The sequence below is a fragment of the Manis pentadactyla genome, chromosome 4 (genome assembly GCF_030020395.1).
Source record: "Manis pentadactyla isolate mManPen7 chromosome 4, mManPen7.hap1, whole genome shotgun sequence".
NCBI lineage: Eukaryota > Metazoa > Chordata > Mammalia > Pholidota > Manidae > Manis > Manis pentadactyla.
Genome location: NC_080022.1, coordinates 133,165,287 through 133,236,300, shown reverse-complemented (window position 1 = coordinate 133,236,300; position 71,014 = coordinate 133,165,287). Strand labels below are relative to the sequence as shown.

The following is a 71,014-nucleotide window of genomic DNA, read 5'->3' as shown; positions in this document are numbered from 1 at the left end:
AAAGTATACTCTCAAGACAGGAGAGCGAACTGTCTGGAAACGAGAAGCAGCCCTGCTGTTAGGGTTAGGTTAGCTTTTATTTTTTCTTAAGATGGTAGAAAGTCCTGCCCTGCATCTCACATCCTTTGACTGACAGGTTGACAGCTCTAGGTTATATAACCTTTTTATCAGTGTGCAGGCATTTTACCCATAAGTACATAAGCAAAGCCCACTGGGGTCCCAAACCACAATGCTGATTAAATTTAGGTGACGTAGGGTTACTTTTGGAGAAGGTCTTTGGACTTTGCTCATGCCCTGTTATTACGAAAGCCCCTGTGGTGAAGTTAGGTGTCCTTGACTGTCAAATTGGGAACTAAGAAGGGCTTAGGGGTTGGTCAGGGCAGGGTCTTCCTTGGTGATGGGCTGGCTCCTTTCTCCTGCTTATGTCCAACTTACTGCTCTAACAAATCTCTAGTTAGATAGGTAGGTAAACAGATGGATGTAGGTAGATCCATCCACATTTATACGTGCACATTCTACTGGTTCTGTTTCTCTGGGGAACCTTGACTAATGTAGAGGGGAATGGACATCTCAGTCCCATTTGGATAACTCACATTCCTCCTTCACGATTTAGTCACCTCCAGGGGTCACCTCCAAATTGGTGTTTCTCTGGTGTCTCAACCTTGGGTTCGATGCATTTTCTCATTATGTAACAATTGTTTCTCTATATGTCTGGAGAATTAGGGTAAAGTTTCTTATTCATATTTATATACCTAGTGCCTAGCAGGGATTCTGGCCTCTAGTGGAAAACTCACTGAACAAGATTACGACATGAACACAATTTCTGCTCAGGGCAGGGGCCGTGTCCCACTCATCTCTGAATATACCTCGTGCCTGACGGTTTGCTAGACTTTCACTGAATTTTAGTTGAATTGAACTAAACTACCACATTGTCCACCCCCAGTCGGTGGCTGTGCCCGAGAATGGGTGGGTGGGTTAAGGGTCGAATTATGCCCCCCATCAAATTTGTATGTTGAAGACCTAACCCCTCAGAAAGTGACTTTACCTTGGTAAGAGGGTCTTTATCAAAACAATCAAGTTAAAATGAAGTCGTCAGGGTGGACCCTAATCTAATACTATTAGTGTCCTCAGAAAAAGGGAGAATTTGGACACAGAGAGATACTGGGAGGGAAGACAATGTGAAGTGACCCAAAAAGAAGATGTCCATGCATAAGCCAAGGACAGAGGCCTGGAACAGATCCTTCTCTCAGCTTCAGAACAAATTGACCTTGATCTTGGACTTCTAGCCTCCAAACTGTGAGGCAGTAAATTTCTGTTGTCTAAGCACCCAGATTGTGGTGCTTTGTAACAGCAGCACTAGCAAACTAATACAGGGGATATCCCCACTGACAGATGTACTCTTTCAGTTTACCCAGGTGTTGAGCTGCTTATGGAGCTCCTTCCAAGTCTTTGATATTTAAGAGAGAAGCTGAATGCTGCAGTCACTGAGATCTCACATACTCTTCACTGATTTCTGTTTGCTTCCTTAATTCTTATCAAGACTAGAAAGTGAATTACCTCTGAGAGCACTGCCTAGCACACAGTAAGGCATTCAATAAGCATTTGCTGAAATGAATCAATGAATAATGAACATACCTGATACTACTGCCTTCCAGCACCACAAAGCCAACCTTCCATGTCCTGCTTAACTCTCGTAGATCAGCCTCTATAATCCTTTGCCCCTTTAAGGCTGTTATTTATTCCTTACTGGGTCCCCTGATTCATTAGTGGTTTCCAGTAAAGCCATGGTTGAAAAGACACTTTGATTTGAAACCCTCAAGTGTGGGGTTTTTGTTTGACTGGCTTCTTCTGCTCTGGAATAATTACTTTTTTTGAGGTGCTGGACTCTCTCAGCTTTGTCTCTCCTCCCTGGCATTGTTTTCTTTGATCCTTTCTGGAAGGACTTGCTGAGACCCCCATTTAGTAATGCCAGAGGGTCTTAAAGGGAAATAAGTCATTGACCACTGAGGCTGAAAAAGACCCTGGGAGATGCTTTTGTCCAAACACATCACTTCCAGATGAGGTCAGTTTTCAAGATAAGTTATATGAATGGTGTAGTACTAGTAATAAAATAATAAAAACATATGTCAGATGCTTTGCTATTTGCAAAAGATTTTCATTCATGTGATTTCATTTCAAATGGTACCTGATATAGAATGAGATAACTTGGAGAGTCAGAAAACAATCACCAGCCCTGGCATCAGGGGGCCTTGGCATGGCCACTTCTATTCTGCTGTGACTTTGGGGAAGTCACTTCACTGTTATGAGCCTTTGTTTCCTCATCTATAAAATGGGGAAGAACAAGACCCCCTGATATGATTGCTAAGATCAAAGAATGTAAACAATCTTTGAAAACCATAAAGTTGTACCAAAATATAAAATATGTTAATTTTGTACTTCAGCTTTTTCTTAGTTGATTTTTTATTGCTGTTATCAGCAAAACAGGGACAATTTTTTAAATTTTACTTTTAAGTGAGAAACAAGTAAATCTGTGCCAACTACAGAGGGTTCCCATTGAATTCACAGTGAGAAGCCCAAGAGACCAGAGGTGCCACTCAAATTGCAGCATTCATTAATATAGTCCTGAAATTTGTGACATGCCTGTATGCGAGAGTCTGTCTCCACAACTGCTAAGCTGCTTTTTCAAAGGAATACTTTCTTCTCTACCACTTTTTTTTTAATTTACTCTTTTCAGTTATAAAATAGTTTATTCACTCAGTAAGCATTTCTTGATTCACATGCTGGCCACAAGTCAAGGCACTGGGGAATATAGCTTGTAACAAAACAAAGTTCCTGCCCTCTTGAAGTTTTCATTTTAGATGGGAGAGATGGACAGTGAGTATAAATATATGGTGTATGAGATGATAATATACATTTAGGGAAAAACAAAGGATAGTAGCAAGAAATGGAGTGTTGAAGGTAAATCATGGGCCATAGTAACTCTGCACTAACCAGAAGGAAGTGATAGAGACCTGGGGATTCTGAGAGAACAGCAATAGGCAGTGGAGCAGTAAGTGCAAAGGTCAAGAGACATGATCGTACTTAGCATTTTTGGGGAACAGCAGCCAGCACTACAGGTGTGACTGTAGTGGATGAGGGAATAGGAGTATGTTATGAAGTCAAAAGATAGTGGTGCTAGGCATGGAAGTGGAAGAAAGGGACCTTACAAAGCCCTGTAGGGCCTTGTGAGCAATTGCATAAGAATGTGAACCTTTGCATGAGAAGAGAAGCCTTTGGAAAGTTTTGAGGGGAAGAGTAACATTACTCATTAAACGTCGAAGTGCACATGTCAAGGATGCAGTTGGATATGTGAGTCTGAAGTTCAAAGAAGAAGTTTGTACTGGTGATATAAATTTGGGAGTCATGCTCAGTGTGGAAAGAATGGAAAATACAGAGAAGTGTGGGGAAAAAAAGGAAACATACAGAACAGTTTTTTCAAGGTGTAATTGATGTACAAGGAACTGCACATACTTAATGCATATAGTTTGATGAGTTAGACATACGCAAATGCCCGTGATACCATCACCACAGTCAAGGTAATAGAGGTATCTAACACCTCTGAAAGTCCCCTTGTGTCCCTTTATTTTTGTTTTGTGGCAAGAAAACTTAAATTGACTTCCACCCTTTTAACAGATTTTAAAGTACACTATTTCATCTTGTTAACTGTAAGCTCTATGTTGTGCAGCACATCTTTAGAACTTATTCATCAGCATAACTGAAATTTTACATCATTGAATGATAACTCCCCATTTCCCCCAGCTCCTAGCTTCTGCTAACAACTACTGTATTCTCTATGTCCATGAGTTTGACTATTTGGGGTACTTCATATAGTGGAATCATGTAGTATTTATCTTTCTGTGACTGGATCACTTCACTGGCATAATGTCCTCTAGGTTCATTCATGTAGTCACAAATGGCAGGATTTCATTCTTTTTATAGGTTGAATAATATCCCATTACAGATAATATATATATTTAATTTTCTTTATCCATTCTTCTGTCAATGTACACTTGGGTTGTTCCCTTATATTGACTACTTTGAATAATGCTTCAAGGAATCCTAGAGTGCAGATACCTCTTTGAGGTCCTGATTTCAATTCTTTTGGATATATACCCAGAATTGGGATTACTAGATCATATGGTAGTGCTATTTTTAGTTTTCTGAGGCACTTCCATACTGTTTTCTTGCTGCTGCACTATTTGGCATCCCCATCACATCCCCATCAACAATGTACAAGTGTTGCAATTTCTCCACATGCTCACCAACACCTATTTTCTTTTATTGTTTTTTATAGTAACTACCCTAACAGATGCAAGATGATAACTCATTGTGGTTTTGATTGCATTTCCTTGATCATTAGGGTGTTGAACATCTTTTCATATACCTGTTGGCCTTTTGTATGTCTTCTTTGGAGAGATGTCTGTCCAAGCCTCTTGCCCATTTCTTAACTGGGTTATTTTATTCTATTGCTATTCAGTTTCAGGAGTTTCTTTTAAATTTTAGACACTAATTCTTTACCAGGTGTATTGTTTACAAATATTTCCTCCCATTCTATATGTCATCTTTTCATTCTGTTGATTGTTTCTTTTTCTGTGCAGAAGCTTTTCAGTTTGATGTAGATCTACTTGTCTATTTTTGCTTTTGTTGCCTGTGCTTTTGGTGTCATAGCCAAGAAATCATTGCCAAGACCAAATGTCAAGGTTTTCTCTTATGTTTTCTTCCAGGAGTTTTACAGTTTCAGGTCTTACACTTAGGTCTGTAATCACTTTGAGTTGATTTTTTTGTATACTCTAAAATAGGGGTCTAATTTATCTTTTTTTTTTAGGCACACTGATTTCCAGTTTTCACAACACCACTGGTTGAAGATACTATCCATTTCCCATTGTGTATTCTTGGAATCTTTCTCAAAGATCAGGTGACCTTATATGTGGGATTTATTTCTGGGCTCTGCATTCTGTTACATTGGTCTATATGTCTGTTCTTATACCAGTACCATATTGTTTTAGTTACTGTAGCTTTGAAATATATTTTGAAATCAGGAAGTTTGATGCCATCTTTGGTCTTCTTTCTCAAGATCACTTTTCCTATTCTGAGCCTTTTTTTGAATTTTAGGATTATTTTCTAATTCCTTAAAAAAAAGTCACTGGGACTCATTTTATGAGGCCAGCACTACCCTGATACCACAACCAGGCAAATATACTACCAGAGTAGAAAATTACATGACAATATCCCTGATCAACACAGGTGCAAGAGCCATCAAAAAAAATACTAGGCTCGCCAAATTCAACAGCACATTAAAAGGATCATACACCATGATCAAATGGGATTTTTCCATGGAATGCAAGGATGGGTTAATATACACGAATCAATAAATCTATCACATTAACAGAATGAAGGATAAATACTATGTGGTCACTTAAATAGATACAAAAAAAGCATTTGACAAACTTCAGCACTCTTTAATGACAAAACCCTCAACTAAGTAGGTAAAGAAGGAATGTACCTCACCATATTAAAGACCATAAGTAACAAGGCCACAGCTAACATCATGATTAATAGTGAAAAATTAAAAGGTTTTCTTCTAAGATGAGGAGCAAAATGGATGCCCACTCTCCTCACTTATATTCAACATAGTACTAGAAGCCCTAGCCAGAGCAATTAGACAAGAAAAAGAAATAAAAGGCACCCAAATCAAAAAAGAAGTAAAAATATCTCTGTTTGCAGATGACATGATCATATGTATAGAAAACCCTAAAGACTACACATGCACACACACACACACACACACACACACACACCACTGATAGAAATAAAAACAAATTCAGTGAAGTAGCAGGATGCAAAATCAACATAATAAATCAGCTGTGTTTCTATATACTAACAACGAACCGTCTTAAAAGGAAATAAAGAAAACAGTCCCATTTTATAAAAGCATCAAAAATAGGGGAATAGGCGGAAGATGGCGGCGTGAGTAGAGCAGCAGAAATCTCCTCCCAAAACCACATATATCTATGAAAATATAACAAAGACAAGCCTTCCCAGAATAAAGACCAGAGGACACAGGACAATATCCAGACCACATCCGCACCTGAGAGAACCCAGCGCCTCGCGAAGGGGGTAAGATACAAGCCCCGGCCCGGCGGGAGACGAGCGCCCCTCCCCCCAACTCCCAGCGGGAGAAGAAGAGGCAGAGCGGGAGGGAGACGGAGCCCAGGACTGCTGAACACCCAGCCCCAGCCATCCGGGCCAGAGTGCACACACAGTAAGTGCCCAGGGGGCCCTGGATGCTAGGGAAACAGGGCAGCAAGAACAGTGAGCAGGCACCGGAGGCCGGGTGCTGGAGGACATAAGAAAAGCGCGCGACCATTTTTTTTTTTTTTTGCTGTATTGTATTGGCGAGCGCTTTTTGGAAGTGTTAAAGGAATAGGGCCCCCAATACTAGGGAAACAGGACAGCAAGAACAGTGAGCGGGCACCGGTGGCCTGGCGCCGGAGGACACCAGAAAAGCACGTGACCATTTTTTTTTTTTTTTGCTCTTTTGTTCTGGTGAGCACTTTTTGGAAGTCTTAAAAGGATAGGGCCCCCAATACTAGGGAAACAGGGCAGCAAGACTGGTGAGCAGATGCCTGAGGCTGGCGCCAGAGAATAAAGAAAAACGAGCGGCCACTTTTTTTTTTTTAATGAAAAAAAAAATTTTTTTTTCTTTTTTAAATTAAAATTTTTTTTTTTGTGGTCGTTGTTTTGTTTTGGCAGGTGCTTTTTGGAAGTCTTAAAGGGGCAGGGTGGGACACTTAATCCAGAGGTAGGGAATCCGGGGATCTCTGGGCACCCTAACCCCTGGGGTGCAGGGAGCAGGGAGGCCCCTTCCGGAGATAAATAGCCTCCCAGCAGCTCCTGCTCCAACGCGACTCCACCATTTTGGAGTAGCTGCCCGAACCAGGCCACGCCCACAGCAACAGCGGAGATTAACTCCATAGCAGCCGGGCAGGAAGCAGAAACCCTGTCTGCGCGCAGCTGCCCAGCACAAGCCACTAGAGGCCGCTGTTCTCCCAGGAGAGGAGGGCCACAAACCAACAAGAAGGGAAGTTCTTCCAGCCGTCACTCGTCCCAGTTCTGCAGACTATTCCTATCACCATGAAAAGGCAAAGCTACAGGCAGACAAAGATCACAGAGACAACACCAGAGAAGGAGACAGACCTAACCAGTCTTCCTGACAAAGAATTCAAAATAAGAATCATAAACATGCTGACAGAGATGCAGAGAAATACGCAAGAGAAATGGGATCAAGTCTGGAGGGAGATCACAGATGCCAGAAAGGAGATTGCAGAAATGAAACAAACTCTGGAAGGGTTTATAAGCAGAATGGATAGGATGCAAGAGGCCATTGATGGAATTGAAACCAAGAACAGGAACGCATAGAAGCTGACATAGAGAGAGATAAAAGCATCTCCAAGAATGAAACAATGTTAAGAGAACTGTGTGACCAGTCCAAAAGGAACAATATCTGTATTATAGGGGTTCCAGAAGAAGAAGAGAGAGGAAAAGAGATGGAAAGTATCTTAGAAGAAATAATTACTGAAAACTTCCCCACACTGGGGGAGGAAATAATCGAACAGACCACGGAAATACACAGAACCCCCAAAAGAAAGGATCCAAGGACAACAACACCAAGACACATAATAATTAAAATGGCAAAGATCAAGGACAAAGAAAGAGTTTTAAAGGCAGCTAGAGAGCAAAAGGTCACCTATAAAGGAAAACCCATCAGGCTAACATCAGACTTCTTGACAGAAACCCTACAGGCCAGAAGAGAATGGCATGATATATTTAATACAATGAAACAGAAGGGCCTTGAACCAAGGATACTGTATCCAGCACGACTATCGTACAAATATGATGGTGGGATTAAACAATTCCCAGACAAACAAAAGCTGAGGGAATTTGCTTCCCACAAACCACCTCTACAGAACATCTTACAGGGACTGCTCTAGATGGGAGCACTCCTAGAAAGAGCACAGCACAAAACACCCAACATATGAAGAATGGAGGAGAAGGACTAAGAAGGGAGAGAAGAAAAGAATCTCCAGACAGTGTATATAACAGCTCAATAAGTGAGCTAAGTTAGGCAGTAAGATACTAAAGAGGCTAACCTTGAACCTTTGGTAACCACGAATTTAAAGCCTGCAATGGCAATAAGTACATATCTTTCAATAGTCACCCTAAATGTTAATGGACTGAATGCACCAATCAAAAGACATAGAGCAATAGAATGGATAAAAAAGCAAGATCCATCTATATGCTGCTTACAAGAAACTCACCTCAAACCCAAAGACATGTACAGACTAAAAGTCAAGGGATGGAAAAACATATTTCAAGCAAACAACAGCGAGAAGAAAGCAGGAGTTGCAGTACTAATATCAGACAAAATAGACTTCAAAACAAAGAAAGTAACAAGAGATAAAGAAGGGCACTACATAATGATAAAGGGCTCAGTCAAACAAGAGGATATAACCATTCTAAATATATATGCACCCAACACAGGAGCACCAGCATATGTGAAACAAATACTAACAGAACTAAAGGGAGAAATAGACTGCAATGCATTCATTCTAGGAGACTTCAACACACCATTCACCCCAAAGGATAGATCCACTGGGCAGAAAATAAGTAAGGACACGGAAGCACTGAACAACACAGTAGAGCAGATGGACCTAATAGACATCTATAGAACTCTACATCCAAAAGCAACAGGATATACATTCTTCTCAAGTGCACATGGAACATTCTCCAGAATAGACCACATACTAGGCCACAAAAAGAGCCTCAGAAAATTCCAAAAGATTGAAATCCTACCAACCAACTTTTCAGACCACAAAGGCATAAAACTAGAAATAAACTGTACAATGAAAGCAAAGAGGCTCACAAACACATGGAGGCTTAATAACACACTCCTAAATAATCAATGGATCAATGACCAAATAAAAATGGAGATCCAGCAATATATGGAAACAAATGACAACAACAACACTAAGCCCCAACTTCAGTGGGATGCAGCAAAAGCAGTCTTAAGAGGAAAGTATATAGCAATCCAAGCATATTTAAAAAAGGAAGAACAATCCCAAATGAATGATCTATTATCACAATTATCGAAATTGGAAAAAGAAGAACAAATGAGGCCTAAGGTCAGCAGAAGGAGGGACATAATAAAGATCAGAGAAGAAATAAATAAAATTGAGAAGAATAAAACAATAGCAAAAATCAATGAAACCAAGAGCTGGTTCTTCAAGAAAATAAACAAAATAGATAAGCCTCTAGCCAGACTTATTAAGAGGAAAAGAGAGTCAACACAAATCAACAGTATCAGAAATGAGAAAGGAAAAATCATGACAGACCCCACAGAAATACAAAGAATTATTAGAGAATACTATGAAATCCTGTATGCTAACAAGCAGGGAAACCTAGGAGAAATGGATAACTTCCTAGAAAAAAACAACCTTCCAAGACTGACCCAGAAAGAAACAGAAAATCTAAACAGACCAATTACCAGCAACGAAATTGAAGCGGTAATCAAAAAACAACCAAAGAACAAAACCCCCGGGCCAGATGGATTTACCTCAGAATTTTATCAGACATACAGGGAAGACTTAATACCCATTCTCCTTAGAGTTTTCCAAAAAATAGAGGAGGAGGGGATACTACCGAAGTCATTCTATGAAGCTAACACCACCCTAATACCAAAACCAGGCAAAGACCCCACCAAAAAAGAAAACTACAGACCAATATCCCTGATGAACGTAGATGCAAAAATACTCAACAAAATATTAGCAAACTGAATTCAAAAATACATCAAAAGGATCATACACCATGACCAAGTGGGATTCATCCCAGGGATGCAAGGATGGTACAACATTCGAAAGTCCATCAACATCATCCACCACATCAACAAAAAGAAAGACAAAAACCACATGATCATCTCCATAGATGCTGAAAAAGCATTTGACAAAGTTCAACATCCATTCATGATAAAAACTCTCAGCAAAATGGGAATAGAGGGCAAGTACCTCAACATAATAAAGGCCATCTATGATAAACCCACAGCCAACATTATATTGAACAGCGAGAAGCTGAAAGCATTTCCTCTGAGATCGGGAACTAGACAGGGATGCCCACTCTTCCCACTGTTATTTAACATAGTACTGGAGGTCCTAGCCACGGCAATCAGACAAAACAAAAAAATACAAGGAATCCAGATTGGTAAAGAAGAAGTTAAACTGTCACTATTTGCAGATGACATGATACTGTACATAAAAAACCCTAAAGACTCCACCCCAAAACTACTAGAACTGATATCAGAATACAGCAAAGTTGCAGGATACAAAATCAACACACAGAAATCTGTGGCTTTCCTATACACTAACAATGAACCAACAGAAAGAGAAATCAGGAAAACAACTCCATTCACAATTGCAACAACAACAAAAAAATACCTAGGAATAAACCTAACCAAGGAAGTAAAAGACTTATACTCTGAAAACTACAACTCACTCTTAAGAGAAATTAAAGGGGACACTAACAAATGGAAACTCATCCCATGCTCATGGCTAGGAAGAATTAATATCATCAAAATGGCCATCCTGCCCAAAGCAATATACAGATTTGATGCAATCCCTATGAAACTACCAGCAACATTCTTCAATGAACTGGAACAAATAATTCAAAAATTCATATGGAAGCACCAAAGACTCCGAATAGCCAAAGCAATCCTGAGAAAGAAGAATAAAGTAGGGGGGATCTCACTCCCCAACTTCAAGCTCTACTATAAAGCCATAGTAATCAAGACAATTTGGTACTGGCACAAGAACAGAGCCACAGACCAATGGAACAGACTAGAGAATCCAGACATTAACCCAGACATATATGGTCAATTAATATTTGATAAAGGAGCCATGGACATACAATGGCGAAATGACAGTCTCTTCAACAGATGGTGCTGGCAAAACTGGACAGCTACATGTAGGAGAGTGAAACTGGACCATTGTCTAACCCCATATACCAAAGTAAACTCAAAATGGATCAAAGACCTGAATGTAAGTCATGAAACCATTAAACTCTTGGAAGAAAACATAGGCAGAAACCTCTTAGACATAAACATGAGTGACCTCTTCATGAACATATCTCCCCGGGCAAGGAAAACAACAGCAAAAATGAATAAGTGGGACTATATTAAGCTGAAAAGCTTCTGAACAGCAAAAGACACCATCAATAGGACAAAGAGGAACCCTACAGTATGGGAGAATATATTTGAAAATGACACATCCGATAAAGGCTTGACGTCCAGAATATATGAAGAGCTCACACGCCTCAACAAACAAAAAACAAATAACCCAATTAAAAAATGGGCAGAAGAACTGAACAGTTTTCCAAAAAAGAAATACAGATGGCCAACAGACACATGAAAAGATGCTCCACATCGCTAATTATCAGAGAAATGCAAATTAAAACTACAATGAGGTATCACCTCACACCAGTAAGGATGGCTGCCATCCAAAAGACAAACAACAACAAATGTTGGCGAGGCTGTGGAGAAAGGGGAACCCTCCTACACTGCTGGTGGGAATGTAAGTTAGTTCAACCATTGTGGAAAGCAGTATGGAGGTACATCAAAATGCTCAAAACAGACCTACCATTTGACCCAGGAATTGCACTCCTAGGAATTTACCCTAAGAATGCAGCAATCAAGTATGAGAAAGATCAGTGCACCCCTATGTTTATCGCAGCACTATTTACAATAGCCAAGAATTGGAAGCAACCTAAATGTCCATCGATAGATGAATGGATAAAGAAGATGTGGTACATATACACAATGGAATACTACTCAGCCATAAGAAAAGGGCAAATCCAACCATTTGCAGCAACATGGATGGAGCTGGATGGTATTATGCTCAGTGAAACAAGCCAAGCGGAGAAAGAGAAATACCAAATGATTTCACTTATCTGTGGAATATAAGAACAAAGGAAAAACTGAAGGAACAAAACAGCAGCAGAATCACAGAACTCAAGAATGGACTAACAGGTACCAAAGGGAAAGGGACTGGGGAGGATGGGTAGGTAGGGAGGGATAAGGTGGGGGGAGAAGTAGAGGGGTATTAAGATTAGCATGCATGGGGGGGTAGGAGAAAAGGGAGGGCTGTACAACACAGAGAAGGCAAGTAGTGATTCTACAACATTTTGCTATGCTGATGGACAGTGACTGTAAAGGGGTTTATAGGGGGGACCTGGTATAGGGGAGAGCCTAGTAAACATAATATTCGTCATGTAAGTGTAGATTAGTGATACCAAAAAAAAAAAAAAGGGCAGTTCCTGTGTGGTAACCTCCAGTGAGTTCTACACAAGAGTATAAAGGGCATATAAAAGTGTAGGCAAAGGGTCTGTTTGTGTTTATACAGAGGATCAAAGCCTAATTGGGCTACCCCGAAAATGAACTAAGATACGATATGAAAAAGAACTTCCAACATCAGCACTCTCAGGAAGACTCATGACAGAAGATGATCAGCAAAAAAAAAAAAAAAACCCCAACAAAGATCCACGCTCTGCCACAGGTGTAGATGCACTCATCCCACCAGTTCTTGGACTTGCCATGGGAAGGATGAAGGAGATATCTAAGCTGGCCTGTGCATACAGTAAAACAACAAATTTGACTGGATCTATACTGTTGGAACTCAACCAAGAATTAGGAGAAGTGCAAATTGTAGCACTCCAAAATCTTACAACCACAGACTATTTACTGTTAAAAGAACATATGGGATGTGAACAGTCCCCAGGAATGGGTTGTTCTAATTTATCTGAATTCTCTCAGACTGTTCAAGTTCAGTTGGACAATATCCACCATATCATAGATAAGTTTTCACAAATGCCTAAGGTGCCTAACTGGTTTTCTTGGTTTCACTGGAGATGGCTGGTAATTACAGGTATGCTTTGGTTATGTAACTATATTCCTATTATGTTAATGTGTGTGCACAATTTAATTAGTAGTTTAAAACCTATCCATGCTGAAGTTACTCTATAAGAAGATATGTCAAAGAAATAATCAATCTTCCCAGGTTTTCTTCTGCCTGCTACTTCTATAGCTTTTCTTCTTCCTACCTAATCACATCCTTTAAATAGAACTCGTGCCACATGTCGAATTTACCGAGTATCATAATTCTTCCAAGTAGTAAAGACACCTCAAGACAAATGCTGGGCATAGAAGCCACAGGGCATAAATATGCAAAGAAGTAAAAAGCTAACCTTTTCAAACAATAAGGCTTCTCTCTCACTTACCAACTTAACATTTCCCTGTATGGCCCCGGAAGATGACTGGTTAGCCAGAGACGGGTAAGATTCCTCAAAGGAAGGAACAACCTAAGATAGGCACAGTCGCAGGGGGGCCATCTGGTGAGAAAATGGGGAGCAGCAGAGGTGAGGCTTAGAACCTCCCCCCTCATGTTCTGAGAGAAATCTTCTGCATACATGGATGTTTATTGCCCTCGTCTAGCTCGGATTAACACATAGTCTACAGGCACACACCTGATCATCTACATTTGCTCTCTTACAACACTAAACTCTGTTTTCTACCTTTATCTCGTATCTACCTACCACTTCAGCATTTTATTAAAAATAATAATAATAGAGAAATGTGGTATCCACATATAAATCAAGTTTAAAAATCAAATGAATATTCATATTTGAACTGACTGTTTATAGTTCATAATGCATGAACAAAACCGAAAGCTTCTGTGATGACTGCCCTTGCACTGTTCACCATGAAACTTTTTCACTATGTAAGAATTTGTACTCCATGTAAGAACTTGTTCGTTATGCATTAGAAGATTGGAGACTGACGAAAATTAGGCTTGGGGTGGATTAATAATTGTGCATTGAGTATTGACCCCCCTATACAGAAATTTATTGTTGTTAACATCTATTTGATCAGTAAATATGAGAGATGCCCTCACCAAAAAAAAAAATATGTATGTATATATATATATATATATATATATAAACAGACTTCCAATTGTAAAATAAACAAGTAACCGGGATGTAATGTATAGCATAAGGAATATAGTCAAAATATTGTAACAACTTGGTATGGTGATAGCTGGTACCTAGAATTATCATGTATATAAATGTTGAATCACTGTGTTGTACACCTGAAACTAATGTAATGTAATACTGTGTGTCAACTACCCTTCAATAAAAAAAAAAAAAAAGAAAAAAAACTTCCAACATCAGCACTCTCTGGAAGACTCATGACAGAAGATGATCATCAAAAAACCCCAACAAAGATCCACGCACTGCTACAGCTGTAGATGCACTCATCCCACCAGTTCCTGGACTTGCCATGGGAATGAGGAAGGAGATATCTAAGCTGGCCTGTGCATACAGTAAAACAACAAATTTGACTGGATCTATACTGTTGGAACTCAACCAAGAATTAGGAGAAGTGCAAATTGTAGCGCTCCAAAATCTTACAACTACAGACAATTTACTGTTAAAAGAACATAAGGGATGTGAACATTCCCCAGGAATGGGTTGCTTTAATTTGTCTGATTTCTCTCAGACTGTTCAAGTTCAGTTGGACAATATCCACCATATCATAGATAAGTTTTCACAAATGCCTAAGGTGCCTAACTGGTTTTCTTGGTTTCATTGGAGATGGCTGGTAATTACAGGTATGCTTTGGTTATGTAACTATACTCCTATTATGTTAATGTGTGTGCTCAATTTAAGTAGTAGCTTAAAACCTATACATGCTGAAGTTACTCTACAAGAAGATATGTCAAAGAAATAATCAATCTTCCCATGTTTTCTGCCGCCTGCTACTTCTATAGCTTTTCTTCTTCCTTCCTAATTACAACCCTTAAATAGAATTCGTGCCTCATATCAAATTTACCGAGTATCATAATTCTTCCAAGTGGTAAAGATACCTCAAAACAAATGCTGGGCATAGAAGCTACAGGGCATAAATATGCAAAAAAATAAAAAGCTAACCATTTCAAACAATAAGGCTTCTCTCTCACTTACCAACTTTACATTTCCCTGTATGGCCCCGGAAGATGACTGGTTAGCCAGAGACGGGTAAGATTCCTCAAGGGAGGAACAACCTAAGACAGGCACAGTCGCAGGGGGGTCATCAGGTGAGAAATTGGGGATCAACAGAGGTGAGGCTTAGAACCTCACCCCCCCGTTCTGAGAGAAATCTTCTGCATACGTGGATGTTTTATTGCCCTTGTCTAGCTTGGATTAACACATAGTCTACAGGCACACACTTGATCATCTACATTTGCTCTCTTACAACACTAAACTCTGTTTTCTACCTTTATCTCGTATCTACCTACCACTTCAGCATTTTATTTAAAAAAATAATAATAAAGAGAGAAATGTGATATCCACATATAAATCAAGTATAAAAATCAAATGAGTATTCATATTTGAACCGACTGTTTATAGTTCATAATGCCTGAGCAAAACTGAAGGTTTCTTTGATGGCTGCCCTTGTACTGTTCACCATGTAAGAACTTATTCACTATGTAAGAATTTGTTCTCCATGTAAGAACTTGTTTGTTATGCCTCAGAAGATTGGAGACTGACGAACATTAGGCTTGGGGTGGATTAATGATTGTGCATTGAGTATTGACTCCCCTATACAGAATTTTATTGTTGTTAACAACCATTTGATCAATAAATATGAGAGATGCCCTCACAAAAAAAAAGAATTATACACTTCCAATGGTAAAATAATAAGTAATGAATATAGTCAAGATATTGTAACAGCTTTGTACGGTGATAGCTGGCACCTAGAATTGTCATGTATATAAATGTTGAATCACTATGTTGTACACCTGAAACTAATGTAATGTAATAATACTGTGTGTCAACTACCCTTCAATAAAAAAATAATTATCTAAAAAAAAAATTAACTTAAAAAAAAGCATCAAAAATAATTAATTACTTAGGAATAAATATAACTAAGGAGGTGAAAGATTTGAACACTGAAAACTACTAAACATTGAGGAAAGAAATTAAAAGATACACAAGTAAATGGAAAGTCATCCCATGTTTATGGATCAGAAGACTAGTATTAAATGTTCACACTGCCCAAAGCAGTCTAGATATAATTTTTAAAAGCTACCTCTATGGCTGCTCATCCATTAAAGAGAAGGAAGTTATCACTTCAGAATTCCCAAGTTGTGACTCTGGAATTTACTTCTCCTGTGGCTAGTCTTCAGACCCATGCCTCTGTAACACACCAACCTGTGCAAGTTTCCATTACAATCTATCACCTTGCATTATCTCATCTAATCATTACCACAACCAAGGTCTCTCTGACTCCCAATCCAAACTCTTTCTACCACTCCAGATAATCTCCCACCAATTAAAACTGTATCTGTGCCTTAAAAAATATCAATTTTATGGTTTAACTCTTCCCAGGACTCACAATATTCCTGACCTTGTTTGAAATGCACAAATAAACCCCAAAGTTTGAGCCACTGACTTTTCAATATGGGTGATTTAGAACCTGTGTTGCAATTTCCCCACATGCTCACCAACACCTATTTTCTTTTATTATTTTTTTAGAGTAACTACCCTAACAGATGCAAGATGATAACTCATTGTGGTTTTGATTGCATTTCCTTGATCATTAGGATGTTGAACATCTTTTCATATATACCTGTTGTATGTCTTCTTTGGAGAGATGTCTGTTCAAGCCTCTTGCCCATTTCTTAACTGGTTTGTTTTATTCTGTTTTATTCTATTGACCAATTTCATGTGCAAAGCTCCTCTGAGCCTTCTGGCCTTTGTGGTGTCGTACTCAGCTCAAATCAATGAACAATTCCCCAACAACATATTTTTTTTTGTTTCTCCACAACAATCCCTGTGCTAGATATTCTGGAGGAAATAGAGATAAGAAAGAAAGTGTCTGTGCTCTAAGAAGATTGTGCTTTAATTGCCTATTCATTTTGGAGTGGCTCCATTAGAAACTCCTTCCTAAAATTGATTCGGAAATATAACTCACTGCAGCTTCTACTGATTGGCCTTTCCATAGTCTAATATATTCATTAAGTGGTACATGGAGAAGGTTTAGGTAGAAGAAGAAATTTCCTCTCCCTTGACCCTGCCAGTCCTCCAGAAGGACAGAGGAGTTACCAATCAGATGGGTCAAAATCCAGAACACACATCATACCACAAATGCTAATGTCTAGTATCACTGAACATAAAAACATTACATAAATGCACATGGGTCTTCCCTACATGCCTCCACCATTCAGCTGGATTGCAAGCTGAGCTACAGCCCACATAAAGTCCAGCTATTGTGATCTCCTCTCCTTTTTTCCTTGCATGTATATCTGACTATATGACAAGCATGCCATCATTTTATTTCCAAGATGAGCACAGGAAGTCAGAGAACTTGTGATTTTAAGATTTGCTGGAGCTTAAAGAAAGATGGAAATCCAAATAGGTATATAGGTGAGGATTTTGCTACCATAGAGACACCATATTTTTCCCTTTGGGATAAAACACACTGAACCAATAAGTCATTTTGTTTTTCACTTGCCATTGTTCATTGTAAGTCCATTTTCCTCAAGAAATACACAAGGGGTCACTGGGAAGAGGCTATTATTTGGGTATTCCCAGCTCTCTTGGCTATAATGCTATCAGAACCTTGTCCCACTTTAAGGAAAGAATTTATATTATTACAACCATTTATTTATTGCTTGAATGTTGTCATCAACATCTCCTGAAAACATTCCTGCAGGCTGTGTTTATACACTTTCAATGACAGGGACCCCTTTACATTACAAAGCCACTCTTTCCATCTTTGCACACTTCTGATGAATAAACAGTTCCTTTGTGTGTCAAGTCAAGTCTGACCCCCAACAATTTCAGTCTTATGGCCTTATTCCTAACCCTCAGGGCCAACATGCAATTAATTTAACAAGCCTGTTTCTTTTTAGTGTATCAGCTCTTCAACTTGACTACAATTCCCTCTAGTTATGTCAAGGTCTGATAACCTGCGGGAAGGAGATACTCCCAAGTGTTGGCTGTTTCTCTGTAATTGACTTTTCTGCTCAGTGCTCAGTGCAGACAAGCCACTGTTGATCTGCCGATCTGAGATCCCCTCTGTGTACACAGCCAAATGGAGTGCAACACCTAGGATACAGGTAATGGCTGTGGATTAAAGCCATGGCTCCTGGAAATCTCCATCTTACTTGTAACGAAATACCCCATTCTCAGGGCCTTAAAGGAGACATGGCTTTGATACCCAATGATCCTAAGATTCACTGAATGTGAAGTTTGCATGCAAATGGCACCCTTGTTTAGGTGCCAGATAGTCAAGTGGTCCTTGGTATATCTGGGGCAATCAATGTATACACACAAAGACAGTGCTTTTATATCACAGCAAGTAAGAAGATTTTATACTCATCTGAGAAGAAGAGATAGAGTGGTCAACATACAAGATTAAGAACAATGGAACCAGACAGATCTGGTTCACATCCTGCTGCTACCACTTATCTTTTATGCCCTTAGGCCCAGAACTCTATCCCCTGGGCCTCATTTTCCTCCCATAGTTGCAAACCAGAGAAGTAATATCCTTCCCACAGGGTTGTTGTTAGGATAAAACAAATGAAGGGAGTATAGCGCTTGACGTGTAAAGGGTGCTTAGAAATGTAAGTTATCTTCTTTAATTTTTCAGTTTACAAGGTTTTTAAAAAATATTGTCTAATGACACCTAGGATTCATTTGATCTAATTTTCAGCTTTTAGGCAGGGCCATGGCATGTGTAAATACACGGTACACTAGAAAGAAAAAAGAAAACTGTAGAGGAGATTGTGCAACCTGATCCTTGAAGTTCTCTGTTCTACCCAACTTGCACTATTCACAGTTTGGTCTCTCTGTTTACCAAATTCTACTTTAAACTACATGGTCTCTAAGGTCTTACATCTATTATTACTCTAATCTATGGTTCTTACAGGAGTTTGCAGCTATTTTTATTCTGTTATTGAAGGAAAGGTAAGGGGGGACTAACAGCCTGGAGGACCTCTCAAGGGCTCTAGTGGCTACTCTGTGTAGCATCATTTGTGCTCACTACCAGTCGGAGGGAGTTATGAGTCCTCCTTTCTCACAGAAAGATGGAGAAGGTCATGGAGATGAATAAATTGGCCTCATCACTCATGGCTGGTAACTGGCAGAACTTCCTAATTTAGATGAAGAATGGTCTTATGGAAGGAGATGCCTGTCCTACTATTCAGAGATACAAGAGTCCCTGACACAGCTCAGGATTCTCATCATGACACCAAGAAAGTGAACATAGTCCCAAGAGTTAGGAAACCAAACTTCTAGCCTTTACCTCTAAACTGCATCCTGAATCCTTCTTTCCTAGAGGAACTGAAAAAATCACCTGCTATACTTAGCTTTACCTTTATGGTCACCCTGAAAGGTACATGAGCAGGATGAAGAATTAAAGATGGTACAGGAGCTGTAAGATTCCATTACTTGCTGTGTGGCCTTGGGAAGGTGGCTTACCCCTCTTGAGCCCCAGCGTCTTCACCTGTCAAATGAAAGAGTTGGACCAGTTTCTAAAACTGTTGTCCCCAGCAGCATCAACATCACACAGAACTTATTAGAAATGCTAATATCAGGCCCCACCCCAGGCCTAGTGAATCAGATGCCTTGAAAGTAGAGTCCAACAATCTGGGCTTTGATAAGCTCTTCAGGAGGTTCTGACCACAGTAAGACTGGAGAACCACTGGGCTGGCCGAGTGCTAAGGACTCTCTGCATCTAGCAGAAATTCTGGTAGGTCTGATGTCAGCCCCAGAGAAGTGGGTGAGGCTGAAACTAAGGGAATGATCGGGGCAGTTCCTCAAGGGAGGAGGCCTGTCAATGGATCAGCACCCTGTGTGTAGAGCGTTCTGCCTCCAAGTCTAGCCTCTAGCACACACTTGTATTTTAACTTGCTTCAGACTTCTTAAACTCTCACTCTCATTTTCTCATTTGCAAGGGGTGGTAGGAAGCAAAGACACCAACCTCCTCTAAATTTTCTGGGAATTGAATGATGCACCTTGCCGGAAGTAGCTAGCATGTAGTAGGCCCTGGATAAGTGGCTCCTTAAGCAATCTGCATGTCCATCCTTATGGCAAAATGTGAAATTTTTTTTGAAGGAAACTCTCCCTTTATCTGGGTGACATGGGATTTTTCTGAGCCATCTCATAAAGGTCAGGCCTAAGGAACCCGGCACATCAGTGGTGCTCCAACCCACTTGACAGATTCTGACTCTGATTTCAGCCCTAAAGTGAGTTTGTCTCCCAAGGAAGCTTTCCTGTCATAGTTGATTAGAAATTCTTTGCGGTGTGTGAAAAAGGGGCATATTTTTTTTTTATATAGCAGGAACCAATTTATGCTTCAAGCAAAATGAAAGTAGAAAATATTCTGCTACAGGATGTGGACCATGATCCCCAGGCAGAAAGGAGATCAAGTCCTTTCTAACAGTGACCAGGTTACTACTCTAGTCTTGTGGGTCTGATTTATCCATTCTCCAGAATACCTGACATAAAAGAGCCACCCACGGCTCTGGAGTTTTCTGGCCCCATGGTTTTGTACCCTTTGCAGTCTTTCTCTCCTATGTCCAAATCCCCGGGAAAGAGAATCTGGTTGATTGACTTGAGGCAGGTACCTCCTATCTCTTGATCTAATCATTGGTGGCCAAAGACACACAATCACCTTATACCTTCCTGGAGACCATCCCTGGGGTGAGAGGACAGTTTAGGGAGCTCTGAGGAACCAGGCAGACCTAGTTCATCACAGATGTTCATTTTGATAAAGATGGGAAAGAAATCTCTAGACTTCACTGCAAGAACCAGGCTGCTGATGGCTGGCAGGTGCCGGGTCTGGTCAAGATCTCGCCATTTTGTGTTCCCAGCAGATGGTAACAATTTATAATACTAGATGCTCTTTTAAATTTTGTTGACAAGAAGGGTTGACTCCACAGATGTGGGATATAGAAAGGGAATGTTTTATTCTGTGTCAGCATAAACAAGGTGATATGTGTAATGTAAATTACTGTTATCTGCAGTGCATGTTATGCTTAATACAGCTTATTGAATCTCTGTGTCATGTAAGCCAGTGCTGCTATCATGAAACAGGTTTTTTTGTTTGTTTTGCAAGAGGTAACTGGATATGGAAAAAAGGTATTTTGACTTAAGGTAAAAAATTTGTGTAACGTTGTAGAAAATACTAGGGTTTGACAGTCTGTTCTCATCTAGCCACAGCTCAGCTGCTATGTGGGCTTTGGTTCCCTCACCTGCAAAATGATGAAGTTAGACCTAATGATATCCAAGGTCCTCACTGCTGACAACATGTAGGTTTTCTATCATCTCCAGCTGGTAGAGATTTTGTCACTGCAGGCATCCTCGGGATGCTGGATCCGTCATGGTCCTGGCAGGGAATGAATGGCCCACTCCAAGGGTTTGCTGAGAAAGTTGACTGAAAGCATTGGCTACAGAGGCTTGGGTGGAGCTGGGAGGACTGGTAAGGCATGGTGAAGCAGCCAGAGACAAGCACCTGTGGGCAGCTACTGCCTTACCCTCAGGTAGGGAGCCACTTGAGGCTGGCAGAGAAGGAGTGGGGAATAAATGCCTGCAGGTCTCTCTCCTCCACTCCCAGACTCCAGTTGGTGCCTCCCATTGGATGAACACAGTGAGGAGCCAGAATAGAAGGTTGCCCAAGGATACAGTCACCCTGGTGGGCAGCAAAAGTCAGGTGCCAGACCTGGAGGGACAAGTAGCAACCAAAGGTAACAGGAAAGAATGCAGCGGGTGTTTCTCCCCCTCCTGTGCTGTCAGCAGCAAACAAATACATATTTCATCTCTAGCACAGAATCAACATTGCCTCTCTGGCTTTGAAGGCAAACAGGGAAGTTGTTGTCTATAGCCTGACTCCCACTGGATGGACCTGAAGCCCTCAGGCTGTCCAGGAGAGCTTCTGTACGTAAGTTGCAGATATCCAATTCCTGGAGGGAAGAAGGGGCAGGATCTGCACAGCACGCCCTTCCCTCTGAATGTTCTGGGACCTGGGGAGGTCTTGTGAAGGTTTTGCAAGCCCTTTCCATTCCAAGCTACAGTGAACATAAGAGGATCCAGACCGTACTACCCCCAACTGCAGTCCTGAAACTGGTCTTCTTCACAGCGCTGGCAGCCCTCCCTTTTCCTCAACATCCTACAGAGGTAACCAGTACCTGTTAACAAACCTTTCTTCAAATACCCATGCCCTGGGTACAGTTTACCTGCAGGTGCAGGTGTTTTCCTATGACAGTTTTCTTTGGGCTGTTTCCTTCCCCAGAGGTGTGCTTTCTCTCCATCTCCCTGGAAAGACACTGCTAATCCTAGGCTCTCAGTCAAACCCGGCAGGCTGAGCATCAGCTCAGATGGAGTTCTTCCTTTGTCAAACACCTTTGCTTCATATCTCTCTTTGCACATGTATCATGTCAATTGGTCCCTCTTTTAAACACCCTTTCTGTTCCCTCACTGCTCCCTTGGTGGACCTTTTGCTTGTCTGTCCTCAGATGTCCACTCCAATGTCATCTATTGTGCTGATCACTGCAGGGAACTACATCTCCCAGGATCCTTTGCTCTTTGGCTTCCAAGTGATCTCTGCCAATGGGATTCACTGGCAGAAGACTGGAGAGAGAAGCTGGGTATTTCTGTCCCTCTTTCTCTGAACTTCTGGAAGCACCTCCAGCTCTAGCACCATCTCTCCATGGATTCCGTTCCTGCAGGGCAGTTCTCAGTATGGTTCCCACTGGGGTATCGTACCTGAGGTTCTCCACATTGGGGCTCCGGTAGCACCATCATTTCCCCATGACCCTAAAACCCTAAGAAGGGTGGCAGCTTTTCACTGCTAGAACCTCTGAGTTGCCTGCAGCTTTTTACTGTTGGACCCTGTGTGGTCTGTCAGCTATTCTGTCACCTGTGTAACCAATTCCCTGTATTAAACTTCCTATGCTTTAAATACCTGGGATCCTGACAATGCCAGACTGATGTGTTACCTCCCCTCAGAATGAGAAAGGCAGCATATTTTTGTATGGCCCCTGAATGAAGCATGGTTTTTACCTTCTCAGATAGATGAAAAAAGATACAAAGAATATTTTGTGACATGTGAAAATTATATGAAATTCAAATCTGTGCCGTAAAATTTTACTTGCACAGGGTCACGTCCATTTACTTACTATAGTGTAACAGAAACCTTACGGCCCTCCAAGCTCCAAATCCTTACTACCTGACCTTCAGAGAGAAAGTTTGCTTAACATTCGTCTCTGCCAGGATTGCTGTACATACAGCTGGTCATTGCTTAGGCCTGTCTTGGCTGCCTCAGTAGACTAGGGGCTTCTGGGAGGCGGGGCCCTTATGGGATCCCGCTGAGCTGGTGCTTCTTCACAACAACCTCCTAAAACAGTTGCTCCTTTGCTACGGAGGTAGGACAATGACGGTTTAAGAATCATCTGGGTTCGAATGCCGACTGTTTGGAAGTTGATTCCCCTCTCTGTCCCTCCGTTCCCTGCTCTGTGAAATGGAGATCCAAGGAGGACTGGTATTGAATGACATAAGATGTAGGTGTAGTTATTAATCCTTCCCTGAGTGAGCATCGCGGCCCAGGGGCTGCGTGGGAGCCCAGAGGAGGCCAGGTGGGCCTGTGAGGGGGCGGGGGCTGAGACCCGGACGACGGTTGCGCGTGGCGCCGGCGCGCGACTGCCAATCAAGGCTGCAGAGGAGCGGGGCGGTGCTTCCGCCTGCGCGTGGCCGCTCGGCGGCCCCGGGACAGTCGGGAACCGCGCCCGCAGCCGCCGGCCGAGTGGCCGGAGAGGGCGATGGAGCTGGAGCCCGGGGTGTTGCTGCAGGAGGCTCGCGAGAACGTGGAGGCGGCGCAGAGTTACAGGCGGGAGCTGGGCCAGAGGCTGCAGGGGCTGCGGGAGGCGCGGAGGCAGGTCGGAGGGCCGCTCTCGGAGGGGCGCTGTGGGCCCCGGGGAGGGCACGGGTTGCCCAGCGGGTGGACGAGGGCAAGGAGCGCGCCGAGCGGTGAGAGTGTCCAAAACTCTGAAGGGAGAAGGCAAGAGTCTCTGAAGGTGCAGGGAGACCTAGCGGGGTCCGGGAATGGGGGAGGTGGGTACTGGAGGTTGTCTTAAGGGAAAGAGACAAGTTTGGGGGATCGAGGGAGAGTGTGAGTGAGCTGCGTTCCCTAAACTGTGTAGGGCCGTGATGGGGGTAGGGGTGGAATCCGAGGTTGGGGAGAGTGAGGGACCACAGCAAAATGAGAGGGCGTCACCGAGGGTAGGGATGATGGAGAGTTGGGGGAGGTGGAGATTCTTTGGAAAAACCTTCCATGGGGATGGAGATTGATTAGAGAGCCTGAGGAAAATGTGGGGCAGTGACTAGGGGAGAGCTGAAGGTGGAGGCAATGTGAATATAGAAAGGGAGGGCTAAAGAGAGAGGGAGATAGGGAGGGGACTGAGAAGCAGTAGCGTGAACAGTAAATGAATGGGATTAATGCCTGAAAGGAGTACTTCATTATCTCATATGATCTTGAATGCCTTAAAAAAATTCTAGATGGTCTAGAATTTAAGGTGAAGCTGTGTTGGAAGAGCAAAAGAAGGAAAATTAAGTACTTGAGGGACGGAATAAAAGGTGTAGGGAAATGGAAAAACAGGTTTAAAGAGAGGAGTGCTGAAAGGAGAAGCTAAATATACTTTCAGGTGACAGCAGTCATCTGTTCCATGGGGACAAGGTTATCAAAGACATAGGAAGGCCACATGGTTTCTCTACCCCTTGGAACGTATACAGAAAGAGATGTAACTCATTCTCAACGTGTAATAGGACAGATAATCCTCAAGCTGCTGTTTACAGGGGTAGCTTAATAAATGCTCTTTGAATGTGTGGGATTCCATCTGAGTGGAATCGCTTGGGCGGGTGGGATTTTTCTCCATCACACTTGATATTGATCTGTATTATCAGCATGGTAACTCCCAGGGTGCAGAGAATCTGAAAATGTGCATCTAGTAGAATAGTACCATGGTGATAGTGCCTTTGGCCCTCATCATTAAGAACGCTCAACATGCTTCATGTGTTATATATTTTTAAATCCTGAACTTTTCTGTGGAAAGTGGGTCACTTTGGCCTGTTTTCTAGGCACTAAATAAATACTGAGAGGCCTTGGACACAAACTCCGATGAGGCCAAGACAGAGTTTGGTTATACATCTATAAGACCATTAGCTTCAGAGTCAAGAAATACTGACAATCTCTCTCCCCTTGCAAAATGAGATACCAGGGATCTCTCTGAACCTGAACTGCTGTTGGATGGGAGCCTCCCCAGGCTGGAGGCTTCCGTGGGAAGGGGCCTGGTGGCTCTGCTGCTGACCTTCCTCCTCACTGCCCCCACCCGCCCCCTCTCATCAGCCCGTTGGGTTCGTCCTGCACAGGTGCAGGTAGGAGGGCCCAGGGCAGGTCCTCCTTGGCTGGTGGCTTTACCCTCTTTGATGACCTAGCAGTGTGTTAAAGTGGCACCCCTGTGAATCTGGTGTGTGTTCTGGGGCTTGGAAGCTCTTTCCTAGAGACCCCTTTGTTGGGGTGGGGGCATCTTTGATCTGGGCTGCAGCTGAGGGGAGCCCCCCCACCTGGTGGGCCTCCAAGCCAACTATCAAGAAGCATACACCCTGGATGCACCATCCCAGCTGCCTGCCTCTCACCCTCTGGGTGTCCTGGGAGTCAGATCTGAGCCCTCTCGGCTCACTCTAGCTCTCTTAAACCAGAGCCAGCTTGAGTCCTGGGTGGCCTGCCTTCAGGGACACTTCTGAAAAGCTGTGAAGTCTCCTCCCTTTCTGGGCTCCCATGTCCCAAGAGGCTGCTTGGGGACTTACAGGTAGCAATGGCTCCGCTGAAGAAATATCTTCAGTCATCTCTTTTTTGAAAAAGGCATTTTATTTGCGAGAATTTAACCAGGACAACAGCAGAGGGTGGATCTGATTAAAGCACAGGTGCTGGCTTCCAGTTCTAAGCGCTGATCTTCTCTCTCCCCTTACACCCTGTGCTGGGTTCACCTGTTTCTCCTCCTCCTCCCCCCCAACACACACACACACACACACACACACACACACTCCCCGCCAAAAACTATCTTCTCTCTCTTACACCCTGTGTTGGCTTCACCTGTTTCTCCTCCCCCCCCGCCAACACACACACACACACACACACACACACACTCCCCGCCAAAAACTATCTTCTCTCTCTTACACCCTGTGTTGGCTTCACCTGTTTCTCCTCCTCCTCCCCCAACACACACACACAAACACACACACACCTGTTTCTCCTCCTCTCCCCCAACACACACACACACACAACCTGTTTCTCCTCCTTCCCCAACACACACACACGTTTCTCCTCCTCCTCCCCCAACACACACACACACACACACACACACACACACACACATTTCTCCTCCTCCTCCCCCAACACACACACACACACACACACCTGTTTCTCCTCCCCCTCCCCCAACACACACCCTAAAAACCTAACCCCTGGTATCTGCAAATGTGACCCAATTTGGAAATAGGGTCAAGTTAGGGTGAGGTCATTAAGGTGGCCCTGACCCAACATGACTGGCGTCTTTATAAAAAGAGGGAATTTGGACCACACAGATACCCCATGAAGGTGGAGGCAGAGATGAGGGTGATCTGCATGTAAGCCCAGGAAGGTGGAGGGCTGCCAGCAAACCACCGGGAATCCAGGGAGAGGCCTGGGACAGACCTTCCTCAGCCTCAGGAGGGCCGGCCCTGCCACCTTGATCTTTGATTTCTGGCTTCTAGAACCAATCGTTTCTGGAGCTAAACCACCCAGTCTGTGGCAGTTAAGGCAGCTTGAGCAGACGGCACACATACTACCCCCACCCAGCCCCGATTATTTGAAAGCATACTCTGGACATCAGACTTTTCTGGGTGCATTTCTTTTGAAAATCTGCAAGAGCAGGGGCCGGCCCCACCGTTTCCTGACAGCTCTGATGTGGACCACTGAGCCCTGTTCCTCCTAGTTACAACTGTGTAGACTAGTCTGGGTGCTGTCAGGACACCAGGGGGGTGGTCCTCTAGGCCTTGGTGTCCCCAAGGGGCTGGTGAGAGGTGCAGGGAGAGGCAGAGAATGGCTTGGCTTCAGCCCAAGCAGCATTTTCCCGCCAGCCACTTCACCCCTTCTTACTGGCCCCAAGTGGCTGGGCTTTTTTTTAGTCAAATCTGGTGCCTTAAGGATTGAAGTTTCTGTTCACTGAGGATTTCTAAAGAATATGTTGCAAGCTCTGAAGGCACTCCACAGAGAGGCATTCCACACGTTTCCAGTGAGGGGCAGCCCCACTGATAGGGGGGGTCAGTGGGGCAACGGCTCTGGCTGACCAAGGAAACTGACCACACTGTTGCATAGTCTGTGTGACAACTGTTAAAAAACATTAACATGGGGGAAAAATGACATTGGCTGACGCAAGAATTAGGACAGTGGTTGGGTGTTTTTAAGAATGCGTTTATTTGCTCACTTATTGGCCACGTGGATCCTGACTCTGTACTTAGGGGCGATTACCGTGACGAGCGCAGTTTTGCACCTCATACCTACTGTGGAATCAAGCCCCACTCCTGGACCGAAGGACCACAACCAACAGGACCACAAATCCCGCCCAGGGGGGTGAATGGCCAGGAGTGGGGAGGCCCAGGAGTGAGGCCCCAGAGACAGTGGCGTACACAGGCATTCCTCTGCACATGCCCGGGGACTGACTTGCCCACAAAAGGTGAGTCTGGGCCTCTTCTAAAAACAGCACCGAGGCCCTAGCCTGCCAGGGCCTTGGCCTGGTTTGCAGTAGGCAACTGGCATGAACAGTGCAGGAAGGCAGGAGACTGATGGGCCCTGGGGTGCGAGGGTGAGGGCTCAGGGGAGGTCACGGTAGGGCAGGCGGAAGGGGTAGAGGGGGGTGTAATGCGAGCTTCCCAGATTAGCTTTTCCTCCAGGAAGGCCACCGTCTGCAGGGTCAGGACCAGCGTCTGGTGCTTCAGCATGCTCTGCACATTCAGGCCTGGCAGGTGGGCGTTCGGGTGCAGTCAGGGAGGGTAAGGCGGTCCTGTGTCTGGAGCCCCTTTCCCTCCTTGTGAAGCACCCCCCCTTACACAGAGACTGTGGTCGGGGGTGGGTCATGAGCCCTGCAGACTGGGTACAAATGCCAGCTCAGCCACTCCCTGCCAGCAAGACCCTGGATGACAGAGACCACAGCTCCCAACTCGCCACCCAGAGCCTCCCACAGTCACTGCCACCTCCCACCCACAGAGCATCAGCAGAGCAGGTGAATGAGCACAATGTGCTGAGGCGGCTGTGTGTCTGTGGTCAGTGAGCCAGGGGCAGGTCCTGCAGGGCCTGTGGGCAGACGGGGCCCAGATGCAGGCGCTCACAGGCGCCCCCTGGTGGCTGAGGGGAGGACAGGCTGGGGGGCAAGGATGGGACCTGCCGCTAGTGGTGGCGGTAGTGGGGAACAGCCTGTGTAAGAGCAAGCGCAGCACCGAGGACAACGGCCACTGTGCTGGCCCTGGTAGGAGACTATGGGGCCAGGTGGTGAGAAATGGCCAGTTCTGGATGTGTTTAAAGACTGGACCTAAAGAAGGGTGAGCTAACAGAGTGGAGGGCGTCTGGGGCCTGAGCCACTGCAAGGCCGGCAATCTCATGCCTGTGTGACCCCCGTGTGTCTGGAGACATGCAGTGAGGGGAGAGCACCCTGAGCAGGAGCTGGCATGGCAAAGGATGTGAACAGGCCTGTGTGCTCTCTGGGGACCTGGGGGCCCTCTGCTCACCCACAGCTGGGACCAGGGTGAAGGTCTTGAGTTTGGAGGTGGCAGCCACAACATTCTGAGGCATGTCCTCATGTGCTCTGAAAAGGAGGCCAGGAGGTGAGTCCTGTGGTGGACAGAGCTCGGCCCCCACCCAGCTCTACCCTGCACCCTCACAGGTCCACGAGGAGCACGGAGTCCCCCCAGCGGCGGTAGTGGGCCAGTTCTGTCAGGTACTGGGGGTCTGCGGTCGGCAGCTCGAGAGTCCACGATGTGCAGGTCGTCCTGGGGGGTGGGGAGGAGGACAGTGTGAGCCCCTGATTGCTCCCCAGCCTCCTCCCCAAGGACCCCGGCAGCGCCAGGCATGATGGGGGCTGTACCTGGGCCAGCTTGACGGTCAGCACCACCTTGAGCCCCTGCACCTGCACTTTCATGGGCAGCATGTAGTAGTAGCTCGTGGGTCCCCGGGGGCCATGGGCAACGCCTCCTGAGGGCACAGAGGTGTGCACAGGTGAGGGGCTGGGCTGGGAGGTCAGAAATTTGCTCCAGTGATTGTGTGCACAGGCTGCCAGCTGACAGACTGAATTCCAGCAAAGAGGGCAGGGCCTTCGTACGGATGGAGAGGGAAGGCTGGATCAGACATCACCTGGAACAGGTGACTTTACTCACTGGGCCTGTTTCCTCAGCCATTGAACCCTGTGTGAGGGCCATCTACCCATGTGTCCACTCCCTGTGGGGCCCTGGGAGTACAGCAGGGAACAAGATGGACAGGATCCCGGCCCTCAAACCATTTGTATTCAGGGGCTTGAATGCTGAGGTAATCACGGCTGTGTGGGGCAGCACAAGGGGGTGCAGGGGCAGGGGGACCCAAGGGAGGTTGAGGAGGAGGCATGGCCCAAACACATCAGAGAGGCGATGGGAGTTGGTCAGGCAAATGGCAGATGACTGGGCGAGCTCTGTCTGGTCAGAGAGGGTGTGGAGGGGACAAAGGGGAGAGGATCTGCAGCCTGGAATGCCAAGTAAAGAGCTCAGACTTCATGCAAAGACGACAGGAACGGAGAAGTTTAGGAAAATCCCTCCGGGTGCTGTGGGAAGTGGGGGCCAGGAGAGGTGAGATGGGAGGGAGGGTCACAGGGGCTGTGGCCACAGTCTGACAGGAGAGACCAAGACTAGAGTGGGGGTGGGGGAGTGGAGGCTCCCAGATCCGACCCACATGGGCGGGGAGGTGCATGGGCCCGAGTCCTACCGCCCCTGCCAAGGTGGAGGGAATGGGGCTCATGAGACTTCTCACTGGGTGTGTGTGAACAGACACCAAGACCTCCATTAACGCGGAGCCCCCTGCCTGCGCTGCCTCACTTACCTCCTCGCCAGATCGGGGAGCGGATGCTGCCATGTCTTGCACACCCACTACCTTTCTGCAGCCAGGGCTTCCGGCCACCACCCTGCACCTCGGCCCTAGTCTTGGTCTTGGCATAGCTCTGTGGACACAAAGTGAGGAGAGGGTCAGGTGCATGAGGCCGATGGCACTGTGGCCCAAAGGCGCCAGGCCCAGGAATACAGCAGTGAGCTGGGCAGACTGGGCCTGCCGCTACGGGGCCCGATGGGGGGCACAGAGCTGGGGCTCTGCTGGACAAGCCAGAGGGTTCTGGGAGGGAGGGAGGGAAGGAGAAATAAATGAAGTATTTCTTCCTCCCCTCCCAAAGCTGGCCTTAAAGGCAGGGGCTGTGTACCTGGCATGCAGTGAGGGCTATTTTTCAAATGATTTTAGTGTGGCTGCATCTGAGAGGAAGGAGAGTTGTGGGGAGACTCGTGGCTAGAATCAGGAAGAGGTGCGGGGCTGGGGGCTTCTGATGGCAGATTGATTTCACTCCTACTTCATTCCTCGGGTGATGGGGAGCCAGGGAGGATGTGAGCAGGGATAGTGACCTCAATGCTGTATGCCCAACACCTCGAATGGAACCTGGCACATGATAGGTGCCTTATAAGTATTTATAGAATAAACAAAATACATTGTGTTTGTAACTTTTTTTGGCACCCTCTGCTAGACTGGGACTCTGCAAAGGCAGGGGGCAAACCATACAAATAACTGGATGGACTTTTGAGGGGGGCAGAGGGAAGGCAGAGAAGCCTTGATCGGTAATGGCCTCTTCCATGCTCTTGGCCTAAAATCCAAACTCCTCACCACTGCTGACCTCTATGGCCACACTGGGCTCCTCCTGGTCCCTGCCCCAGTCCTCTGCATGTGCTGTTCTCACTACCTCCACCCCAGGCCCTCTGCCCCCTTTACCTAATTAGTTCCTATTGCACACCTGTGGTTAAATGCCCCTTTCTCTGGGACAACTTCCCTGATTATACATCTCCACGAGTATGTGAACTTGATTCACGTTCACTTCTCCAACTAGATGGTGAACTTGGTAAGGGCAGGAATCTTGTCTGCTAGCACAATGCCCAGTGCAGGATGGTTGTTCAGGAAATGCCTGGCAAGTGACTCTTTAGCCAATGGTTCAGGAGAATGTGCCCAGCCATCTGGAGAAGACACACTGAGGGGCTTGCCCGGCCTCTGTACTCCCACCTCACCCACCTGGGGGCACTCACAATTCTCTTGAAGTTCTTCTGCCAGATGGTAACCTGGTGCAGGACATCCAGCCTGTGGAGGAAGAAGGCAACATGAGGCCCACATCCACTTAAGCTCTCCACACTCCAAAAGATCAAAACTCATGCTCCTTCCATCCACTTCCAGGGCCCTGTGTGCCCTGCCCCTGCCCCTCTCTGACCCCATCTCATACCACCTCCAGCCCCACTCCATTTCCATTCTGTGAAACGGGCTCCAGCCTCCATACCTTTGTGCTCACTATTCCCTCTGCCTGAAACACTGTTCCCCTCACTTGTTCCTTCTCAGCCTGCAGGTCTCAGGCCAAATATCTCAGAGACAGGCCCCTTCCTCCTTCTCACAGTACCTTACTTCTTCCCTAGCATTACAACTCGCTGGTTGCAAACTTCCTCCTGGTTTTACCTCCCTCTCCCTCCCTGTGCTGTCCCCTACAGCAGACACTGGCCACATGTTAAAGTCAACAGCATTTCAGATACATCAGGTTAAACAAAATATACTACTGAAATCAATCTCACTTGTTTCTTTCTACTTAAAAAAAAAAACGTGGCTTAGAGAAAAATGTAAATGAACACATGTGGCTCACATTATGTGGCTACACTGGACACGGCTGCCAGGCGTTGGCAAGCTGTCTAGCAGGCCAAATCTGGCCAGCTGCCTGCTTTTGTAAACATATTTTACTGGAACACAGCCATGCTCATTCACTTACAAATTGTCTGTGGCTGCTTTTGCACTACACGGGCAGACGCGAGTAACTGACATGGAGATGTAGCTTGCAAAGCCTAAAATTCTTTCTGGCCCTTTATAGAGTTTGCTGACTCCTGCTCTAGACTGTAAGCAACATCAGTGACCTCAATGCTGTATGCCCAACACCTCGAAAGGAACCTGGCACATGACAGGTGCCTTGTAAGTATTTACAGAATAAACAAAAGACACTGTGTTTGGAACTTTTTTTGGCACCCTCTACTAGACTGGGACTCTGCAAAGGCAGGGGGAAAACCGTACAATAATAGTAATAGTGGTAAACTAAGTATCAAAGTGCTATACACAGTTGGCAAGTGATAACCCGGTCCTGGGAGTTAGCCCACAGAAGTTTGAGATCCTGGCTCTAAAGCTTGCAAGCTGTGTGACCTTGGGCAAATTTCTTAAGCTGTCTGTGCTCAGTTTTCTTATACACAAAGTAAGGATAGCAGAACCCCTTCCTAGGGTTGCTATGAGGATCTAGTTATCTCAAAGGCAAATAGACTGTGCCAGGCATATAGTAAGGACTTCATCGTTGGTGGTCATTTTTGCAAAAACCATTAACAGTAACGATAATCAACATTTCTATAGAACTTCTTATGTGCCAGAATTAACTCACTTAATCTCTTGAGTTTTGACCAGAATGGAGACACCGTAGCGCAAACGGAGGAAGGAAGGATTTGAATCCAGCTACTCTGGCTCCACAGTTCTGTGTGCTTAACGCCTACAAGATGTTACCTCTCAGCTCTCAACCTCACAGAACACCGCAAAGACCATCATCCTCTTTTGACAGGTGGAGAAACTGAGGCTGGAGCCCAGATCATCCTGATTCCTACCACCCACCCCTCCGTTCCTCGGCCACCCAGTTCCTCTTTTCAGCTTCCTCTCACCTGGGCGCTGTAGAGAAAACTTCGGGATGCAGCTCGGCTAGACCCACGCGCTCTTGCTCGTAGCCCCGCAGGGACTCTATCCAGGATTGTACCGGACGCCGGTGCGGGGATACCGGGAGCTCGCACCTGCGCAGCACAGGCGCCTGGGGAACTCAAGCGATTGGGAGGTCAAGGGTCAGAATTCCCTGTCGCCGGCCCTCCTGGGCGACCCTGGCAACCTCACCCGCGCTCGCCACCGGCTCTGGCTTCTCCGCCGGCTGCACGGCCTCTTTCGCCAGTGCGTTCAGGCTCTGTAAACGGTGGGCGGGAGTAAGAGACAACCCCCGGTCCCTCCGGCCTTTGTCCTCAGACCCCGGCCTCACCCGGCAGCCGGGCGGCCGCAGCCAACACCCGGGCCCCTGCCCGAACTAGCTGCAGCATCTCCGCGCAGCTTCCCACGCCGAGAGGTCAGGGCTCCCTCCAGACGCGCGCGCCGCCTCGCGATGACATCACGCTCGCGACACCGCCCGCCCCACTTAGATTCGATGTTGGAAAGCGGGGCATGCAAGAGCGAGGGTGTTGGGGCCGGGCCCAGTGTGCCCCCACCTCCGCCCCAACACTACCCGGCCAGTCCACAGTTTTCACGCTTGGCCTAAAGGGCCCGGCGCGACCACTCCACAGCGCAAACCCACAGCAAGAAACCCCGCCCCCTCCGTAGGTCTTGTCCTCCTGAATACCGCCCCAAAGAGCTGGTGGGGGAATTCAGCCAATGAGAGCTCGCCTGCCCTCGTTCAGCCAATGAGCGTGCTAAGTCTGGAGGAGTGGCCCACCCATGGCTGGGAGGTTCTGGGGCGGGAACCTAAGGGAATGTGACCAGTAACTGTCACTCTGTGGCTGCCGGTCTCGCCCTCCTGGCCTCCGAGACGTTTTGGCGTTGGTTTTTCTGTGCCCATCAGCGTGTTTTTGCCTGTTTGCTTGTTTGCTTAAATATAGAGCCTTAGCTCCCAGAGAAAGCCTCAGGAATGCGCTTGTCGGACGGTGCCTCTCCTCGTAGATCCTCCGGGCAGGTCTGTGTCCCCCTCTGACCTTTCGGGTTAGGTCTGTGTCACCCTCACCGTCACCTCCTAAGCCAGGGTCCTGTCCCCTGCCAGGGCTCTCCGAGAATAGTGGGGAGCAAAGTGGGAGTCCACAGATCCTGGATTGCCTCCCTCGTTGCCTATCCTCAAAAGAAATCCAAAGGCTCATTAGGTTCTTTGCCACACTTCCCACAGGACCTCCAGGGGACGCCACGAATCCATAGCAGCCTTCCCTGCCGGGCCAGGCCTACTCACCTAGACCGAGCTTGGGGGCTCAGCAAACATGGTCTCGGAGTTAACTGTTTCCTCATCTGGAAAATGAGGAAGTCAGAAGACTTCGATGGAACGATGGAGACAAAGCATGCTGTAGCACAAGGTGAAAACTTACTAAGTAGCATTGTTGTTGTTATTATTATTATTACTCAATGTGAGTTTTGTCATCAAAGCAAGGCCAGAGCCAAGGCAGAGGACTCAGAATGCTGTGGTAAAGTTGGGGGTGCCTTTTTTTTTTTTGTATGTGATGTATAATATGTGGATATTTTTGTGAGGTGTTAATGAACATTTACATTTCATTGTGTATTCCATCCCTGCAAGAGTGACTGAGGAGGTGTGTTTAAAACTCCGTTCGCTTTGCAATTTAAAAAGGTCTTTTAATCCTTTATTTTGTAGAGTTGGTTCATCTTATGTTTGCATAGGTAATTCATACACCTGGTAAAGAAACTTTCAAAAACTACAAAAGGATAGGTAGAGTGAAAAGTCTGTCTCCTCCAGCTTCTGTTCCCTGACCCTCCCAGTACCCCTCCCAGAAGCCAACACCACAACCAGTTGTGTGTCTCCTCCCAGAACCAGTTTAGGATTTTACAGGCAGATTTACACAGTGCCCACTGTGTCTGCCCTGTGCTCTCTAGTGGGCTCCTCTGGAGCAGGGAGGCCTCTCCTGGGTGGGTCTTGTAGAAAGTATACCCTGACCGTATTTAGCAGCTCCACTGACACGTGTGTGGCCGGAGCTGGGCCTGTCCCCCTAGTCCCCACAGATGGCGTCCTGCGGAACCTTGCCCCTGGGGCCACACTCCTGGTGGCAGGCCCTGGCCCTGTGGAGACCCTGAGCGCCTGGGTCTGACTGCAGCACGGCTTTACCTGGCAACAGTGTGGTTTGGGGGCTGGGGGGCGTGGCACCCACAGGAGTCAGGAGGCCACGCAGGAGCTGTCTCTCTGTGTCTCCCTCTCCCACAGCTCCCCCTCCTGGACCCCCTGTCTTGCAGGCAGCTGGTCTCAGGCAGCTCCAAGCCTTTCCCACCTCATTTATGGAATTCTAGGCCACCACGCACTCTTACCCTGGAGGCATCTCCAGCCCCAAGGCTGCACCCCACCAGGCCTCCCTGCCCCTCCCCAGCAGCCCCTCAGGCCTTCAGCCTCTGGCTTCCCTACCCCCAACCCCCTCCCTGTTCTTTTTGCTGCCTCTGTATCTGATTGGGTACTTTTGTGCGTCTGACTGGGACAGAGTACAGGGGTAATATGGGGCCTCCTGACCCTGAGTCACTGCTGCCCCCCCGAGTGTCATGGAGATCCATCGAGCCTTCCAGCCTCAGCCCCCTGGCCCTCTGCCCTGCTCATGGGCTCTTCTCTGCCTGGAGTACCTCCTACTCTCCCTTTCCCTGGGGACACTGCCCCCCTTCCCACACCCTCACCCTCAAAACCCAGCCGCAGGTATGCCAGCAGAGACAGACATGAGCTAAGGTCTCTGAATCATGCCTGCCCCCCTGGCTGGGTCCTGCTGCACCAGTCCTTCCTAGAGTGCTCCTCCCTCCCCTCTGAGGCTAGCTCTGCTCACGTCCAAGCATCTTTTTTTTTTTTTAAATTTTGGTATCATTAATGTACAAGTACATGAGCAACATTATGGTTACTAGACTCCCCCCATCATCAAGTCCGCCCCACACACCCCATTATAGTCACTGTCCATCAGCGTGTTAATATGCTATTGAATCACTGCTTGTCTTTTCTGTGTTGTACTGCCTTTCCCGTGTCCCCCCACTACATTATGTGTGCTAATCTTGTAATGCCCCTTTTCCTCCCTTCACCCTCCCTTCCCACCCACCCTCCCCAGTCCCTTTCCCTTTGGTAACTGTTAGTCCATCCTTGGGTTCTGTGAGTCTGCTGCTGTTTTGTTCCTTCAGTTTTTTCTTTGTTCTTAGATGAATAAAATCATTTGATACTTGTCTTTCTTCACCTGGCTTATTTCACTGAGCATAATACCCTCTAACTCCATCCACGTTGTTGGAAATGGTAGAATTTTTCTTCTTCTTATAGCTGAATAATATTCCATTGTGTATATGCACCACATCTTCTTTATCCATTCATCTACTGGTGGATACTTAGGTTGCTTCCATTTCTTGGCTATTGTAGATAGTGCTGCGATAAACATAGGGGTGCATCTGTCTTTTTCAAACTGGAGTGCTGCATTCTTAGGGTAAATTCCTAGGAGTGGAATTACTGGGTCAAATGGTATTTCTATTTTGAGCATTCTGAGGAACCTCCATACTGCTTTCCACAATGGTTGAACTAATTTCCATTCCCACCAGCAGTGTAGGAGGGTTCCCCTTTGGGTTATGACTTTTAGTTTGAATTCTTTCCCAGGAAGATTGGTTATATCTATCTCGCCAGGCCCTCTTTCTGCCATTGTTTGAGTGATTTTGGACTGGACGAGGTTCTTCTGCCTTTTCATGGTGATAGAAGTTATTGCCGGTGAGTGGCATGTGCATCAGCTGGGAGAACAAAGTCCCTTCCTGCTTTCTGATCTCCTTGCCCTCTCCACTGCCTGTGCCAGTTACCCAGACACAGGGAGCAGTCTCTGGGTTGATACCCTGAGCTGCCGTGGGCGGGGCGACCCTCAGGATAGCCTAGGGCACTGTGTGGGTCATAGGTGCGTGGCGTGTGTTCTCCTGTGAGAACAGCACCTCTTCGTGCCTTCCGGACTTTGCGCCGGCTTCCTCTCCCTGTGCCGGGCGGCTGAACACTGGGGACAGCCTCTGGGCCGGCCCAGTTAGCTGCATGCTGGGAGAAGACTCTGTATGGTTGCTGTGGGCGGGGCTGCTCTCCGGCTGGTCCGCAGCAATGGCGGGTCAGCTGGTTTGCTTACAGTGTCGGTGGGGGTGGGGGGAAGGAATGAATGGCAGGCTGCTTATCGCCATGAGGGGCTTCAGAGCTGTGCTGCATTGCCACCATGGGGTTAGGGTGCCTGAAGCTGCTTAAAATTCCCAGCCTGCTGGGCTGAGTGTTCCAGGACAATTTTGTCCACCTGTTAAGCCCTTGTCCCTTTAAGACTTTTAAAGTGCCAACTTTTCTTTTGTCCCAGGGCAGCAGGCTGTGGGAACCTGTTCGCAGTCGCAGTCTCAGATTTTACTTTTCTGTTTCTAATATCCAGTACACCATGCAATGTGTGTCTGTGCTCCCGGTGCAGATTACTAAGGCGTGATTTAGCAGTCCTGTGCTTCCACTCCCTCCCCACTGTGATTCTTTTCCTCCTGCCAGTGAGCTGGGGTTGGGGGCATGCTTGGGTCCCACCAGGTCACAGCTTTGTATCTTACCCTTTTCGTGAGATGCTGAGTTCTCACAGATGTAGATGTAGTCTGGCTCATGTACTGTATCTTCTGGTCTCTCTTTTAGGGATGGTTGTATTGCTGTATTTTCCAAAATATATATGGTTTTGGGAGGAGATTTCTGCCACCCTACTCACGCCACCATCTTGAGAAAAATCCCATTACCCTTCTTAAATGTAATTTATTAGTATGGTAACCTTCCAAATTCCTTTCTGTATATTTAACAAAAATACACACACACAAACATACATATTTGTACTTTGTAAATTTATTTTTGCTTCATTGGATAAAATGGTGCCATACTGCAGTATGGTTCTGTAACTTGTGTTTCTAATTTACTAAGTAATAAGCTTTTCATTGACACAGATCAATGTAACATTAAGACTACATGGGAGCTTAGTAAATGATAAACTTTACATTTCAAAATAGTAAAGAATGGCTGTGAGTCAGCCACCCATTCGGAGAACAAATTTCCATCTACACCATTTGCAAAAACAAATTCCAGGTAGAATAAATAGTTAAACTGAAGTATATTAGAAGGAAATGTAAATAGATTTTTCCTTAGAAGAGGGAGGGCTTTCTTAAGGTTTTTATGATAAGGTAACTTTTGTAAAGGAATGTTTAACACTGCAGGGGGTGGTAGGGCACTCAGGCACGGAGCAGCAGGGCTGTGCCACCCCAGTGGGTACAAGCAGGAGACATCCAGGAGCCAGACCACCTGCCACACCGGAGATCTTCACAATTCTGTGAGAAAATGGATTGTAAAGCTAGATTTCTATGCCCCAAGATATTCAAGTTTGAGGGCAAAATTATGTTTTCAAGCTTGCAAGGATTCAGATTAACACTTATAAATTTATCTTAAAAAGTTCCTAAAGGTTTTATTCCAGTGAAATAGAAAGTGAATGTAAGACTAAAAGAATTGTCAGGTCTGCCAATTCAAAATGAAAAAACAGGGAAATCTATGTAATTGTACATTACAATGTGAATTTTGCTAAATGAAAACACTCCAACGATTTCAGCAGGAGAGGCACCAAGGCTTATGTGGAGAGTTACAGCTAATTCTCTTGCTGGTGAGCTTGTGTGTGGGAGCAGGAAACAGAAATTGGGCTCACTCTCATTGTCTAGTAAGTACTAGGGGTTTACGTGTTAAAAAATACAAAATGCCAAGGTAAGACCCAGCAATGCCATTCCTAAGTATCCAGGAGAAGAGAAAATCTGCCCCACAGATTGTACACAAAGATACTCATTATGGTCTTAGTCATGTTAGTCAAAAACTGGAAACCCAAAGCTCCATCAGCTGGTGAATGGGAAAACATTGTATGTGATATTCATACACAAGCAAACTATGGATATAGTTTGGATATGGATATGGAGATTGAGCAAAAGGACATGGAAATTAAGAAAAAGGAACCAACTATTGATAAACATGATACAGAATTTCAAAACCATACTAAATGAAAGAAACCAGACACAACAAATGACATACTGTATGATTCCATTTACGTGAAATTCTAGAAAAGATAAAACTATAGTGACAAAGCACATTGGTGGTCACTTGACTGAAAAGGACATGAGGGAATTTTTTGGAGTAATGGAAATATTCTATATTTTAATCATTGTTAAACAGCTATACATTTGCCAAAACTCATTGAAGTTTGAAGAGTACACTTAAAAATGGGTGGATTTTATTAATACATATCTCAAAACTACATACCTTTAAAAACAATGTTACCCACTAAAAGTATAAAAATAGAGTAGCTCCAACCACTGTAGGGAAGTGGGGAATAGGAAGGGGTTTTCAAAGCAGTCACCCACATTGAGGGGGCTGCCTGCAGAGCCCCACCAGTTCCAGCTCCAACTGCTGTGTCTTCCCAGCACAAGTGCCAGATACGCAGGAGAGAGCCCCCCAGGGGATCCCAGCGCCCAGGCTTCAGGCGGCCCCAGCTGACGCTGAGTGGAACAGACTCTCAGGACTGACTCACTTGGCCTTTTCATCAATGTTTCAGAAGCAGAGCGGTTTTGCACCTGGGTGTGAACCTGCCCAAATAAAGTCCTTCATTTCTGTATACACAGCTTCTAGTGAAACTACGTTAAGACCTAACTCACTTGATACATAAGGAAGAACTTAGAAAATCAAAACAATCCTTTTTCTCTATCAAGTCCTAGAATTAAAACTATTGAAATAACAGAAACTATTATCTCATTGGCAATTTAGGAAAGTTAACCTCAAGATTCAAAGGTCACTGGGCATCATATTAGTTTAATATTTTGAAATACTTATTGTCTCTACATGGCTCCTCAGGACAGAAACCTAGCTCAGTTCCTACCTGCTCACTGCACACCACATAGGCCATGCTGAGAGGTGATGTCTGCAATTCCTACCCTGTTACCCTCACCTAAAGACTATTCTTTTTCTACCTTATTTTGAAGCTCAGAGCATCCAGCTAGACCCGTAGTTCTCAACCAGGGGCAATTTTGTACTTCTCCCACCTTTCCCCACTGCCAGAACCCTCCTCCAACCCCCGCCCCCCCCAGGACATTTAAGTCTGGAGACAGTTTTAGTTACAATTGGGGGCAGGGGTGTACTGCTGGCATCTAGTGCTCAGAGGCCAGAGATGCTAAACAACCTGCAAAGCCCAGGACAAGCCCTGCACCAAGTCCCACCCCCATCACAAAGCATTCCCCAGCCCGTTTAACTGTCAACAGGGCTGAGGTTGAGAGGCTCTGAACTAGATTAGTGTCTCCTCTGACCCTGTTAATGCCACCTAATGATCTCTCAGGTGCCCCCTCACCCCTCATTGCAATATCTCTGCCCCCTACTTCCGGGACTGATTCCTAGGCCACACGTGGACTTTGTCATTGCCAAGAACTGCCCCCCTCTTGAAATTCTATGACCTTAAGGTCCGATTCTCATTACAACTACTCTCCACCAGCGTGCTTTCTCCCTTGCTCCCTCTTTGTTCTTTGATGTCACCTAGACCTCTCTCTAGTTTTATCCACTGCTCCCTTTTCCTCCAATGTGACCTTCTAGGCCAGCACTAGAAATAGAAATATATTGCAAGCTGCATATGTAATTTAAACTATTCTAGTAGCTATGGTTTAAAAGAGTGACTATACAATTGCACTTAATTTTCATAATGTATTTCATTTACCCAATATATTCAAAATGTCAATTCAGCATTAATATACAAAACAATTGATGGAACATTTTACATTTTTTTTGTACAAAGTCTTTGAAATCCCATGTAGTTTATTTATTTATTAAGGTATTATTCCTTGTATTTTAGTTATGGCACATTGCTATGCACACTGACCACTTTGCAGGTGCTCAACAGCCACGCATGTCACTGAAGCTAGTTTCTTTCCACCACCCATGACCTCCTGTTGATAAATCCAATGGGCCCTCTTCAGACTCTGTAACTCCACCAGCCTTTGACATGACTGCCCACCGCAGCACCTCTCACATCATTGGAATGTCGTGGTTATGAGTCAGGCTCCGGAGCCATGCTGCCTGGGTTCTAATTCCAGTTCTACCACTTATTAGCTGTGGGACCTGAGGTAAATAACCTGCCCTGTCTGTGCACCAGAGATAATAATTGTACCTACTTCTAGGGTTGTTTTGCAGTTTAAACGTGTTAATAGAGAACACTTATCTAGTCCTATTCTAAACGCTCTATATGTATTAATTGTTACCTAAAACAGTGCCTAGCCCCTAGTAATGTGTATGTATCTATACGAATAGCATTTTACCATTTCCAATCACTGCCCAGATGTGAAGATCCCCTGGCTAGGATCACGGCTTGGCAACAGCTGCAGAGATAAGGAACAGATCTGCTCTCCATGCTCTCCTCGCCAGCCTAAGCTTGCTGATTGTTATGGATTGAATTATGTCACCCTGAAAAGATACATTGGAGTTTTAACCACCAGGACCTTATTGGGAAATAAGGTCCTTGCAGATGTGATTAAGATGAAGTCACACTGGTTTAGGGTTGGCCTCTAATGCAACGTGACTGGTGAAATGACGTGCAGACCCGCATAAAAAACCCCAGGATTCTACAAGTCAAAGCAACTGGCACAGATGCCCCCTTGGCCGTCAGAACTAATCCTGCTGACACCTTATTCTTAGCTTCTAGCCTCCAGGACTGGGAAACCTTCCATTTCTGTTGATTAGGGCGCCCTCACCGTGTGGTTTGTGGTCCTTCATTATGGCAGCCCTACCAGACTAACCCACTGAAGGGAGGAAGGAGGCCGGCCGGAGATCGCCGCGCAAGTCGGGAGGATGGGCAGCACCCGCGCGGGCTGGGAGCCAGCGGGAGATGCGGACCCTATGCTCCGACCTGACCCAGGGAACCCACTGTTCACCCGCAGCCCCACCCCGGCTCGCAATGAGGTGCAGGCGCAGGCCAGGCTGGCAGTGGGGGGTGGGGGGAAGAAGGGGTCGAGAATGAGGCTGACTCCTAGGAGCTGTAGCCTCACCTGTTCACTGAACCGAAACCTCAGTGAGGCCCTAGTTGCGCTTGTGTTCTTCTCATAGGTTTCCTAAAGTGGTAACAAGCGTAGCAGCAGCAGGGGGAGCAGCCTGGAAGGCAAAGTGGAGGCCCTGGGCTTGCAAGCACTGCCCCCTCGGCTCCTGAGGCCTCTGTGGAGGGAGTGGGGCAGTAGTTCTGGACATAAAGGTCTCTGTGGGTCCCCTCTTCTCATTTCCCCAACTTGTTCATGTGCTAGAAGTGGGGGAGGGGCTCTTGAGAAAATTCTGCATGCGAGTATTAAATGCAAGGCTGTCAGCTCCAGGCAGTTGCAAGGAGACAGTCCCTTGCTGATTCTAACAGCAACATTTGCAGAATTTGAACACATAAGCTAAGTCCACTGGAAATCTGAACTGCATAATGGCAGTTCCTGTCTTGTCAGCCAGCACTGATATTCCAAGAAATGCTTAGAGCTGTGTTTTTCAACTTGTGACTATCTTCGGGAAATAAAGTCAGAAACCCTCCCTCAAGGCATTTCATGAACTGTTTTGCGACACCTGTTAAGACCGTGGAGGAGGGAATGTAACAGTAATAAATGAATGTGTAGTAGAGGAAAAGAGGAACGAAATCTTTGTTCAAAACAGAACACTAACATTCACTGGAAAGTGAACTCAAGCAGCCCCAGAAACCTTGTCCACTAATGGGCAGAGGTGGATGGGGCAGCAATTTCTTCTTGTTCTCCAGATTTTCTTAGTCTGAGGGTCAGAATTAAAGCTGAAAGCTGATTTTGTTCAACCCAAGCATCCTGTCCCAGGGGACTGAGGAGGAGCAGAAAAGAAAAACAAAAAGCTAGTGAATTGGTGCAGGAATGTCTGCCTGGACCCTTGCAAGCTGCTACTTCATGTGTTGGCACCCCAGCCTCTCTCCTACCATTTCCCCTCGAAAAGCCCTGACCACTTGTGTGTCAGGAGGACGGTGGTTCTTCAAGGCAGGAGCCTACCACTCCCTCATTTGCTAGCAAGTCAATAAATGATTCTTTCCTTTCCTCAAAACCTTGTCATTGTGTTTTGTGGTTTGACCTCAGGGACGAGGACCAGGTCTTGGTATCAGGAGCAGCAACCCCCACGCTGACCAAGTGCCCACAGTGCCGCTCCTTCAGTGTCAGAGCCCACAGGGCTGAGTTGTCAGGGATGCAGAGCTCCCAGCTTCCTCCTTGCTAGGCACAGGGGACTGTGCCGGCAAGTAATTCATGCTGTGTGGCAGGTCAAGTACAAGCCTCTAGAACTCCCTCTAAAGTATACATTGAAAGCAGTAATGCCTGGTGACACCAAGGATTTGAAAGAAGTAGGGGTGCCGATTTCCACATACCCTTATTGAAGTCACTCATTTAGCCTACTTAGAAAATGGACGAATCTTGGAGATGACAGTGCATGATTGTCAGTGTAATCAGAGTGTCTCAAATTGCAGTTCCTGCTGCACATGGGGCTTCATCACTTGATCCCCAAGCACCCAGTGTGTAACTATTGGTCAGGAAAATGCTCTTTGTTCTCTTCCTGTGAGTAAAGACGAGCAGGGCAGTTAGCTTTCAGTCGGCCAGGAGAGAAAACTATCTCAGAGGTATATCAGACCTCCAGACTTAGGTTGTCATTTAGACAGAAGCTTCATTTCCTTTTCCTTCCAGAAGCCGTCACACTGGCCCATCCCATTGATGGTACTAGGCTGATTGGACCCAGGGATCAGGAAGTACAGCTCATCGAGGCATATTGACAGCACAGTCACGTGTCAGAAGGTGGGAAATAAATCCAACAAAAATTCAGGGACCTTTCATCTTAGAGAAGTTACTAGAAGTCTATCTTGTGGGCATGCCAAGCTATCCCCTCTAAGGTGAAGAATAAGATGCTGTATCTGCACCCCCCACCCCAACACACACACACACACACACACACACACACACACACACACGAGCACAGCAGCCTGGTGGACCACCTAGGATTTCAGAGGCAGCATAGGCTTCATTTCCAGTGTGCTACTCTGACCCATTTACTGATTGATCTGAAAAACACCTAGTTTGAGAGCAGCCTGGACCTTTGGAAGGTGGAAGGCAGTAGATGGCAACACCTGGATCTCCTCTCATTGCTGCCTCTTCAAGGTGCACACCTGAAAACGGCCTAGCGTTAGATGGACTTGCCCAAGATCACAAGGCCCGGACCCCGGCCTGACCTGCGTGGTGTTCCACGCTCCATGCCAAGCCTGGTTGGCATTCTTCCATCTCTGAGTCTGTGTGTCAGACACACGTGACACCAGCCCCCAGGAGCTGGAGGTGTCATCCATATATCCCTGGGGATGTCCCTAGGGAGGAATGTCTGGCATGAACCTCCCTGTGCAGGTCGGGATGTTGGGCAGGTCCTGGGAGGTGCTGTGGCCTTAGCAGGACAGGGAACTGGTGAGAAAAAGTGGCCTGAGTTCAGCTCTTGTCTCCTCAGAGCTGGGACCCCGGTGACATTGCCAAGAGTGAGGAGAGGGCTCTGGTGGAGATCTGTGTAGTCATGCATGGCAAGGGCCAGGAGGGTGGGCAGTCAGCATCCCAGAGGGGCATGTGGGTGTGTCTGAATGCAGGGAGGGGCCCTTGAAGAAGTGATGTCACTGATGACATGCCAAGTAGAACCTCAATTGTGACCCGCACGGACAGAACCCAGCTCCTGGTCGCAGAACCCAGTCCTGCTCACTTGACCAGAGGCGCTCAACAGAGCAACATGCGGTCTTGTTGTGTGGAGCCTGCTGAAGGTGTGGGAGTCAGGGAAGCTGAGAGGGAGAGTCTTCCTGCTCGCTGTGGGCGTTGGCTCAGTGACCTCCTCCAACGCCTCTGTCCGTGTCTCCCGAGGAGCCCCGAGGTAACACAGGGCAGCCCAGAGCGGGCCACTCCAGGGCCAGGCCACGAGTGTGACCCATACTGGCTGACCTTTCCCCAGGCCCCTTGTGTGTGTGCAGTGGGTGTGGGGCATGGGTGGGACTGAAGGCTGGGGAGCAAGGGGCAGTCAGTGTTACAGCTCTGGTCTCATCATTCAGAATTTGGAGGTGAGTGTTGGGACCAGGTACTTCCACCCACATGTTAGTCCTGAGCCCAGGGGTGTCCTCTCCTTCCCTGAGGGACTGGATGTCTATGCAGATGGCCCTGTGGGCCTGATCTTGGGGGCACAGTTTGGGGCCCACATTGCCCCCTGTGGGGAGGTCTATGCAATCATGAGTGCCTCCTCCCCAGCTACCAGGTGCCGGCTTTGCAGAGCTCCACCCTGGGGAGTGTGGAGGAGCTGGTGGATGGATTCACCTACTCCATCTCCCTGGACCTGGGCAGGTTGTCTACACCACAGGACCCCGTTCCAAACCTGGCAACCTGCCAGGACCTTCCCAGGGCTTCCCCACGAGAGTGGCTGACAGGACCACTCCAGAGGGCCTGGAACCTCGTTCCCAGGGACACCCTGTGCCTCTCCTTGCTTGCATCCCAGGGGGCTGGGGACTCTCGGGTGAGCTACAAACCTCCCTCGTCCTGGTGGTTCCTGGGTTTCCACTGACTCTATCACTGCTGTCCCCCTCAGCCTACACCTGAGCCATCTGTCCATGGGACTGAGGTCCCCAGGCACAGGGCACCCCAGACAGGTGTGAGGGGGAAGCAGAGAAAGCGCACAGCACGACTGGAACCAACTCCAAACACCAGCCAGAGCACTCCCGAGTCCACACTCCCTCCTGAGGATGCTGACCAGCCAACCATAGGCCAACGGCTCCCCCGGTGAGCACCCACCCCCTCCTCGGCACACTCGGGCCTCTGCCCACAGCCTGCTGTGTGTCTTGTGTGTCCCCACATGTGTCTGAGCCACAGTGTGCTCCTCTGACAGGCAGGGTGGCTGGCGATCAGCCTGTTAGGGTGCCCATGGGGAACACAGGAGGAGTCTTAGAGGGGCTCCTCTGGTTCCTGGCAGTGCAGAAAGGACTGCCAGCCAAGCTGGGTCATTTCGGGGCTTACGTCTCTGTACCCGATGAAAGCCTTTGGTCTCACCCATCAGTGGCCTGGAGCCTGGCTCATTTGGAAAAGCACATGGAAAGCAGCCTTTGGAACAGAGGCTCACGATTCCCTGTGGCTGGGCCTGGTCCTTAACCTCACCGTGGCCACATGAGGGACCTCTGGGGGCAGCAGAGGGATACCTGGGAAGGTTTTGGCAGGACTTCCTTCAGCAACAATAGGTATGCAGCGCCCACATCATGCAGACCCTTTGGGGACACTTAGCATAACTGAGTGAAGGAAGCAGACACAATACTGGGACCCTGTCCTGGGTGGAGTTGGGTAGTCACTTCAGGCGTCATCCGCAGGTCATGGCCGGGGAGCTTCACAGGCAATGCCCTCACAGCCTCCTCAAGTTACAGGGGGCATTACAAGGGGACAGAGAAGGAACTGAAAATGTGAGCATTCACTGAGTCCAGAGGGAGTGCTGCCTGTCTCACAGAATGGGGGGAGGAGGAGTTTGGGGCTTGGGGCAGGAGGAGCACAGCAGAACCCAGTAGGTCACTCATCTTCGGATTCCCATGGGTGGGCTGACGACTGGGGACTTCCTATTTGGGAGAATGGGAAAGGATGGGGTCCCACGACAGACACGCAGGGTCAGGAAGGGGGAGGGGCAGGTGCCTGGACAGGCAGGGGAGTGCACAGTGGCCAGGCCCACACAAGGGTGGACCGGGAGGCCAGTATGGCTGGAAAGACCAGGCTTCTCACTCTGCCACCCCCCCGCCTTCCCCCAGCCCCAGGATGGGACAGGCTAGGTGCCTTGCCTGGGAGCCCGAGCATGTGCCTAGTGACCTCCATGGCAGCCAGCCTTCATCCACCCTGGAGGGCCAAGTCCTCCACCACTTGGTCCAGGAGGAGCACCTGGGGCCCACGGTGGCAGAGCTGGAAGGTGAGGGGCTACAGCCAGGGGACCGTCTAGGGTGGGCTTCCTAGACTGGGGTTCCCTTCAAGGCAGTGAGGGCTCTTCTGTCATTGGTAAGACATGGGCAATCAGCCCCACAGTGACCCTTTCTCTGTGTCCTGCTCCAGACCCACGGCAGATGCAGCTGGCCCCAGAGACAAAGGGAGGGCTGGCATCGTGGCTACAGCGAGTCCAGGAGCTCTTTCAGACCCCCGTGCTAGAGCTACAGCCGGTGTCACCTGCTTCAGCCCCTGCAGAACTGGAGGACATCCCAGCAGAGGCCTCAGCTCTGAGGCAAGGCCCCGAGCTGGAGCCCCATGAGCCCTCAGGCATGGGGCCTGGAGCAACTGCCCTAATGGTACCAGGCCTTGCAGAGCCAGAGCCATGTCCAGACCCCATGAGCCCCTGGGACATCCCAGGAGTGGTCTCACCCCTGGTGCCAGGCCCCAAGCTGGAGCCCCATGAGCCCTCGGGCCTGGGTCCCATGGCACCTGCAGGAATGGCACCGGGCCTGGCAGAGCCAGAGGCGGACCCGGAGCCCACCAGCACCTGTGTCGCAATCACCCGGGACGTGCGGAGGAAGGAGGAGTGGACCATTCTGGCATTTCCCCATGGCCTGGTGGCTGAGCAGCTGACCCTGATCTGTGCGGTGAGCGGAGTGGGCTCTCAGGGTCGGGGGTGGCCCTGCCCTTTGTCACCGGCTGCCCCAGACCTGCCGTCCCCTGACGTGGACTCCTGTGATCTGGGCCCATGTCCCAGCTTCCCCACGGACTCACCATGTGCCCTGAGAGACTCTCCTCACCCCCAAGCCCTCCCTAACCACACAGGGACAGTAGGGCTGGCCCTTAGGGATACTTGCAGACCAGTGAGGAGGAGCGGTGGGAAAGTGGGCAGGGCCTGGCCAGGCTGGGAGGGGCAGGGCAGGGGAGGGTACTCAGGGAGGTGCTGCTAGGGCCTTAGGCCCTCGGGCCATTGGTCTGGCAGGCCTCCACAGCCTCCACACTTCAGAGGCCCCTGCCATGGACTGACTGTGTGGGAGACACAGACGCCAACAAAGGCTCTGGGTGGAGTTGTTTTGGGGGAAACTGCACCTGAGTGGGTAGTGGGGTCCACGGGGTGGCAGAATGGGAGGCAGATGCCACAGTTTGGGCAAGCATGAGCTGCCTTTTGCTGCAGGGAGGAAGTGAGTGAGGATGCCTGTGAGCAAAGCCCCTCTGTTCCCCACCACTGGGTGCCTCAGTGGACAGGGTCTGAAGTCTGGACGGCCACAAGGCTCACAGCACGTCCTCAGCTGCCTGGGCTCCAGCTCTGACCGGTGACCCTGCCTGGGAACAGGGGCGCCAGGGGCACAGCTGGATGACCCTCCCTTGTGATCCCCAGGGGCTGTACGACAGGATGGACTTTGTGGAATGTAACAATTACTTACAGAACCAGCCACAGATGGGAGACACGTATAGGGTCCTCAGGGAATTTGATGCCTTGGTTAAGCTGGTCACCACCACCTGCCTCGGGACCCTGAGCATGATGGCCTGGGACAGGGCTGAAGTGGTTAGGTTCTGGATCTGGGTGGCCTTGGTATGTCATGGGATGCCCCCGGGGTCCCCTCCTTGGCCAGCTCTCAGGATGGGTGCCTGTGGTCTGCCCTGCACAGTCCCTGGGCCCCTCCTGCCAGGGGTGTGTGGACCTGCACTCATAGGTCCCAGGGGTGGGACAGCCATCCCTGGCCCCTTCCTTGGTTTGAGCTACAGTCCTCCACCCAGGAAGGCTGCTCAGCAGGTACCAGGTGTGCTGGGCTCCCTGGGTGTCTGTCTCCTTTAAGGACAGGAGTTCATGGGGGGACAGAGCAGAGAAGCAGGCCACGCTCTCAGCTCTGTCTTCCCTCCAGGGGAGTCTGAACCTCAGGAACTATGCTGCCCTCCATGCCATTGTCTCGGCCCTGCAGAGCCCTGCTATTCATCGTTTGGAAAGCACCTGGGAACATGTTTCCTGGTGGGTACTCCTGTCCCTGAAACCAGGGCACCTGAGTGGACAGGGACACACCTACATCTGGCAGTGTCCCCTCAGTTGTCTGGGACTTCCTGGGAGGCAGCGGAACTTAAGGACAGGGATGGCGGGCTCTTGGGGCCCCCTGTGGGTTAGGTCATGGGTACCCCTGCAGGAATCAGTTTCCTCCAATGTCAGGTGTGGGTTGAAGCCCATTGGAGATCTTGAGCTTGTGTTCTGCAGCAGGAGGTCTCTGCCCCAAGGACAGCGACCTGGCCCAAAGCAGATTCGCCCCCGGGGGGAACTGGGAATGGAGGCCCTGGGTGGAAACATGGAGCCCCTCCACAGGCCACAGATTCCCCAGGGCTCAGGGCCATGGTGGAAAGCCTCCTACAGGCTAGTGGACCTTCTAGGATCTCCAGGAAATGGGGTTTGCCCCGAGACTCTCCACTTGCTGGCCACATGTCTCCCTCCTCCTCTCCCCTCCCCTTAGCGTCTGCCTGATGGTATATGAAGACCTGAAAACGCAGGACAACTGGGTTCACAGGAAGCGGCTGTTCAAGGTAAATGGGGGCTGGAGGTCTGGAAGGGAGGGGTCCTCGGGGCAAGTCCTCTGCCATGCTGTGGCACAGCTTTGGGGAAGACTCGATGTGTGCGGGGTGAGAGGGGGAAGCTGATGGAAGTAGGGTCCCCCAGGCCCCCGAAGGCCTCATCTGTCTCCCTCCCTGGCTCCACTTGACTGGGGGCCTGGCATCCATCAACCACGGTCTGGTTGTGGGAGGCCACGTGGGAGGGGAGCATGAGCACCTGAGTGTCCTGGACCTTGCAGGAGATGGAGTCCATATTGAGGGCAAGGCAGCGGGGCCGCATGGGACCCAAGGAGAGGATGACAAAGGTGAGAGAGGCGTGGCCAAGTTCGGGGCAGTGGAGGCGACCCTGTACCTGCTCCTGGTGCCACCAGCCCTGAGCTGCCAGTACTGGGGTGACCAGGAGGAGGGCGAGAGCAGCTGGGTACAGGGGGAAGTTGGAGGACAGGTGCAGGGGCCACAGGTCCTGGGATTGGCCAAAAGCCAGCCCTGGGAGGGACCGGGAGGGGAGAGCAGGGCGAAGGGATGGGGGAAGGCAGCACAGGGTGGTCCAAGAGAGCTGGGGGCTGTGGGTGTGGGGTTGAGGGGAGGCTCTGTGGGCGCCCCTGAGGCAGGCGGGGACTCATCACCTCCCCACCCCGGTGGCACAGGACTTGATCCCCTACCTTGGACTGATCCTGGACGATTCTGTAGACAAACACCTGGAATATGAGGACGTGAGTGAGCCCAGAGGGGCACAGGGGGGCAGGATGGTGAGCTTTAGAGAGGAGAGAGCCCCCAGTGAGCCTGGACCTCTCAGCACCAGGTTTCCCCGCCTCCTGATTCCCCCCTCCACCCCAGGAGCTGGGCTTCTTGGAGAGGACTGCCAGAAGGACCAGCCTAAGCCCTGGTCCTGGCCCCAGGGCAGGTGGGGCTGAGGGCTCCAGGAGGCAGCATCTGGGCAGGACTGGCCTCCCCCTCAGGTCCTGCTCAGGGGGAGAGATATTGCTCCTTCAGGGCAGGAAGCACATCAGGGGGCTGGCAGTGCCTTCCCACCGGAGGCCTCAGCTCCCCGGACTCAGCTCCCCGGTGCAGTCCCCACTTCTCGGTAGCCCCGAGCCTGGGCCAGGTCCAGGTGCTGTTTCTGGGCAGGACAGCCTTGGAGGCCCTGGCGGGCCTCCAACTTGAGAAAGGGTGGGGACGTTCCGGCCTTGTTTTGGGCTCAGGGGGCTGTTTCTGATGCACTTTGGTTTCCTTCCTGCCGTCAAGACCCCCTGGGCAGGACCCTGTCCAGCCCATCCCCTGGGCCTAATGTGTCTTGAGAAAGTTAAGACACCCAGATCTCAGGACACTCAAGGCTTTGTCAGGTGGGGGATGGGGTGTGGCATCAAGGCTGCCTTCCTGGAGGAGGAGCTGGAGACCCAACTGTCTGAACAGGCAGGGCTGGATGGCATTGGAGGGAAGGCGGGTTCCCATGAGCAAAGATCCGGAACCATCATAGCGCCCCACTCCTCACACACCTCCTTCTCTGTACCCTGTTCTTGCTCTGCCCCAGTTTGCTGTCATCGAAAGCGAGATCACCATGCAGAGGCAGCTGGCCGAGGTGTATGACCTGGAGCGCGATGAGTGCTTCCTGTCCTTTGCCCAGGCTGTGGAGCCCCTGGATGAGGAGGAGAGGTGAGGCCAGCCGGAGTCAGGCGTGGGCTGCAGCTGCCAGCAGGCTCTGGGAGAAGGGCCCCCTGACATGTGGCTCCAGGGGCTCACAGGTGTCCCTCTGTCCTGTAGCTACAACCTGTCCTGCCAGCTGGAGCCCCCATGCCAGAGGGCCAGCAGAAAGGGACGGTCCTTCAGGTCCCACAAGATTTAAACTTACTGGCCAGGGCCAGGTGAGTTTCTGGGCTGGGGCGATCGGCAGGGGGTGGGCTGCTCCTCAGCCTCAGGGAAGCTTCAGGTCATGTTGGGTGTGGGGGCATCCTAAAGACCGGTGGGGCTGGGGTCCCAGCTCCATGGCCAACCAGGCCTGTCAGACTGAAGGGTGGTTCCCCTCCCCCTCTGGGACCCAGCCTCCTCCTCTGTAAGTAGGTGACGCTCAGGAGCCTTCCCGTGACAGGGACCCCCCAGGTGCTGGTGATTGACAGGACTCTCCGCACAGGGCCCGGAGCCCAGAGGGCAGTGGGGACGGGGTGGAAGCAGGGTAATGGGGGGAACCTGGGATAACCTGCCTCTTCTCACCTGCATGGCCCTGTAGCTGCTGTCATCGGGCCCCCTCGGCCCTGCTGGTGTCCTGGCTGCATGTGGAGAGAGCTTCTTCCCCTTAGGCAGGAGGCACCTGGCACCTGCTTGCTGCTCCTCTTCCTCCCACTGCTCATCCTGAACCTCTGCTGGGCAGGTGCTCTGGCACCTCCTCCGTCCACAGACTTCGGCATCTTCCCATGCTGCCGCTGCATCCTCAAGGGCCTGTACGTAGCCACTGCCAACCTGGCCACCTTCGTGCTGTGTCCTACCCTCTGCTTGTGGCCCGCTGGACAAAGGCGAGCCACCCCCCCATGTGGAGGGTTTTCCCCTTCGAGTAGGTGGCCTCCCGCCATGATGCTATCTGCTGCCTGGGTGCCATCAGCCACCAAGTCATAGCCACAACGGTTCAGGAAGAGCTGGGGCCCGTCCTCACCATGGCCAGCCTTTCCCAGGATGGACACAGAGACGGCACAGTGCTGCATGGGACCAGCGCGCCCTGGGTACCCAGTGGAGGCATCCGAGGCTGCAGGGGTGGCCGGCCATCGCAGGGTCCCAGGACATGCTCCCAGCGGAGCCCCTGTGCAACTCCCTCCCCTCATCCCTGAGAAATAGCCTCCCCAGGCACAGTATGGTCTGAGTGTTGTGTCAGAGGTTTATGGTTCCTGGGGGTTGGGGTCATCCCTGTGCAGAATGTAATAAATGACGAACGTTTGCCACCACACTGCTCTTTCTTCTCAAAGCTCTGCCCCTCCTGCAGACATTGTGTACCCCAGCCCACCCCACCCCCAGCCCTCCAACTCTGATGCAGGGGGACCCTGATCTATGCCAGGTTGTCCTTCATCCTCTGTCCTCCCCCCATAAGGCACTCAGGAAGAGCGGGGCACTCTAAGCCCCAGACTGGCACACCTTGGCAACACTGGGGAGGGCTGTTCAAATAGAAACTGGGTCTTTCTTCCTGACACCTATAGGTGATGATCAGACACCAAAATCTACTGAATAGATGCCCCGGGGTGACTCTTCACACCTTGAATGCCACTGCAGATGTCATAACCCAAGTAGATCCCAGGGCTGCAGGGCACCAGTCTAGCACTGTCCCATTTAATGACATACAGCGCCCCAACCATTCCAAGAAATTCCTTTTCAAAAAATGTTGAACTTGGTCTCTCAAAGCACCTCCAAGAGGTGCACGCCTTCCATTGGGGGTCTTTCTCTGAGCCAAATTTCTCTACGCTTCACAACTCAGAGCACCCACCAAAGCTCCCAGGTCCCCAGTCCTCCTCCATGGTGTGTCTCAGCCATCCAGCCCCAGGCCAGGCTGGTGTGAGGCCGCTGGTGTCCTGCTCCTGGGTCCTGGCTGAGCGGCCTGATGTCTGTGACCTGAGTGGAGGCACTTGGCTCTGTTTCTCCCCATAACGCTCCGCTAGGGCTCTCAGGATTTGTTCACCCTCCCAGGAGGGGAGGCCTGGCCTGGAGGGGAGTTCCAGGATCAGCACAAACACCCCCTTGGGGGGCTCCAGGCTGGAGACAAGTCTCCAGGGCTTATGCTGCAGGTGGGGCCCCAGACTGGGACTGCGGAAGCGGACATGGGCCCTTCTGACAGCCTCAGGTGACCAGGTGTCAGGAGGTAAAATTGGGACATCCAGGCCACCCTCCTTCCCCTCGCCCTGCCCACAGCACCCTTAGAGCCATCTACCTGCATGGTGGTCCCAGGGATGACCTCAGGCTCCCCGGCCACATAGGGAGGGAGGTTTGGGCAGAAGGAGGGCAGGCAGGCCTCTGGCAGGGCGGTGGCCCAGGTCAGACCTGTTATCCTGCACAGCCCACCAGCCTCAACCTGCTGGGTGGTCACTTTGCCAGCGGTCCGTCCTGTCCTGGTGTGTGCAGGTGCCCCAAGCGCACCGCGGCCTGGACCGCTGGTGCTGGGACACCAGGCTCACACAGCTGCATGGCCACCCTGACTGTGGCTGCAGTGCACCTGCCCCACCCGGCATGTACTGGGGAGGTGGCAGGGTCCTCTGGCCCCGGGTGCGCCACTCTGTGCCCAGGCATGGGCTCTGGGGGCTCCCCATCTTCGGGCTCCTCAGAGAAGCTGATGCTGGTGTTCTTGTTCACAGGCTCAGAGAATGAACTTTGCAAACACTCAAGGTAGGAGAGCATGTGCGAGGCTTTTATTTAGAGAAAAAGCAGAGGACAGAGCTCCTGGCTTGCACCTGCCCAGAGAGGACAAGATAGCCCCGGGGTGATGCACTGTCTAGGGGATTTATAGGCAGGTGAGAGACGAAGGGCCAGGGATGCAGACCTGCTAAATAGTCCCCAAATGCTTATCTTTGAAGAGACACTTAATTTCTTAATCAGTCTTCCAGATTATTTTGTAGAGTTAACACAAGAAATTTACTGGTCTGATTCTTTTCCAGAGTAACAGCTTCTTAGTTTGGGAGCGTATCAGTCAGGACGTCCTGTCCTGTTCCCAAGGTGAGCTGACTTATTGTCTGCTGTGTTGGGAGAAACCTATTTTTTGACTTCTTGGGTTTTAAAATGCAATCTTATCTTTTAAGATGGAATCTTTCCTGTTTTTAGTATGTTGTTTGTGACTGGGTTCGCTTGCCATTATTACTTGCCTAGGATGCAAATCGTTTGATTAGGGCTAGAGGAAGAAAAGCAGCATCTGGGTAAAGTTAAAGAAAATAAGCCGGGCCTTTTAGCAGGCTATGGTACATTTTACAATAGCCTCTTGTAATTGACACAATGAAGACATGGGCTATGCTGTGGTCTTTTCTTATGTGGGGGATATTCAAACATTTCAGGCCAAGTTACTCCTGGCTTTTTAGTTTTAATTAATCTGACACAAGAATGCTTATATTACTTTAGAGAATTAATATGACTGACTTTGCTTAATTGTTTAATATGGAGTTTCAGGAGGGGTTTTATTCTGGAGGCCCTCACCCTGCTGGGTCTGCACCCATGGTCCCTGCCTCACTAGCACAGAGGCTCCGTGGCTTCCCTCCCCAGCTGCCATTCTCTCCTAGTTCCTCCTCCAGGCTTCCCTTCTGCACTCCCCAAACTCTCTGTCCCCATGCTGGCACCCCTCTCTCCCTGCCCTCCCAGCGTTCTCCGTCCCCCATCCCTCCCCTGGCCTGGGGCTCCCGTCAGGAGGGCGTGTGTATTCTCCTCGGTTCCTGTCCCCGCCGCAGCAAAGAACTGAAGGGCAGAGACACAGTGGTGAAGAAGAGTAAAAATTTTACTTACAGAGAGAAAGTGCACACTCAGAGCGAGGGGAGTGCGAGCCCCTCGGAGGGGCGCCGGTGCCCGACCTCCGCCCTGTGCCTCCGCAGGCCCTGCCTGCGGCGCCGCGCGCCAGGCGCTCCTCTGGAAGCGAGGCCCGGGGGGCCGCGCAAAGCCGGCGCCCCGCCTCGGCCTGCGGGCCGCCCGGGGCCTCCTCTCCAGGCCGGAAGGGCTGTCGGCCGAGGCCGCGGCGGCCACAAGCCGCTCAGCTCGGGGCCGCTTGCGGCGCCTTCCACCGCGGGCCTCACAACAACTCAGAGGTACGCGCGGCCTCTCGGACTCAGGCCGCCTCTCGGACTCAGGCCGCCGCTCGCCCAGCGCCGCCGGCAGGACCCACCAGGGTCTCGGTGCACAGCAGGCAGCACGGCTGCTACGTTGCTTCTTTGTCCGCAGAGTTGCCGCACAAGGCGGCCGCGGCCGGCGGGCCCGCGCCCCTGAGGGGCGGGCGGCTCTCGCCCCGTCTAAGGCGGCGGCCGGCGGCCCCGCGCACCGCGGGGGGAGGCGGCGCCGCCGTCGAGCCCCGCGGGACGCCGGCGGCCTTGCGCGTGCGCAGTCGTGGCCGAGGGCACAGGCCCTCTGGCGGCGCTGAGGGAGGCCGGCGCGCGCTCGCCTCCGGACGCGCGGGAGGAGGAGCTCGGCGCCGGCGGCGCGACCTGTAGGGAGCGGCCCTGGGGACGGGAGGGGGGCCTGGGCAGTGAGCTGCCGGCAGGCCGCGCTCCGAAAAGACAGAAACGCGGCCGAGGCCCCGGCCCGGCGCGGCCCGCGGCGGGGGAGGGAGGGAGGCGCGGGGCGCACGTCCCCGCCCAGAGCTGTTGAGTTGAAGCTCCCGGCTGGTGGCTTCGGGCTCCTCCGTGACGTGGGGGCCCCGGCGCGTCTGCGGGGCAGCCAAGGTGTGGGGAACGCGGAGCACTCTGAAGGCGCCGTGGGCAGGCTGGAGGGGCGGCTGGTCGGGGAGCCCGTGCGGGCAGCTCAGGGGCGGGAGGCGCGCTGTGGGGCTCACGAGGGGCCAGCGCGTGGTCGGCGGTCGGTGCGCTTAGGCTGAGCGGGGTCTGAGCGAGGGGACGAGCTTCTCGGTGCTGGAGCAGGTCTTGTGTCCGTGAGTTTATGGTGGTACGAGCATCGTCATGTGTGTGATTTTATCAAATAAGGCTGAAGCGTGTCCTAGAGGGCAGGTCTGGAAGAGGCCGAGCTGGGGTTTGGCCGGGTGGGAATGATGAAAGGGGCATACGGTGGAGGTGTTCAGGGTGTCAGTTTAGTGCTGAGCCTCAAAGTCTACCACAGGGGGAGGACAGGAAGACAGGGGTTGCAGGTGGTCAAGGAGTAGATCCTGACAGGGTTAAAGAATTGGCATGTTGAGGACATAGGCTGGAGGGACTGGAGGTTGAGGTCTTAAGTGAAGGATGTCAGAATGTTACTTCAGTCTCCAGTCCCTCCCTGAGGTCAAACTGAGGTCCCAAATGAGTAGAAGCAGGTGTTCACCATACATCACGTTATTAGCCTAACCTTCCTGGCACAGCCCAAGGGCTCAGGTGTACACACACTCGTACCTGGCAGAATAGTCTAAACGCTAACAGGTTACCTCCCAGGAGACTGCTTTGCATATACAAGATTTAAATATCCTTCACCTGCTGAGTTAGCCCATTTTTACTCACATTTTAAGAGTTAGATTTAGAATCCTACTTTTAAATTTTATTTATTCCTGATTCTATAAATATAAATCTATATTACTTTTTAACCTTAAAAGTACAAATAATGATACTATATACAATACATACCTTGCTTTTTTCACTTAAACTTGTTCCATATCTGTAAAAAAATTTTTTTTCTCATTCTTTTTATGGCTGAATTTTATTGACCAATTTTCTATTAATAAGTGTTTGGGGTTTTTTTTTCATTTTTTATTTCAAACAAGATTGAAATTTATAACCGTGTATGTATAATTTTACTTATGCTCTAATATACTTGTAAGATATATCTGTATAGGTAAAGTTACTGGAGCAAATGGTATGTACGTCTCTAATGCTGATAGTGCCTGTCAAGTACACTTATCTGTATGGTTTCACCAAGTTTAAGAGTTTCTCTCTAGCAATTTGAAGAGTGCCTGCTTCCCCATGCTCTTGACAGCACAGTGTATTTTAAGACATTTTTATGTCTGTCGATACTATAGGAATAATATCTTTGTAGCATTACTTTTATTTCACCCATGATGAGTAAGGTTGAGGATCTTTTCATGTGTTTGAGTTGCTTTTATTCCTTTTCAGTGAACTATTAGTATACATTTATGTCTAGATTTCCGTGACATTGGTATTTTTACTGATCTGAAGGAGCTTTATTAAAAAATTGAGATCTACTTGATGTACAACATTGCATTAATTTTAGGTATACCACATAAAGATTTGATGTATGTATATATTGCAGAATGATCGCCACAATAAATTTAGTTAACATCCATCACCACAAATAGTTACAAACTTTTTCCTTGTGGTGACAACTTTTAAGATCCACTCTCTAAGCAACTTCCAAATGTACAATATTGTCAACTATAGTCACCATGCTGTAGATTACATCCTCGACTCACTCATGTTAAAAGTGGCAGTTTGTACCTTATGAAAAAGTAGCTTTATACCAGTGTGTGTGTGTGTGTGTGTATGTGTGTATCAGCCATCTGTATGTATTATGAAATAGAAATATTTTCCTGTGATTTCTGTTACTTTATATATCTTGGATTGTACCATATATTTTTTAAGTCCATGTGGTTTCATCAATCGGTCTTTCCTTTTATGTTTTTTGGGATTATTTTTATATTGTGCTTAAAAAGACCTTTCTCCACTTTAGTTATGAGAAGTGTCCTTTCAGGGTTTCTTTTACTAATTGTCATTTTGTGTTAAAAATTTAAATCTTCACCCATCTGGAATGTGTTCTGGTGTAAGATACAAAGTAGAGCTGAACTCATTTTTGTTCCACTGGCTACCCAGTTATCCCAACACCATCTATTAAATAATCCATGTATTTTTTTATCAACTCGAAAAGCCACCTTGACATTGTGTAAACTGCTACATGTGTATTGGGGTCTGTTTATAGACCTCGGTTCTGTTTCATTGGTCAGTCTATCTAATAATATGTCAGTACCACACTGGAGTACCACACTTTTTTTTTATGGTCTGAGGGGGCAGATGAGGAAGGCTAGTATTGACTTCTGCAGAACATAAAACTTTGGTGAAAGTACAACATACAGAACAGTGTACAAATCACAGGAATAAGGCTCAGTGAGAATTCAGAGTGTGAATTACAGCACAGTGTGTATTTAGTATGCATAACCAGTACTCAGATCAAAAAACAGAACATTACCAGTATCCAGAAGCCCCTTCTGACCACTACACTCCTGAGAGTAACCACTATCTTGGCTTAACGCTGACCTCTAATAGCATATTAGCTGTGCCAATTTTGAAAATACGAGTTTTGCTTCATTTTTACTGTGATATTTCTCAGACCAGAAGCTCCTTCAACTTTTGGTCCTGCCACTCAGCTTGTGAACATACCACAGGCTGTGATATATCACTTCCCCTGCTATTCGGCCAAGGCTATTACCCAGGATCTTCTAATGACCTGGTCAGAAGAGAAAGGTTAGTACTGTAGTCACCATGGGACTTAGCAGTAGTGGTTTATTTAGAAGACTTCCTCATGTGTGGGAGGCTGATTAACTACATTTGCTAAGTACCTAACAGCTGCTATTAGCCTTTAATGATCTTATTTCCCAGATTAGTTTGGTGGCAAAAAGAGCCATTCCCAGATTATTCCCTGCCAAAGCTCCCAGGGGACAAATATTAGCTCTCAACATCTGTATGTTAGGGACCAGAAAGGAATCTTCTCTGGATCCTGAAGATTTTTAGCCAAAGGGGTTAGCAACAGAGCCCATATCTGGCAGAAAGATTAAACCCATAGATTGAAATTGCTATAACTATCCCAGGGCAAATGGATTATGTTCTCTCAAAGTGTTTGTCTTTAGAGATGAAACAGAGAGGGTTTTGTTCTGTATTCAATAACAGTTTGCCTTCTTTGTGCTAAATTGGAAATCAGTTGTCTTGCCAGCTTTCTTGATCACAGTCCTAGGAATGTCCTTAGCATTCCCCTAAATAATGTGAAGTCACCTTTTGGAAATGGATTTCCTTAAGACTTTTGTCTGTTTGTTTACCATAGGGGTGGGGGTGAAATAGGTGAAGGGGATAAAGAGATACAAACTTCAAATTATACAAAAAATTAATCACAGAAATGGAAGTAAGCATATAATATAACCACTAATATTACAATATATCTGTATGGTAATAAGGGTTAACTACACTTACCATGGTGAGCATTTAGTCATGTTTGTAATTGTTGAATCACTATGCTGTACATCTGAAACCAGTATAATATTGCATATCAACTAGTACATCTGAAACCAGTATAATATTGCATATTAACTATATTCCAATAAAACTTAAATAGTTTTAAAACTCCAGCTGGACCACTTACTAGTTGTTTGTCACTGGTCACATCGTTTTGTCATCTTGTGTCTTTATTTTTCCATTTATAAATGAGATTAATGATAGTAACTACCTCACAGAGTTGAGGACTAAATGAGTTCATACAAGTAAAGTACTTAGCATAGTGCCTGGCTTGTCATCTGTAAATATTAGCTAGTATTATTTTACTCTTAGTAAAAACAAATGTGAATAAATTGCAACATGCTGTTTGTTATCCCCTGCTCTCTGTGGCAGACATTGTTATCTGTCCCAGGAGTCTCTCTCCCTTTCCTACTTTTGGTAATAGAACTTCCTTGAGTTTTGGCAGGACAGCTTCCCTTGCAGCTACATAAGGCCATGTGACCAAGGTCTAGGTCAATAGAATACAAGTGGAAACAATACATGAAACATATGCTGCTTTCTATTTTTTTTCATTAACTATTTAGCTATCTTTATTTCAACTTTTCACTTACTTGATTTACTAAAGACCAAGTATTTAACTCAGAATCTAGCACAGTATTTGCAATATGTATTCTTTTTAATTGAAGAACTACTCTATTCATTTTAAGTATATAAAACAGACTAATTTTAAATTCCAATTTTTTAAACATATGCATACATCAGTAAAACCACCACACATCAAGATTATCAAGCATTTTACATTCTGAATGCCATGTTATTCACCACATAAAACCTCTTAAACATCCTGTACTGTGTGTTTTATAATTTGTAGTAGCCTGAGTTCTAATAAAAATGTTTCTGCCTACTTCTGTTTCTATGACTTATGTTTCCATTATCTTTAAACTCTTATACTTGTGTAATACAAATGAGAGTATCCATGGTTACAGAGCGATTTTTGATCCAATCTGAATTATTTTTAATAGTAATATTTAACCTGTTTATAAGTGTGGTAACTAATCTGAACCTCTGTCAATTTATCCTATGCTAGTTTTAATACCTCCTTGCTGTTTTTATTGGTTTTTCACCACTTTAGCTATAATCCAATTGGAATATTTATTCTGTTTTCATCTGTAACCTCAATATCAAATTTACTTATAATGAACTATTACACCAGCAGTAACTATTGATTTTCCTTAGGCAAGATGTATACATAAAACAAGGTTTTAATCCACTGTTTCCCCAACCAGTGATTTGGAAATTTTCTTTTTATGGTGCTAGTATTACATTACGAACCGGTAACTTTTTTCTCCTTTACAATTAAAAAGAGGAGTAATAAAACTGTACCAGCTGGTTTCCCATTTTGTCAGATTAACATTTGGAATGTGTCCTTTCCAGTGACAAAGCCCTTTTATTTATGTTTAGCTAAGAACATGCATATCTACAATACATGCCAAAAAAACCCCCAGTATTCATTGCTCTATATATTGAACATTTAGCATGTCTTTTCAGTTTAAAACAAATGAAATTGTAGACCCATCTTAAAAATCTGTTTTTGCATTTAGTTTTATAACTACCTATAACAATTTAATCTCAATACTGTTTAACTAGTTTTAATGCTTACCACTAATTTTTTCATACATTCACTTCCCTACTATTTAGTTACTTTAATTCACATTCTTTCTTGGCTGCAGTAAATATTTAGTAAAGCTTTCAAGGATGGGCATATCTGTGAATGTCTTCCAGTTGCCTTCATACAGACATAACTTGGCAAGATATATAAATATTGGTTCAAAATTATTTTCCCTTAAAACTGAAGATCTTATTACACTGTCTTCTGGCATTTAGAGTTGCAAGAGAGAAATCTGAAGTCAGCCTGACTTTTGCCCCTTTATAGATAAACTTGCTTTCTCTGGAAAGTTGCAGAATTTTTTTTCATTCTTCCAATTAAAAAATGTCACCAGGAATGTCTAGGTGTTGCTTTCTTTTCATTGAACTTAAAAAAAAGTATCTTTGAGCTTTTTCTACTTGCAGATCTAGTTTGCTCTTCAACTCTGGACAATTTTCTTCAATTAGTTCTTTATCATTTCAGCTACATTTGTTTTGCCTGTTTCAGATCTTATCAGGCATAGATTGTATCTACTGGACTGCTCTCTAGGTCTCTCTTCTATCTTTATTTCTTTTCCATTTCTTCGGCTTGCTGTGAGGATTTCCCTTATTTCGCGTTTACTTCAGCCACCCGATTTTGTGCCCCATCAGGCTGGCACATTTCTGTTATCTCTCTCAAATGCCTGCTATTTTTCACATGTTCTGATATTATTCTCTTTATCGCTGAGCACAGCCCTTTAATCTCTATCATATGATACTCAATCCTTAGTCTCTCATCTGTTCCTACCGCTACGTCCGTTTCAAGAGGTGGCATTTTCTCGATCACTTAGCTGTTTCTTCAGAGTGTGATATTATGACCTTTTGAATGGCTCCTCAGAAACCGATCATCAAAAGGGAAGAATAAGGTTTTTGAAGTAATCAACAGCAACAACAAAAATATATATATGCTGCATTCTCAAGAGGAAATGCTTGCTCTGCTTTCTCTCTTTCCCCCTTCATGATGGCTGGAATAAAGACATGGTGAGAAGCCAGGCTGGGCATGTAGATGAACACATACTACCAAGACCGTGGAACAGTGAGTCAGAGGGACTGTGTCCCTTGATTATCATGTACAGTGGAACCATTTGGCTGTGTTGGGCCACCTCCCACTTCTGGATTCTGAGGTGAGAAATAATTAAACTTATTTCTTACTTGAGCCATTGTTTTCCTGGGTCTCTGCTGAGTATCTTGTTCAAATGTTCAATAAAACCCTCTCTTACCATCTGGGCATTAGAGGATATCTCTAATGGATTTGGGAAAGGATGGTTCTTAACCTTCATGCTCTTTGACTTGCAGCTGTGAAAGTAGAGCCCATCCTACTCCAGTATGGCCTCTTCTTGATTCATCATATCTGCAAAGACTATACTGTCATATTATGAGGTCCTGAGGTGAGGACTTAAACGTATCTTTTTTGAGGATACAGTTCAACCTACAGCAGCCAGAAATAAAAAACCACGATGAGGAGGAATCCCTCAGCTGGACCATCGTGGAGAGACAATGACTTGGCAACTTGTCTGATCCTCCTTTCTCCCCCCATCCATCCTAGGCACCATCCAAACCCCAGGAAACTTTAAGATGTAGCAGTAGGGCACCAAGGAAAAACAACCCACCATGGAGAAGAACACCCCAAATAGGCTGATATAAAGTTTCCACCACCTCATAAATGGGGGTTTGGAACTAGCAATATAATTGTTACAAAAATAGTTATATCTCTTAGGTATCTAAACTGGGATGACATTCACACCTGCAACAGCCTCAAGGGTTCAACAGAAAGAAGCCCAAATTCCTAGACCATGGATTGGCAAACTATGGCCCACTAGCAACATTTGCTGGCTGCCTGTTTTTGTAGTTAAAGTTTTATTGGCACACAGCCGCACCAATTCATGTACATACCGTCTAGGGCTGTTTTTGTGCTACAAGGCCAGAGTTGGGACACAGACTAGCTATCCTGAAAAAACAAATGATTCATTATCTGGTCCTTTACAGGAGTTTGCCAGCCCTTTTCTAGATCAAGCTGTATAATATAAGACAGTTTTTCAAATATGTACTCTACTACATAAACTTTCTGGTGTATTAAAACTGGTATATAAAAAGTCCTCTGAGCCATCAGCTCTAACATTTTTTGTGTGTTCCCAATACAATTAGGAGGGAATCAAGACCTCGTGAGTTCCACTTTTCAGTGGAAAACAATTGAGTAATAAAAATGGAATGTCATCCCCTAAAAACATCCTAAAAGTGGAATTGGAGATATATCTCTTTAGCAATACAAATATAAGTGATTCCTGTTTCCCCTCAATGCATACATGCTTATTGAAAAAATCATAGGCCAAAAATACTGCTGATGCAAATGAGTGTTATTAAATACTGTAGGATTTGCCAAACAACCCACAACAAACTAAATTGATAGTAACGAGCAAAACCCACAGTAATTTATCATTAGGTAAGCAAAAAAAAAAAAAAGATTTGAAAACCATGGTCTTCTCAAGATGACACTGAGACAAAATATTCCTTCAGGAAATTATGGAAATTCCTACTATAGGTGGACATGTATGTGTATGATCCTTGGGAGCCAGGGTGGAATAGCAAATTAGGGTGCTCAGCAAATTATAGTAAATTTCTATTTTTAATTTATAAACACTATGTTTTAGTAAGCCTTCATGACTTCTTAGTGTAGGCATAGTGGGTATCTGTTGGGTGGGTATTTGCTCTCCAAGATCCATTTAGAAAATTCTGGCAACATCTTCTAGCTTTCCTCTGGGGAATCATTGTGCCATTCTCATCCACGTGATTTGAGAAGGGCCAACTTTGGAACTGAGCATATGACCAAGACTGGTCAATCAGTATATTTTATCTCTTTGTCCATAGTTCAATGATGAGCACATATCTCATGAAAAGCCAATGAGACTTAATCCCAGGAGTTTTGTCTTCATTGATAAGCCTTCTGCAGGGACAGCCTGACAGCTAAAGGAGACAACAACAGATAAAAGCAGGGCTGAGAATGGAGACATATTCCTAAAACAGTTTGAACACCTGGATCCAGCCAAGCCTGAAGCCAGTATGTTACCATCTCCCTTAAGAACCAAAGAAGGGATTTGCACTTTTACAGCCCCTCAAGACCATACTCTGGAAATATTTAACCTACACGTGCCAGTTTAAAGTCACCTTTTATCATTGAGATTCTATGTTGGAAAAAGTAAACCCCAGGAGGGATTTTATTATATTTGCTATTGGTGCTGAAATTCAACACTGTTTCTTCTTTTGGAGTCTTTATGAGGAAAAATAAGTCAACTTCCTCACCTGAGTCACTTTTTTTGGCAGCCAGATTTCTGGGTGGAATAGCAAATTAGGGTGCTCAAAACTCAAAACTTTAGGCTTTAGCACGATAATAAATAATTAAGATAAATATCCTAGAATCAGAGCCTGAGACCTGGTTTCAAGGGAAAGTAGTTTATTTGAGAAGTGGACCCGGGATGCATTAGTAAGGAAAGAAAGGACACCCATACAGGTGTGTAAATGAGCAAGTTGCCACTGAGGGCTGATTCCACTGGAAACTTTGGGAGACAGTGTAGAACACGTACCTCAGAGTTATTGCACCAAGGGGTGAGGGCACTTGGGCATTCCCATCCTTATCACTGGATGAAGGTTGCTCAAGGGGATGTTAATTCCCCTACACATCTGGCCAATCCCATATGTGATCAATGCAGGTTCTGCTTCTAGGAGATACAACTTAATATGCCTCACTTAATGCTTACAACAATGCTTATGCTGCATTTACTTCTAAGAAGTTATGTGCATTAACGCAGTCATCATAATACTGTGAAGTATAAATGATTTTGTTATATATGGTAGTTATGACCTAGGAATTCACTCATTGAATTCTGAATCATTGCTCATAGGACATTTCCATCCATCCATTCATCCATTCATCCATCCATCATCCATCCATCCACCTATTTATCCCATAGACTATAATCTTAAATTCTAAAATCAACTCATCCTGGTAGATTCGATTTTGTTCATTTTAAAAAAGAGAAAATGAGGCTCACAAGTGTTAAGTTTGACCTTCCTGAGGCCATTCCAGTCCAACTCCATCCAACAGAGCCCAGAGCCAGAGCTTCTTGCATGTGGCACTGTCCACTTCAGTCTCCATGCTCTGGGCATCTCTGTATGAGAGCTGAAGCAAAAAGGCAGAACATCACCTTGTTTCATCCTCAGCTGGTAACATGCTTATCTGCGTTACCTGAACCCAGAAACAAGGCTGTTCTGTGGGAGATAGAGCCATGTGGATCGCCCAGCTGGAGCTCGGACAAAGCAAGGGGATGATCTGGAAGCATGGAGGAGACACCACTGCTGCTTTGCAGAAGCCACGAGACCAGAGGGAAAGAAGAGATGTACCCCATCTTCTCTCTTGTCCCGCCCCCCAGTCTTCTACCACTGCTTCCCATTGGCCAACCTTCTTGGACAAGGGACATTGGGAAATGTAGTTTCTTAGGACCCTGGGTAGAGGGAGGAAGGAGGGAATCTTAAAGAAAACAGTCATATGACCTTAGGACGAAAGTATTAAACAATAAAGGAAAATAAGAAACTTGGGTCCTAAAAAATGAAAAATTGTGCACATCTTGACATGACCAAACATATCTGCATGGACAGGGAAGCCAGAAGCCAGCTATGGCATAACTGAAACAGTATTGCTGAGTTGTATTAGCTGGAATTGGAATAATTTATCTTCACTTCCATTTTCTTTCCTGATAAAATTTATATTGTTGGCTGGAGTTGGAAGGGGGTGGGTCCTACAAAATCCATCCTTCCTTTTCCTAATCATATGGCTCCCCAGCTAAGGACTACATTTCCCAGACTTCCTTGCATGGTAGTACTAAGAGAAAATCTGAATCTGTCACAAGACCTGCTCTCTTCCAGACCTGTAAACAAGGAAAAGAATTTTGAGACCGTGTGTTAGGCGGCATTATTGCTGCAAAAACCAATGAATACAACCTATAGCTCTGCATAGATAGGGATATAGTGTGGGTGCAAATATATAAGAAGCTCAAATACTGGTGCAAGCTAGAAAAAGAGAAAAATGCCAAATGTTAACAGTGGTTGGCCTTGGAAGATGGATGGGTGAGATGCCCAAGTCAGAGAATCAATCATTTCACCTTCAACAACAGCAGCAATGACCATGGGATTAATAGGCTTGTATTTCTGAAAAGTTCAGGGAGTAGATTTAGCTTCAGGCACATTGGATTCAGGTGCTTGATGTATGTTGTCAGATACCATCTCTCTTTTGCCACTGAAATTTCATTCTCAGGCAGGCTAACCGCTCATGAAGGGCATCATGGACCCTAATCATTCCGGGCTGCCTTTTTTTTTTTTTTTAAGTTTATCTATACTGATGGAAAATGCTCCTCTCTTTTCTGCTGGCTCCAGCCCAAATCCTGGCATTATCAGATTAGCTCAGCTTGGGTCAGGTTCCTACCCTTGAACCAATCTCAGAAGCTAGGGGATGGGGTCCTCCTGAGGGGTGAGCTTGTCCAGGAGCTACAGATGCGATCAGCCTTGTTCTAGCTACATGGAATGAGCAATGTAAGTGGGGTGGGTGGTTTTCCAAAGGAAAATCAGGCTGTTGTTACCAGAAAGAAAGGGGGTCATGAGTGTTGCACAGTTAAAAACAGTATCTATCTGAAGACAAGCAGTGACTCTCTACCATCTTACTATGCTGATGGACAGTGACTGTAACGGGGTATGTGGTGGGGACTTGACAATGGGGGGAATCTAGTAGCCACAATGTTGCTCATGTAAGTGTATATTAATGATACCAAAAAAAAACAAACAAACTGAAACCAGTATCTATCTACCACAATGGGCACTTTTATTACTCTGTATATTTTATAACTGATGAGTACAGGGACAGGAAATAGAACATGACTGCCTTGGGCTGAAGGTTTGGGAAGGGGTTCATTACAAAGGGTCAGGAGGACACTGCTTGGGGAAATGGAACTGTTGGGTTTTTGGTTTTGTGACAGTCCCATGATTGTGTGCATTTCTCAAACCTTGTAGAACGGCACATAATGAAGTGTGAATTTGACTGGAGATAAATGATGCCTCAATTTATAAAAAGTCCTTTAGAAAAAGAGCATTTTCATTGTCATAACAGCCCTGCAGGATTCAGGCACAATTACTCCATTTTTCCAGCCAACTGTGGTGAGAGGTGTCTGCACTTTGCAGTTCCACTTCCGGTATCTCTTCGTTCACTCTGAATCCCTTGCTGCTTGCCTGGAAACCCCACCATTCAAATTGCCTCTCAAATTGTTTCGGCCAAGACCACTAGTGACCGCAGGTTTGCTCAAGCCCATGGCTAATTTTCAGCCTTCATTTCCTTGACCGTCTTTACCATGTGGCCTTGGAGGTGCTGCCACCGCGGAACTCCTCTGGTCCGTGGCTTTGGCAATTCTGCTCTGTCGCGCTCGGCCTATGGCTGTCCTCGGTTGCTTCTCTATCCCGTCCGTCCCCATTTGCCTGTCCTGCCTCTTCTCTTTCTCCCCATGCTCCCTGAGGGAGCTCAGCCAGCCAGCCCTTTGCACCGTCACTTCTATACTCATGGCTTCCGAGTCTGTTTTATGTCACATGCCTACTCCCCATTTACCTGGATTTCCAGGCTAACACCCATCCATTGATTTTGCAGCCTCCAAAAATGACATTACAGGGAATCATTTTTTTTAAAGTTTCCAGGACAAATTTACAGCTCAGTGCTACTGTCACTAAGTTTCTGGCCACTTATTTGCCTTCACATTTTTTTCAGTCCATTCATCTACCAATGGACGCTTGGATGGTTTCCATATTGTGACTATTGTGAATAACGCTGCAATGAATATGGGAGTGGTTATAAGAACAATAATAAATAACACTTATTGCATGCTTACTGTGTGCCAGGCACTACATGTGTATTATCTCATTTCCTCACACCGGCCCTGTATTCAAGGTCCCTGATTTTTCCCATTTTACAGATGAGAAAACGGAGAGACTCAGAGGGTTTAAATACCTTGCCCAAGAGCGTGCAGTCAGCAAGAAGCAGAGCCAGGTCTCACATAGCCAAGCCTGGCACTCTGCACTCTGCCATCACGTGGTAGATGCTTAGTGAACATGTGAACATGAGTAAATGGATGGATGCAGAGGTAGAAGGATGAAGTCAGTGCGTAGCCAGTAAGGATCTATGGGGCTCTGATGGCTTTGTGAAGACTGGCCCTGGGTTCTGTGAGAGACTCATTTGATGCTTGATCTTGCATTATTTCCCATTTATCATCATCATCATTTTGCTCAGATTACTTTTAGTTTCTGCTCCACATTTCCAAAAACTTTTCAAATAAATATAAGCATGCATATTTAGATTTCAAAATATTTTCATAATATGAATACAAACATGATTAATACAACTTTGTCCTCCCAACAGATTACAGCAATGTATATGCCCACATCCTAGCCCACACAGGATATTATAAAAGAAGTTTTTTTTTTAACGTACAGAGACGAGACAAGCTTCCCTGTGACCTTCCTGGGCTGCTAGACAAAGTTCCCTGATATCCATTCCCCAGGGTGTGGTCCTAGATAAGGTCCAGCTCTATATAAGGAATGTCAATTTCTATTCACCATCTATTCCCCAAAGACATGCGGTCACACCCTTGTGCTCTCTGAGCTGCTGTAGTGCCATGTTGCCTGTCTACATCCTGACTCTTGGCTATTTCTTCTCTGGGCAGCCTTTTATTTCTTTAGCACTCACTCATCCCTGTACATTTGTATGACATCATTAACCATCGGGGAAAGGCAAATGAAAACCCCAGTGAGACATCACCACACCCCACTAGAATGGTTATCATCAGAAAGAAGGTATCAAGGGCTGGCGAGGCTGGAGTGTGACATGCCCAGCCTGGCAGCTTCTTATGGAGTTAAACGTACACTCACCCAATGACCCAGCAATTCCACTCTTGGGTATTTACCCAGGAAAAATGAAAACACAAGTCTACACAAAGGCTTTTATGTGACCATTCATAGCAGCTTTATTTGTAATAGCCAAACACCAGCAAAAAGTTGAATATCTATCAACACATGCCTGGGCCAACTGTGATCCATCCACACAACAGAATATAATAAAAAAAGAACAGATGCTGATAAACTCACCAGCATGGGTGTATCTCCACAGCATTACATTGAGTGAAAGCAGTTGGACACACTGCATGAGTCCATTTATATATAATTACAGAAGAGGTGAGTTTGAGCTACAGTGACAGAAAACAGATCAGGGGGTGTCTGGGGACGGGGAGGAGAGTGTGGACCATACAGGGGGCACCAGGGAGTGTTTTGGATGATGGAAATGCTCTGAATCTTGGGCGGATGGTGGTGGTTACAGGGCGTAAACGCTACTAAAAACTCACCACACTGGACACTCCAGATGGGTGCATTGTATCACATGCATAAATTATATGCCTCAGTCAAGAATAATTATGGATGCCACTGGATAGAACAGTGAGTATGCAGAGACCCAAAATACAATGGGTCATGCTAGATAGAAATTTTTTTCTCATGTAACAGCTTGAAGGTAAGTAGATTTCTTAGATGAGTAGATGATTCTGTTCCTTTGAGATCATCCAAGACCCACCTTCCTTCTATCTTGTGGTTCTGTATTCTCCCAGGGTGTGGTCTTCATGTGCATAGTTGCAGCTGGTTACCACTTTCACAATGCAGCCTATGTGAGTGTGGGAAGAGAGAAAGTCCAGGACAAGTGAATTCTTTTTAAGCAGGTAAGCTGGTAGTTGCACATATTACTTCTGCTTATTGGTGGTCATTGGTGAATATAAACATTAGCAACTTCTTCCTGAATGCATCTCCTCAGGCAAGGGAAACAAAAGCAAAAATGAAAACATGGGACTACATCAAACTGAAAAGCTGTGTATGGCAAAGAACACCATCAACAGAACAAAAAGGCATCCTACGGAATGGGAGAATATATTTGTAAATGACATATCCAACAAGGGGTTAACATCCAAAATATATAAAGAACTCAAGCATCTCACCACCCAAAAAGCAAATAACCCAATTAAAAAATGGGTGGAGGATATAAAGAGACACTTCTCCAAAGAAGAAATTCAGATGGCCAACAGGCACATGAAAAGATGCTCCACATCACTAATCATCAGGGAAATGCAAATCAAAACCACAGTGAGATATCACCTCACACCAGTAAGGATGGCCAGCATCGAAACGACTAACAACAAATGCTGGCGAGAATGCGGAGAAAGGGGAACCCTCCTACACTGCTGGTGGGAATGTAAGCTAGTTCAACCATTGTGGAAAGCAATATGGAGGTCCCTCAAAAAACTAAAAATAGAAATACCATTTGACCCAGAATCCCACTCTTTTGAATTTACCCAAAGAATACAAGTTCTCAGATTAAAAAAGACATATGTACCCCTATGTTTATAGCAGCACTATTTACAACAGCCAAGATATGGAAGCAACTTAAGTGTCCATCAGTAGATGAATGGATAAAGAAGATGAGGTACATGTACACAATGGAATACTACTCAGCCATAAGAAAGAAAGAAATCCTATTATTTGCATGAACATGGATGGAGCTGGAGGATATTATGCTCAGTGAAATCAGCCAGGTGGAGAAAGACAAGTG

General features: G+C 47.1%; 2 protein-coding genes, 3 long non-coding RNA genes and 1 pseudogene across 6 annotated transcripts; 5 read left to right on the top strand and 1 right to left on the bottom strand.

The window, feature by feature from the left end:
• The first annotated feature begins 23,892 nt into the window (after positions 1-23,892).
• Positions 23,893-33,199, top strand: LOC130683441 (uncharacterized). Its single transcript, XR_008997163.1, has 3 exons — positions 23,893-24,059; positions 32,334-32,431; positions 33,060-33,199. It is a non-coding gene; the product is annotated as an uncharacterized LOC130683441 (long non-coding RNA).
• LOC118921200 (39S ribosomal protein L4, mitochondrial-like) lies at positions 27,622-33,795 on the bottom strand (annotated as a pseudogene).
• A 236-nt stretch (positions 33,796-34,031) lies between these two features.
• LOC118921202 (uncharacterized) lies at positions 34,032-42,516 on the top strand. 2 transcript variants are annotated; one of them, XR_008997162.1, is made up of 3 exons: positions 34,032-34,202; positions 34,407-34,587; positions 41,578-42,516. It is a non-coding gene; the product is annotated as an uncharacterized LOC118921202 (long non-coding RNA). The 2 variants fall into 2 exon arrangements; XR_008997161.1 differs by lacking the exon at positions 41,578-42,516 and adding an exon at positions 39,683-39,818.
• A 3,210-nt stretch (positions 42,517-45,726) lies between these two features.
• On the top strand, positions 45,727-49,420 carry LOC118921523 (ral-GDS-related protein-like). Its single transcript, XM_057499483.1, has 7 exons — positions 45,727-46,057; positions 46,636-46,725; positions 47,062-47,216; positions 47,357-47,877; positions 48,609-48,803; positions 49,114-49,217; positions 49,387-49,420. Exons 3-7 carry the CDS (start codon positions 47,069-47,071, stop codon positions 49,418-49,420), a joined length of 1,002 nt encoding a protein of 333 aa, XP_057355466.1. The 5' UTR covers positions 45,727-46,057; positions 46,636-46,725; positions 47,062-47,068.
• Positions 49,421-49,572: 152 nt separating this feature from the next.
• LOC130683440 (ral guanine nucleotide dissociation stimulator-like) lies at positions 49,573-52,722 on the top strand. Its single transcript, XM_057500871.1, has 6 exons — positions 49,573-49,774; positions 50,041-50,106; positions 50,449-50,514; positions 51,333-51,454; positions 51,563-51,663; positions 52,026-52,722. Exons 1-5 carry the CDS (start codon positions 49,637-49,639, stop codon positions 51,642-51,644), a joined length of 474 nt encoding a protein of 157 aa, XP_057356854.1. The 5' UTR covers positions 49,573-49,636; the 3' UTR covers positions 51,645-51,663; positions 52,026-52,722.
• Positions 52,723-62,202: 9,480 nt separating this feature from the next.
• Positions 62,203-70,358, top strand: LOC130683442 (uncharacterized). Its single transcript, XR_008997164.1, has 3 exons — positions 62,203-62,465; positions 70,023-70,130; positions 70,223-70,358. It is a non-coding gene; the product is annotated as an uncharacterized LOC130683442 (long non-coding RNA).
• The last annotated feature ends 656 nt before the right edge of the window (positions 70,359-71,014 follow it).

Coding starts and splice junctions, on each gene's coding strand:
- LOC118921523 (XM_057499483.1), top strand. CDS start 47,069: ATGGGACAGGCTAGGTGCCTTGCCTGGGAGCCCGAGCATGTGCCTAGT. Junction 48,804..49,113: donor TCTGGATCTGGGTGGCCTTG/GTATGTCATGGG, acceptor TCTTCCCTCCAG/GGGAGTCTGAACCTCAGGAA. Junction 49,218..49,386: donor ACCTGGGAACATGTTTCCTG/GTGGGTACTCCT, acceptor GTACCCCTGCAG/GAATCAGTTTCCTCCAATGT.
- LOC130683440 (XM_057500871.1), top strand. CDS start 49,637: ATGGGGTTTGCCCCGAGACTCTCCACTTGCTGGCCACATGTCTCCCTC. Junction 50,107..50,448: donor CCAAGGAGAGGATGACAAAG/GTGAGAGAGGCG, acceptor CCGGTGGCACAG/GACTTGATCCCCTACCTTGG. Junction 50,515..51,332: donor AACACCTGGAATATGAGGAC/GTGAGTGAGCCC, acceptor GCTCTGCCCCAG/TTTGCTGTCATCGAAAGCGA.